General features: G+C 40.7%; 6 protein-coding genes across 6 annotated transcripts in view; 5 read left to right on the top strand and 1 right to left on the bottom strand.

The window, feature by feature from the left end:
- The window catches only part of chrnb1 (cholinergic receptor, nicotinic, beta 1 (muscle)), a 28,811-nt gene extending 5,681 nt beyond the window's left edge, over positions 1-23,130 (top strand). The window contains exons 3-11 of the mRNA XM_010745740.3: positions 1,379-1,423; positions 1,986-2,095; positions 5,632-5,740; positions 5,842-5,986; positions 6,456-6,641; positions 9,109-9,332; positions 14,105-14,280; positions 17,931-18,078; positions 18,283-23,130. Coding sequence (XP_010744042.1) covers positions 1,379-1,423; positions 1,986-2,095; positions 5,632-5,740; positions 5,842-5,986; positions 6,456-6,641; positions 9,109-9,332; positions 14,105-14,280; positions 17,931-18,078; positions 18,283-18,429 — 1,290 coding nt within the window. The 3' untranslated portion in view covers positions 18,430-23,130. The remainder of the gene's footprint in view (positions 1-1,378; positions 1,424-1,985; positions 2,096-5,631; positions 5,741-5,841; positions 5,987-6,455; positions 6,642-9,108; positions 9,333-14,104; positions 14,281-17,930; positions 18,079-18,282) is intronic.
- Positions 11,299-12,523, bottom strand: LOC109139514 (complement C1q-like protein 2). Its single transcript, XM_019263408.2, has one exon. It carries the CDS (start codon positions 12,469-12,471, stop codon positions 11,680-11,682), a length of 792 nt encoding a protein of 263 aa, XP_019118953.2. The 5' UTR covers positions 12,472-12,523; the 3' UTR covers positions 11,299-11,679.
- A 938-nt stretch (positions 23,131-24,068) lies between the features above and the next one.
- On the top strand, positions 24,069-37,171 carry chrnb1l (cholinergic receptor, nicotinic, beta 1 (muscle) like). The gene is made up of 11 exons (XM_010745739.3): positions 24,069-24,386; positions 27,035-27,168; positions 27,491-27,535; positions 27,985-28,094; positions 28,674-28,782; positions 28,989-29,136; positions 29,253-29,438; positions 29,945-30,168; positions 30,251-30,429; positions 35,975-36,113; positions 36,322-37,171. Exons 1-11 carry the CDS (start codon positions 24,287-24,289, stop codon positions 36,460-36,462), a joined length of 1,515 nt encoding a protein of 504 aa, XP_010744041.3. The 5' UTR covers positions 24,069-24,286; the 3' UTR covers positions 36,463-37,171.
- Positions 37,172-41,931: 4,760 nt separating this feature from the next.
- Positions 41,932-50,195, top strand: cldn7a (claudin 7a). Its single transcript, XM_010745738.3, has 4 exons — positions 41,932-42,497; positions 45,455-45,619; positions 47,355-47,439; positions 47,889-50,195. Exons 1-4 carry the CDS (start codon positions 42,275-42,277, stop codon positions 48,055-48,057), a joined length of 642 nt encoding a protein of 213 aa, XP_010744040.1. The 5' UTR covers positions 41,932-42,274; the 3' UTR covers positions 48,058-50,195.
- A 9,389-nt stretch (positions 50,196-59,584) lies between these two features.
- LOC109139517 (placenta-specific gene 8 protein) lies at positions 59,585-63,788 on the top strand. The gene is made up of 3 exons (XM_027288164.1): positions 59,585-59,702; positions 59,797-59,951; positions 63,306-63,788. The coding sequence occupies exons 1-3, from the start codon at positions 59,588-59,590 to the stop codon at positions 63,486-63,488; spliced, it is 453 nt and encodes a 150-aa protein (XP_027143965.1). The 5' UTR covers positions 59,585-59,587; the 3' UTR covers positions 63,489-63,788.
- A 1,774-nt stretch (positions 63,789-65,562) lies between these two features.
- Positions 65,563-68,593, top strand: LOC104937118 (cornifelin homolog A). Its single transcript, XM_010753271.3, has 4 exons — positions 65,563-65,720; positions 67,264-67,380; positions 67,702-67,856; positions 68,335-68,593. The coding sequence occupies exons 2-4, from the start codon at positions 67,275-67,277 to the stop codon at positions 68,452-68,454; spliced, it is 381 nt and encodes a 126-aa protein (XP_010751573.3). The 5' UTR covers positions 65,563-65,720; positions 67,264-67,274; the 3' UTR covers positions 68,455-68,593.
- The last annotated feature ends 2,515 nt before the right edge of the window (positions 68,594-71,108 follow it).

The following is a 71,108-nucleotide window of genomic DNA, read 5'->3' as shown; positions in this document are numbered from 1 at the left end:
CCATCAAGTTAACGCAACGCCTGCAGCAGAAAGAGAGAAGTGTGGGTTCTATTCTGCCCTCTGAAAACACTGCAATCCTTATATGTTCTGCTCAAAATCAGTTTAATCAACTAGGAAATACTGAAAAAAAACGATTTTAAGTTGTCTTCTTCAATCAGATCAGTCTATAAGAACGTTTTCCCCTCGTGGAGCAGCGTGAGCAATAGTCCAACCAGCACGTCCTCTCTACAAATTTCATCCATGGCAAATGTTTAATAAATGAATATCCAGCAAATAGTTCATGCACCATGTGAGCATAGTTAGAATTAATCGAGAGTCTCAACTTCCTGCTACTCAAGGTCTTGTACATGTCAAACTTTATAAAACAGGCGGCAGAATTTGCTCCCTAATGACGTCAAATAATGGAATGGATGTGACATTGTATCATTGGATTAGCATGCGGAGTGGGTGCAACCATCCCCCATGATAATGATGGTCATTAATTAAGTCTTCAATGGCAAAATAAGATTTAAAATCCATCACTAATGCAGCTCGTGAGGGAACAGAAAACAATCTTTCTCCCTGCTGCCATAAAAAGTTGAACTTACCATTCCTCCCTCTGTCGCTGTCTCTCTTTCTGTCAACATTTACCAAATATCGAACAAGCATTGTCTCTTTCTGTAAACGTCCTCTCATGTCTGAAAAAAGCCCTACGGAATGTTGCATACTCTCTGTCTGAAAAGGTGATTTATTCATCTGACCAGGGCTAATGGTAACTTTGAACAGCACAAACTTACTCAGGCTTACTGAAAAAAGGTTCAAAGGGTTCTTTTAAAATACAACCACAAGGTTACCACAAAAAGTAGTGCCATAGATTATGCAACTATTGTAGGTGCACTGGGATGTACTTGCAGCGTCAACTGCCAGCAAACCAAACTAGCTGCAGTCACATATTTATGGTATCCTGTATGGTAAACAGATAATTCCAGAAAAGGTTAAATTGCTTTGTTGCTTACCATATGAGAAGAATCACAATCCCTAGCACATCAGAGTCGTGATGGATTTGTCTTGCTCTTTACAAAAAAGCTCGTTGCACTCTACATTAGCAAATTGGCGTGCAGCTAGTTTCTAATCTGATAGTTCGCCCTAATCTAATTTCTGTGTTTACTTCTGTTTGGACTCTGAAAACTTCAAACCAAAGTTTTAAAGTAAAGCTGAATCTTTTTTCGAGTAGCTTCCCCTGCATTTCCCAAATCACTGAAACAGAGGCGGTGAGTTCATCAAACCCAGGCTGAGAACCACCGGATTTCCGTTGTGCACTTGGAAGATGCCATGTTGTGAGTGTTTTGTGTCTGATCAGTAAGAGAAGCACCAGTAACACATACTTTTTTTGTTGCAGAATATGAAAAATGAAGAAATGAGCACAGTTGTTGTCATGAATCTGGTAAGTATGTTCATGGAGATAGAAATTTGAGTTTTATGGGTACATTTCAAGCCTTCCCAACCCACAATGAATGATCTGTCAGCAGGTTTGAGGGATGAGAGCTTGCTTTACTACAACACAAAGCTGCATGAAGAACTCCTGGTCTTCATTAACACACAGTACTCAAAGCGTATACCTTCTTACTATTTCACATTATTTTGACCAACTCATGCGTGACTCCAGCTCTGCTGAAAATAAGTGTATTACCATAAGACCTCCTCCTTCATGTACAGTGTTCTCCTACCAAGCGAGAACACTTGGAATAGTTATAATAACACAGAGCATATGCAAAATGAAAAATTATGCAAATGGTGTTTTGTTTGCAAGGACAAATGCACAGAGGAATCGTCCCTGTGGAATCTAATTACAGCAGCGCAAAGATGAAAAATAAACTGATGAAATGACAAATTGACTACTTTTGTAAGTTTCCCTCTTGTCCCAGCCCTTTTCATGTACTTGTGTGTAATTCCCAGATTTCTGCATATTTAAAACATTTCTTTTTATTTTATTTTTTTTCAACCAGGAATGGACAGATTATCGACTGTCATGGAAACCCAAGCAATATGATGGGATTGAGGTGTTGCGTATCCCCGCGGGGAAGGTTTGGCTGCCTGACATTGTCCTCATCAATAAGTAAGCACGAGCGCTGCACTCACTTGACATTAATTAATCAGAAGCAAAGAGTTGAGAGGAAAAACCATTTGGCCACTTTTGACCAGATTTGAGTTTTTAGTTTTTGTTTATGATGGTTCCTTCTCAGCCCCTGAGGGGCAATTTGTGTTTATGCTCCAGTACATATTGATGTGCCTGTTCCAAGCATGAAAGATGTGTTGAATAAGAAATGGCAACAATAGGGCAAATTTCTTATGAGGACAAGCAGATAATTAGTTTTTTTTTCCTTCCACTGACACTGAGTTGAGGACATGTTTGTCTGTTTGTTGAGTCAGTCTATTTAGATTCACCTTGCTCATTCCACTGCTTGTACAGCTAGCTAACCACACCTGTTATGGCCTGTTAGTTATATTATAAACTTTGAGTTTTCTCCTTCACCTCTACTCGAGGTCATGATAAATTCTCATGACCGTTTCCTCTTTTAGTTGGGAGTAGATGATGTTGAAGATAAGTCAGCATTGTAAATCTGTACAAACCCTCCAGTGGTCAGGGCTACATCTAAACCAGGGCTGCCCAAAGAGATACCAAAGAGATACCTGCAGGCCAAAGTTGTCCCACTGATTTATCATTTATAATTATAATATGGGGTGGCATGATAGCTGACCACTTAGAGTGGTGTACCACATAGGCTGTGTTTGATTCCAACCCATGGCCCTTTGCTGGGTGTCATTTCCCCTTCTTTTCTTGTCACTCTTCAGCCGACCCTGTCAATAAAAGGCCAAAAAATACAAATGTTCTTTAAATATGTAGGATCCCTGATCATTTATTGTTTTTCAAAGTGATACTGAGGCAGGAAAAGTGACATTCATGGAAATAATGCAATCCTAGTGCCATTTTAAATCCTATAAATGCAGCATGAAGTTTCAGCTTTGTCACACCAAGGGAGAAGTTTGTTCTAGACTGTGTGCTTGGAATGCAGCATTTTTTTCTTTCTAAATCTTCTATGCATATGTACACTATTCAAAAAATACAGATACAGACAATATAGGACAGTCCCAAAGTATCTGTCACTACATTGATCGTGAACAAGGTGCCAGTTCTAAGTTTAAGTTTTAATCTGCTTGCAAAACACAGAAAATGTTGGTAAAGGGGTCCTAGTGGCCTTTGGCTTCAGGCACCACCTATGAACTGCCACATCCCCGGATGATGACTTTGCTGCATGTTCCTCCATTCCTAAATGTGACTCTTGCAGTTCAGTTTTCTATTTGATGGCCACAAAACTAAACTAAAGCTATATGCACACACATTGAGTAACAAATGAAATGCATCATTAATTAATCATGTTTAACATAACATTTATCAATAATGTAGCCAACTGTAAACATTCACAAGTGAGTGGCCACACTTGAGCCTTGAGTAAGACTACTTATGCACACAGAGTACAGTGTCTCACTGTACTAGCAGCAGATTTGTTTGTAGCGTGACGAAGCCAGAACACCAGCCAGCTGCACATAGTGGACATTAGGTTAAAGACCCAGTACAGGACAGCACAGTACATATATAATAAAAAAAAAAACTCCATGTCACAGCATAAAATTAGAAAATTTAGATACTTTACTTTTCTTACATCCCCGCACACATGCACAGTCCCATTAGCACCACTGTAAATATCCCCTCTGCTCCATTCATCAACACTTTATAGGCAATTAAGCAGCATGGCGTCATGAAAACTGAGATGATGGCACTCCTAGATACTTCAGCCCGGGAGGCGTTCACTTGGAACTACACGCATACACACATATGTGTACATAAACACAAATGTGTATGTTGGTCATTTTAGCAGCTGCAGCACTTTCACAGGATTTTTTAGGAGGGTCTGCTTTATAGACACAAGATTACATTAGGAGAGCCATAAAAACCAAACACAGCACCCAGACAGACGGCTCAATCTGCTCCTAATTGACTTGATGTCTTTGTTGTGTACAATGTAGAAGTGTCCTGTGAAATGCTGAGTTCCTCCATTCCATCCATGCCAATTAAAGTGTTTTACTGTGGTCTTGTAGTGTATGACTGCAGTCAAATAAGTGAATGGAGAGAGAACAACGTGACTGCAATAAAAGGACATATGCGATATAGTTACTTAGATGTTACCTGGTCACTCTGACCAGAGCTTCACCCTTATACTTTACTGCAAAGAACAAAGAGACGGAAAGGTTGAGCGAGAGGATGTGGGATGACATCTTGCCTCAGGCGAGATTCAAACCTGTAGTGCTGCTTTTTACGTGATATGTGCAGCAGAGTCAGCATCATAATATCTACTGATACTGGCTTAATGTCTAATGTTGTAGAGAAAAATAAAGATTACTCACCGACACTGTCACAACTATGTCTCTCAAAGCAATGTCACTAAAGGACTGGGTACGCTAATCGCCCTTACCTTTATACCCAAGACCTATATACAATAGATTGTTTGCTATGGTTCTTCAAAGTAACCAGTATCCGCACTCACATGACCAAGATTCACGATACTTAGTTCAATACAGGAGCTAAGTCAGTTTGGTTAAGGTTAAGGAGACACATTGCGGTCATGCAAACAGCATTTTCTGGTGTTAATGTCAGATGCTTTGTACATCCAGAAGGTTTTGCGAAATATCTTGCTACTACCGGCATTGTTTCGAGGGTCAGAATTGAAATGTGAGGAAACCGAAATGACTCTACTGTGCTATTACTGTTCCCACAACGAAATACTCAAATTCATCTTTTCTTTGATGGTGGTGGAAGGTAGTGAAACACCCTCACGTTGTAGCCAAGCTCACCTAAACAAAGACCAAGACAAGACTAGAGTGTATCGAGACCAAGACAAGACCAAGATTTTAAGAGCTTGAGAACAAGTCCAAACTAAGACCAGGCAATGTATAGCCAACTTAAGTAGCTAAGCTAATCTGTTTGGGTTAGGCATGGTCCCTGACATCTCAGTAAGTGTTGCAGTGCAGATTTTTTTCTTTTGGACTGTTTGGACTGTTTTGCAGATGAACTTTTTGTGGTTAAGGGAGCCAAATTTTATTACAGAAGATTTGGCTGACATCTCCTCCCAGACAGCCATGGCTTCTTCTCCTCCTGTCTTCCACTCTTAGTATAGTGTGTGTGAAGGAGGGTGAGGAAGGCTGAGAGCTGTCATCTTCGTTCGAGACTGAGACAAAACAAGACCTTCAAAAAGTGGTCTACAACACTGATACACTCTTTAGAAAATGATTCTGTTATAGCTACATGCAAACTCGAACAGAAAGAACTCCAATTCAGTGAGTTAGTCAGGTCTGGTAGTAAGCACTAGATGGGTCCAGTGTACAAAAACCCTCCACTAACATGTCGTTTAGTCAGTTTTTCATCCCAGTCTAAACTACTGTATTGTTATATTTAGCAGTAAGGCATTGATTTACTAAAGATTTGTATGTCACGCACAATACAAAGTGAAGAAAAGCAAAAAACAATCCGTAACCTCTTTAGGAATGCCAGTAAAGAGGAAAAAACTCATATTTGATCTACATCTCTGTTTGCAGTAATGACGGGACGTTCGATGTGGCCCTGCATGTCCATGTTCAGGTTTATAATAATGGCAGAGTGACCTGGACTCCCCCTGCACTCTATTACAGCTCTTGTGGAGTTAAGGTGAACATTGACACATACCCAGACTTGAACTATTTTTGTGCTTCCCAATACTTGTCCTCTTCCTCCTCTCCGACTCCTCTAACATTCCTGTTTCTGTCTAGGTAACATATTTCCCGTTTGACTGGCAGAACTGCACCATGCAGTTCCGCTCGTACACGTACGACTCATCGGAAATCGACATACAGTACGCGCTGGACTCAAGAGGCAACGAGATCAAGGAGATCCAACTGGACGAAGCTTTCAGTGGTGAGACTATGTTGGGAGACAGATGGATGGATAGATGAATGGATGGACGGACAGATGAATGGAGCAGTATTGGGAATAGTGGGATTTTGGGAAGGAAGGGAAGTCTGATGAGAAAACACTTATTTTAAGTGAATAAGTAAAAAAAACCTGCAGTAGAATTCAATATTGAAGCAGTTTCAGTTTAGAGGAAGTCAAAGATATTAGGGATTCATTAAAGGCTGCAGTAGTAGTAGTAGTTAGAGAGGATAAATTCCTTTGCACGATACAGTGAATGACTTCACCACTCTTTAATTTGCTCTCATGAGGCACTCCTGCTCTGCTTGCTTCTGCTTAATATCTGAACCACAGTCACAGGAATGTTTTGACTTGTTTGCACTTTTGCCTGGACCCTCTTCTTTAAGCAGATTTGTTGTTTGTGTTGCTAAAGTCCACTTTTTTCTAAATTCTTAAAATGTGAATGTTCTTCCAGAGGGAGGCGAGTGGCACATCAGACACAGGCCGAGCAGGAAGAACATGAATGACGATAAGTACGAGGACATGACCTTCTACCTGATCATCGAGCGGAAGCCTCTGTACTACGTGTTGAACATCATCCTCCCCTGCATCCTCATCACCATCATCGCCATCTTTAACTTCTACCTGCCTCCTGATGCAGGTATACAAACAATACAAACCAGTTTACTGTGAGCTAGAGAAAAAGATACAGTATCTACCCTGATGTAGTTTCATTTGGACTCTGCCTTATCGTCCCTCTCTAAAACTGTTAATACCATTTCCTAATTGTGTTTGTGTGGTCTGCTTGAATTGGGCAATCACACATTTGTCCAATTACTGGCACAAAGGGATTCAATTTCAGATTAGATAGTTGTTTCCAATAAAGCACTGCTGAATCAATAACCTCCAAAATGAAAATAGTAATCAGCTTAAGATTCATGTATTTTGTTCACAACACTCACATGGTTCAAACACGATTTCTGTAATAGACTTGTTTACATGGATTCATCAGGGACAGAGTGTGTAGTTGTTCACCGCCGCACTGCAGCATGTTGTACAATAAATACCAGATCCCGGTCACTGTAAGAGCTGACAATTGACATAGGGGAAAAACATATTAATGCCTTTGACTGAAAACTCAATCTTAAATTAAAATGTGTTCTATTATTATTAAGATTCTGACTTCATACTAGGTGAGGTAACCAGATGGACATATTCACAGCACTTTCTGCAGTAAGAGTTCTGCCTAAATCTCATAACACATCGAGACTGTTTTAAGTTGATCTCAGGAACAAGGGAGTAACATAAAACGAGATGACGGATATGAGGAGTCAAATGCGGAAGCTTAAGTTGTACCTCAGGGAGAGCTCAGGCCTGAAATACAACCGAGATACTAAATGAACCACCAAGTAAGAAATGAACTACACAGGAATGAGGATAAAAGAGAAACCTACAGAGTCTCCACTGAGTGAAGAACTTATTTATAATTTAAAACTGATCTGAAAGTTAACAACAGAACCACAACCTTGCTGACAACACTGTACAAGAAAGCCATGGACTAATCCTGTTCCTGATCCACTAATGGAGGAGGCGGTCCTAGAAGCCACAGGGGCCCACAGAGCCAGAGGAGCAACACAGGTCATAATAGTACATGTTAATATTTCCACATTCACCTGTAAAGGCGTTGATGTAACAGTGACCATAACACACTGTTGAAATATAAACATCTGAACAGCAAAGAGGTGGTCACTACTCTTTTGCCTCTGTTGAGCCATTTCTTCCTGGGGAGTGAATCCTTCATCAACACACTGCATGATGATGTGTGAAGAGTCATTTAAGCTCATAAGAAAAGGACACATATAAACGCTGTAGCCTGAAGCTAGTAGGAATTGTTCTCGGGAATTTTAATGACATAAGGAGGAGTTTTTTGTTTTTTTTAGTTTCACACAAATTACACTTGTTTTAAAGCTGATGTTAATATTGTTGACATGTTGCCCATATTGCATATTTTGCACCACATTAAGCACCAGAAATAAATGAACATTTCTCCTTCTGAAAGAACATTTTGATCATTATGTAGAATTAAATAGTTAAAAGAACAAAAACAATAAAAATAGACAAAAAGGTCTGTGACGGTTCTCAGTCGTCCAGGTCAGCTTTGTTTGAGAAGGGTTACATTAGGGACATGTTTGAAGATCTGTAAACACATTTCACCTTTCATACAAGAGGCTTCCTCAGTTCTGAAAGAAACTCAGTTTTTTAGCATGGTGGGATCATTAACCAGGCCATTGTTTCCACTTAGTTCTTTATTGATTCGTTGGATGAGAGATTCAGTTGCCCCAGATTTAACCGGTCTGAATGATTTTTACAGTCTTTTTGGTGCCTCGTCAAAAACGTGTGATGTAGCTCAGGGGGAATTTGGATTCACGACATCAGAATTGCTAAAATCCTGTCCATGCCCCTGAAGGTGGCAGGTCTGTGCATAAAAGCTTCCTACTTTTCCTGCTCATGTTTTATTTTTAATCTTTCACGCCCTGCTTGTGGGACTTCTCAAGGTCTGCACAGACATACAGTACATGCATGCTCATAAAGTACAATCCTCCCCCGACACACATACAAGTCAAGGACATTGCATTAAAAAAAAAATTCTGTTACAACATTACACTGTACTTCACCTGTCAACCAAGACTCTGACACACTGAACTGTTTGCTGATGCGGTGTGTTGAAGGGAAACGCCTCAGCTTTGACAGTTACTCTCTAAGGGAGCATGCGGTGCCGTAATGCACATCAATTTCTCATTACCTACCAACTCTAACCAATCTCACGTAAACACAGTTTGTAAGTGACCAATGAATGCACCTGGGAGGCCTCGCTCTATTGGCCAATCAGCTTCACTTAGAATGGGAGATGAATTTTCCATTAGAGTCATTACTGATCCAGCTGCTGTTAAAGTAGTAGAACTCACTCAGCTGAAGGAGGAACAAACCTTGTCCTGGTAAAACTAGATGAGTCATAACACACTGTAATTATTACTCTTGTCCACAGCGGTGAATTGAATTGAACTCCAACTTCCATAAAAATTAACTGATATAAGCTGATGTCAGATCCTCTTTCTTTGCCCTACCAGGAGAGAAGATGGGTCTATCGATCAATGTGTTGCTCACCCTCACTGTGTTCCTGCTGCTGTTGGCTGATAAGATCCCAGAGACATCACTGGGTGTCCCCATCATCGTCAACTACATCATGTTCACCATGATCCTGGTGACGTTTTCTGTCATCCTTAGTGTGGTCGTCCTTAACCTGCACCACCGCTCACCCAACACCCACCAGATGCCCATGTGGGTCCGCAAGGTGAGGTCCCTGCCTCCATGGGCGAAAATATAAAATAATAACAAACACGTAGCTTGGTTACAGATTTATATTGTTTGTTTGGCTCTATTGATTTCTTTAGAGTCTCTGGTTCTGCAAAAAACTGCAGAAATGTTGCTCTTTTTCTCCATAGATCTGTCATTCCCCTGTTTACCTGCCATATTTCAGAGCAGTCTGGTAGAATAATAAAAAAAAGTTTTTTTTTTTCTCTTGTTAGAGGCTTTAGCAGGATACCGACCACTGTATCACAAAGATGAGGGAGGCAGTCGAACAATATTTATTCCTGTGTGCAACCTGCTCCCGTGTGCAGATATAAAACATCTGCAAATATAACGTCAAACAGCAAACACGTGGCATATTAATAAGAACGTAAGATGCATTTCTGAGTTGGGCACAGACACATAAGAGTTTATATACAATATTACATTTAAAATCTCTGTTCACCTAACCATATATTTATTTAACAACAAAATTAAAACTAGTCAGTAACTAATTAAAGGTCACATGTTTTATACTTTTCTAGTGTTTTTCAGCTGAAGATTTGATATCCATAAGAGATTTATGGTACAAATAACATCTCAATATAGTATTACATTAGTTACATTACATTAGTATTATTCTGGAGTTAGAGCATGAGCAGGACACTTTATGTTGTATTTTTGTCTAATTAATATTAATAAGCCTCTCATGCTGGGGGCGTGGCTGTAGGGTTGTGACATCATAACTTTATGGAAGTCCAGAGAGCTTATTCAAATGTACAGTTTCTGAATATGGACTGTTTGTATTCCTCTCCGGATAGATAGTTTTCACAGTATTTCTACAGCACCTAGACCTGCTTTATGATAATATTAGAAAAAGGAAAAGTCACTTTCGGCAATGTGGGACCTTTAAGCTAATTAAATATCATGAATACATGAATACATTCAAGCTAATTCAATTAATTATAATAGCAAATTAGTGATGGAAACGCTGTACAGCCATTGACACATTTTATTAACCTTAATGAGCACAAGTCAATGTGCACATGAAAATGAGGGCGTGAAATTACAAAAAAATGAATTAAATTAAATCCATGTGGGCAAGCAACGCCTCCATCAATATAGTAAATTGCGGCCTTAAATTAATTAATTCATGTAATGTTAATTTTTGGCAATAATTTGGTTTGATGGAGGCATTTGTAGTTTATGTTCATGCAGACTGTGGGATTAAGTCCGCACAGTCCTCAACACCCTGAACATGTTAAACCATTAACCTCCATCAGTGGCTGTTGCCCTCACTGTACATTATGTGAAGCTAATTACAAGCCCGGGCAGCAGCTCTATACTCTGTACCAAGTTCTGTCATGCTCTCAGGGAGCACTCACCTCAGAGTGGCTCATACACAGGTAATTTACATGGCTTAATGGAACTGAGCTGCTTGGTATTGGATTGATGGAGAAATTATAGGTTCTGCTTCTGTTCATGTCTTCTCTTCCGACCATCAGTGTCATCTAATGTGGAAAGGGAAGATTAGTGCTTAGGACATTAGTAGTGGGAATTTCATGGACGTTCAGGTATGTATTTATATAATTCTCCAGAACTCTGTGTAATACAGTGCTATTTTTTTAAAAGCTGAATTAATCATTATCTTTATACGAACAGTGGATGAAATGACAACGTGAAAAGAGAAAGGGATTACTCCCACAGAGAATTATCACCTTAGCTCTAGAGAGTATCTGTGTGTCTTTCAGGAGTTGGTGAAGCCCAAATAAAAGTTAAAAACACGACTCCAAATGAATGCTAATGTTGCTCTGTGTCTAGAGGCAACTGTTTGCAATAACAACATGAGCTGTATGTTACCGTATTGTTCTTCCACCCACAAGTGGCAAAAAATAATCAATTAATGAAGCTTTAAATCAAAGACCAAAAAGAAATAGCATGCACACTTTAATGTGTACTGTTTGCAGCAAAGCAGTTTATGAGGTGTGTTATGAATTACAAAATCCAAATGATCTCATTCTAAGTAAATATAAATCATCAGTGACAACATGGCATCTATCCACACTACTAATACAATAATTATATTCTTAAAAAAGGAGGAAAATATTGACTTTCCTTTCATAAGTATTCCTTTATTACAGTTATTATGCTGTAATGGCACCACTTCCAAGCTGGGCATTTAGCCCTGCCATTTTTCAAATGAATCTTTACTGCCATGCCAATGAGCAGAAATTTTATGTAAGCAAAGGAAAAAGTCCAACATTTTGAGACATATTTGAGTCTAAAAACATGGTGCACAGTGAAGGTTGTGCTGTGGTCTTCTTCACGAAACATTCTTCACCTCGAAGCACTTACAGAGAAAACAGCAGGAAGCCAGAGAGATTGATATCCCCTGATGCCGCCGCGGCAAATCTAGTGCCAGGAAATATGCGGGCGTCAATAACATCTCCCCTCTCCAGCTGCAGAATCACTGTAAAGGACAAATTCAAATGTCCATCCCCATTTTGTAATTGCTTGTACTTGACAGACTGATCATTCTTATACAAGAAAACACCCATCCACATGTTAGCACGGTCATCTACACCACTGAACCTAAAGTAATAGACTCCTCGAACAGGTACAGTGAAGGTGCCAGTAGCCGGGTTGTAGGCATTGCCAATATTGGTAGACACCCATTTGAAAATGACTTTTGTAAGTTCGTCAAATGGTCCATATGTAAGTCCACCAGGGCAGTCTAAAGCAACAGAAAATGCCACTTTGGTCCCCAAAGTGTTCAGACCCTGGGCAGGCATAATCTCTGTTGCTTTTTCTTTGTTTTCCATCTCCACATTTTTCTTCAGCATCTTATTTTCTTTCTCCAGTCGCTCAAGTCGAATGGTTGTTGCACGCTGTGACGCTCCCAGGGCTGAGTTCTCTCTCCTCAGGTCGCCCACCAGCATCCTCTGGATGTCAAGTGCAGCCTTGGTAGCTTTCAGCTCCTCGTTCTGCTGAACCACCATGTCTCTGAGCTCCTTGAGCTCTGCCTTGATGTCGCGTCGGATGCTTTCTTGGGCTGTGATCGCGTCACTGCTTGTGAAGCTCTGGTCTGCCAGAGTCCCACTTAGACAGAGAAGCAGTACTAGCTGAGTTACTGAGGCAGCCATTCTTATATAAGGTCTTTGTAGATGAAGTGGACCTCTCTTGGGTGCAGTTTTCTCTCTTATATTCACGGCTCATGATGTGCCAAGCTGTGGGAAACATAACAGCTGTCACATGGGGTCAGTGATAAAAATGGATTCAGGTGCACGTTAAAACCAGCAAAGGCTGGAAATGTGGGACACAGTGCAGTTTTTATGCTTAATGCTGTTTTCATTTGTGAGGGTTGATTTTGTGTTTTACTGTTTTGTGCGTTACTTTTTAATATTCCAGAGCTCAGGCAATAATGTGGAAAGTAGTTTGGCTAACCAATAATTAATCAGATGAACTTGTGTGGCCGCTCAGAACGTGGGTAGAATGACACCTGCAGGGTTTTACCTCCAGCTAAAGCACTATATAATTTTTATTGCACCATGGACCATAGCCAGGAGCCAAAGTTTTGTATTTTATTCACTTACATAATCATTTAATCCGATTGTCTGTTTTTCCCCAGCATGCCCCTCTTCCCTCAAACTTCCAAGAATCTAACTTCGATAGGAAAAGACTCTGTCTCCTTCTGATTGGCCAGTTTGGTTGCTCTTTGCTGTGATCACGTCACCGTTTGTGACTCACTGGTCTGTTGTCAGAGCAGACAGAGCAGACTATGTGAAATATGGCAGGTGTTGTAGTGTTCTGGGAAACAGGGGAGAGTAGACCGAAAGGCCAGAGGAGATCACATAACGACATGAGCGTATTTGATTCTGAATGAAGCAACGTCACCTTTTTTTCTTTGAAACTACAATACCGGTCGAGCCACTTCACCTCACGTTCCATTCTCCATTGTAGCTGCTGTACAATGTGAACCTTGCCAGTGGACTATTATTGACATCCATCTGTCAATACAGGCAAGCCAAGACTCATTTCAAAAGAAAGATATTCAAGCACCTCAAAGTGCAGATAAAAAAAGCCATTTACAGAGGCAAACAGCATTTATGATATTGATTATTACTAACATTTGGCTCAATTATTTGCTGTTTTATCTTCAAGACAAATTCCTCTGGTATTCTTCTGAAAGGCAGCTCCAAGTCTGACAGCCAAGAAGTACCAACTGATGGTTATATATGAAGATATCGTTTTTTTCCCAGGTTTCATCAAACATTTATTTCTGTTTAATTACACACATTTGGGCATTGCCCAACACAAGTATAGTTCTTTACTTAAGAGCTCCACTGGAGCATCCAGACTTTATGTTTTTCACCCAAGGACACCTTGAGAGTAGACGTTGAGGAATTGGAAAGCATTACCCATTTGGTTTCTCCACCCACATCATTCAGCAGCAACTGTTCTCAAAGGTTATCTCACTGCTAAATTCAACATTTTGAATCATTTCTCAGCCTTAATTGGCAAATACAGGGCAAGTACATTTCAGCCTATCCATAAATCATGAAACAGGAATCCAAATAAATTCATTTTTTATTACCAGGGGAGATGATGGAGGTCTAAGAGAGCCAACAAGCTTCTGACTGAAAGAGGAAATACAATTAAATAACCAATGTGGTTTTCGAGTCAAAGAAATAAACGGTATGTTGAGATTTGTGATTTTGTATGAACTGTGGCTGCGGAGGTAACTCTCTCTGCTTTTCATCTCTCATTTCCTCTCAGATCTTCATCCACATGCTGCCTCCTTACCTTGGCATGCTGCGGCCAAAAGTAGAGACCCCCCTGTCCCTGGAGACCCTGCCCCGCCGAGAGAAAAGGATTGTCACCATCAGCAAAGTGGCTGATGAATACTTCATCCGCAAGCCTGACTCCTCCATCTTGTTCCCCAAGCCCAACAGGTGAGAACACCCACTCTTAGTCCAGGGTCCAACTTATGAGTTCGCATTGCACTCAAGAGATTTGTGTTAAATGTCCATTGGAACATGCTACTAATGTTTGCGTTCTCGTTAATTCAGCCCTGTTTCACACTGGCACCTTTTAGCTCTGTGTTGATAGACTTTCAGGGGATAACCCTGCAAACTTTGGGCTAATGCAGCTCCAGAGCAGTGCCAGCAAGCCCGAGGCTAAAGTTAGAGGTAGCCCACTTTTGAATGAGCCAGATTTGTGCCAGTGTGAAAGCTTCATTAGCATGCAAGTCAGCTAAAGCCCTAGACGGATTGTTCTTGGGTCTGCATGTATGTGAATACCGGTGTCTATGTTTAGAGGTGTAATCAGACAGAGGGTGAATGTGATGCATGCATAGTCAATGGAAAGACACGATTAAATGCAAAACAATTTCCCCACACATGGTCGGTGCATACATTGCCAGCTACTAACATAGATACAGTTGATGCATTGGCTGTTTTGGGCAAATGATTGCGTTCAGTCTCAGAAACAGCCCTGCTTTTAAATTCTTTGATTTAACAGGAAGAAAAAATGATTACAAGAGAATACTACAACTACCACTACTACTGGTGTTACTGTACTATTGGACTTTTAGTCGGTCATGTACTTTTACATGTGTTTTTGTGCTTGTAAAATGATTGTCTTTCATGCTCTCATAAACTACATTATGTTGCAGTATTCCTGAAACTAGCGGGTACATTATTAAGGTTATTGCTTATATATTTATAGCCATAGCCTATAATGTAATGCCACTAAATGGGTTTTCCAAATATGAATACAGTTTTAGATATATATATTTTTTATCAATATGACCTGACTACATGACTCCATTCTATGCACTGCGCATAAAAGCTTTGAAAAGCTCTCAAAGTTTTAATATCCACTTGTAATATACGATCCATACCTGAACCATCCATATCATGGGTTGTTTGTAAAGGGAAAACTGGTGATGAAGGTGATGAACTGAGGTGGTTCATTACTTACTCCATGCTGCACTGAAGGCTCTACGCAAACACACTCAGACATCTACTTAAAAGTCACTGTCGCATATTACATGTCCCGTGTCTTAATATCACGGTGTCATTTTTATATGCTTGCAGTAAGGAACTGGATTTGGGCCAGTGAGGCTCACAAATTGGCGACAAACCAATAGAACAGCCTAACCCTTGTCCCTATACTGTGTACACAGGAAATGGTTGACCTTGCTTGGGTGAATTTGGTAAAATGAGCAACTGTACATCCCGGGAACGATCTACCCTGTGACATCCTTAACTATCCAGCCTCAATGCTGCTCTATTAATACACACCAAAATAAAATCTTCCTCACAGTCTGTACCTGTCGCTCTCTCTCTATCCTTCACCTCTTGTGAGTACCGAAATATGTCCAGAGGGAAAGGCCGAGGGCGGCGGAGAATCGTTGCTAAAATAATAACGATTTGCACAAATCGACTCTGACACATTAGAGCTGGACGCTGTGGGTTTAGGTGAGAGAACGGGTGACAGAAAAAGCAGGGGGGGGGGCCTCTATTAGAGCAATCTGATGAGACAGCAGTATACCTCTTGAGGCCACACATACACACACGCCTTCTTAATTGGGTTTAGTGCATGTCTTGGCACCGGACGCAGCCAGTTTTAGTTGAATTAGTCTCCTGGACAGTCATTTACTTCTCGCTGATGAAGTGTTACTTTGAGCCACGTAGGAGGGAAAAGGGAGGAGGGGTTAAGGGGGCAAACTGTGTCTCTCTCACTCCTCCCTCTCTTATCTCTCTCTCTCTCTATCTGATGACCACCTCCACCTCTATAGGTCAAAGCCTCCTCACCTGCCACACTCACAGGAGCAGCAGCGATGGCATGCATAGTAAACCCTCCCAAATTGCAGCAGTGAATGCCGAGCAGCTCTGTACATTTGAAAGTAATCCTGTTAAAAACATAGTACCACACTGCCCTCTGGTGACGAGCTGCATGTCCTGCAACTCATCTTTTTTTTTCATAGGATCTATAAAAATGTAAGTGAAGAGGTGTTTAATATTTGAGGTGTTTCATAAGGTAAGCAGGTGTTTGTAGAAAGCACGGTGCAGCTGTTCTGCAGGAGGAATAATGTTAAATTGTCAGAGCGTTGTATTAATTTGGACAAGGTCATAGCAGAGACCTATAGTAGATAAACTTTGGACTTTGTCAAAGGGGAGTACTGCTTGAAATTAAAAGAAAATACATGCTCCCTGGTTTATAATTTTTGAATTCTACAAACATATGCAGGTACACACTCAGGAGGCAGCGCCTCATTGATTAAAGTGTGTTTTTGGTGCAAGTTTAACCACGTGTCGATGCACTTCTACTCCTCTGGTAAGTCATTTTGACAGAAATGTCACTGAGCTCTTATTTTCTTGGTAAACAACGGTTTAAAGATGAACTATTTGACTACTTTGTCCTGTTGCACTTGTCGTACTTGTTCGTACACACAGTGAGGGACTGTGACATTTCAGGTGTCCACACTTTTTGGTTTAGAGTGACTTGTTCACAGCCTGTTTCGTTGTATATATGTTTTATATAACATGGGGACTTGCATCTGCAGATCTTCGCAACTACTTTGGAGAGTACAGTGTCATCATGAAGCACTGAAATGATGAGGTATGCTTTAATTTAAAGGCAATGTCATTCCTCAAGCATGCATTTTAGCTGGGACGTCCTGCAGAGAGAGCCGTGCTGCATCACTACTTAATGTTATACTGTAGTAGTATTATAGCTGTGTCTGACGCTCTACTGGAAGCAGCTAATAGAAACCCGAGTGTCATTGCTCAAGGACACGCGATTATGCATAAAAATGCAGCAGGGGAAATCAGAGCAGAAAAGCTTAATGAGTAATGGTTTGAGTTTCTACAGTAGGTGTGTTCGGAAACTGATATTGCACCACTGTTAAGGTTTGGTTAGGTTCAGGCACAAAATCATCATGGTTACGGTATGGGTTAAGGGTTTATGAATTAAAAACATCTACAAACAAATCCAAATAGTTACAATTGTCACAAATGCAATCTGTATGCACCCTATCCAAATAAAGTGTTACCCAAATGGGATCTACTGTTTGAGCTGTTGTGTGAAAAGTTGTGACAGCAACCTTCTCCCAGCTTCCCCGAGCAACTGCTATCACACCATAGCAGCTGACGGTTGGTAACTGAGAGCGACAGGTAAACACAGAATGCACACACACACACACACACACACACACACACACAAAGAGGGTTTCTCAGCCAAAGCAGCCCAGTCAGCAGATGCAGAGCGGTGACTCCCACACTGGCAGAGCGAGCCCAGGGAGCTCCTCTGACCTTCTCTTTATTCCTCTCTGAATGACAGGGGAGTGCAAAGGAGACGTGCAGCCTGCCTCATAAACGCTTTACTATTTTACAGCTTTTAATTAGCCCGAGCCGACATCTGCCCGCGCGTCGCTACATTCTGCAAGCTTGTGTTCAGTTTGGATGTTGACACTTGTTTGTGCCCTCACTACATTTCTCCTGAATCAATCCTGACATTTATTTATTTTTATCAATTGTTGTGCATTATGGATATTTTCCTGTGACATTCATGTGCGTTTGTGTGTTTTGCTATGTAGGTTTCAGCCAGAGGGCATGTGCACAGATTTGAGAAAGTTTATCGATGGTCCCAGCAGCTACCTCACGCTACCTGACGAGCTCAAGACAGCCATAGACTCCATCACGTATATTGCTGAGGCTTTGCAGGCTGAGAAGGACTACGAAGCTGTAAGTTTACCTGTCTGAGTTAGTTGTTTCAGTTCATCCCTTCCTTTTATTCTTCACAAGATTAACTACTGAACTCTGTCTGTCTTTCTTGTCCCACCCTACCACCACCACTCCTTTCTTGTGTCCCCTCAATGACTCCCCCACTCCTCCTTCTTTCTCTCCCATTCTGTCGATCCTCCCTTTCATCTGTCCATCCTCGTACAGCTGAAGGAGGACTGGCAGTACGTAGCCATGGTGGTGGACCGCATGTTTCTCTGGATCTTCGTCGTCTTCACCACCGTGGGCACCTTGGCCATCTTCGCCGATGCCAGCTTCAACCACACACCCACCGATCCCTTCAAATCCCCCTGAAGCAGAAGGACATTCGTTTTTCTTGAGCTCTACCAATCCTGGTTTACAAACCGCAGCAAATAGTGAAGAGGACATTACTGTACTAAACTGCCAAATGATTCTCTGGGTGTAGTTCACCATCCACTCGATGTGCTAGCAATTGAGATTGTATTCCAGGCAAGAAACTTGCTCACCTCACATTTTCTACTGTCATATTGTGTCTTGGAAAGCAATGCCAACTGACATTACTTGTTCTGACTGGTAAATTTCGTTTGCCTGTAATACAGACAGCATCAAGTACTGAAATACATCTTGACAATATTCCATTATCGTGTCAAACTATAATTTCCCTCATTCAACACTTTCATTCTTCGTCACATGGAAGGCAAACACTCTTAAGTCTCTGCTCTGAAAAAACATAAGGAACCGGGAACCCGATCAGTTTTTGGACGTTAAACTTGAACAGAAGGGCATGTATCTTTGAGGTTTGTCAAATTGCATGCTGTCAGGAAATCCTGCAAGGTTTTGTCTGCAGTCAACCGCAGTTTTCAAGAAATGGGAATACATAACTTGGGGTATTTTCAGCTGAAAGAGCAACAGTACTCAAGAGCTTCTCTCAGCCTCTGTATTGTTGCCTTAATCACATAAGAATGTATTGCTGCCTATTTTGATATAGATCATATAAACTAGACAAAACTGTCCAAGGACATTGATAATTGCATGAAATATACCAGCCAGTTAGCGTATAAACACAGAAATCTATGCTGTTGGTGTGTTTTTAGTGTGTATGTAGGTCTGAAGAGTGTAGATCCAACTTTGGATATTCATGTGTGGTGTTCACACATAAACACCAAGACAAACCAGATGCTATAATGAGCAAGCTGTATGCCTTTCATTTCCCTGTGTCAGAATGTTCCGGAGTGTGGCACATGCTTTGTGGATATTTCTGCAACCACAGTAATCCTCTTTGTATTTTCGGTGCTAGTTTTGCATGGAGGATATTCTTATGTCGGAGTGCAGAGCAGCATGCCAACTCAATTCACCAGCTGCACCAATAGCCTGTGGAATTCCCATTATATAGGAGACCTGTTCGTCTTAATGGCTTGCTTTCTTGCAGACATAGACACACACACACACACACCACATGTCCTGTTTGATTCTCACATGCAAGCATGTAGCACAGAATTCTACGCCCTATACATAGGCGGTCTCTGTGGACCCCCTTGCTCTCATGGTTCACATCTCTCACGCATCTTAGTATTATTTGTTTTTTTTGTTTTTTACATGTAATTGATCCAACAACTGTACACATGAATCTGGGTAGCCACTAATAAACTGTTCATACCACATTTAAACAAGTAATGATAAGTACTTATCACTCCTAAGTTATGAGACAAAGCTAACCCCTTCTTATTTTTCCTATAGTCCTATATTGAAAAATACCATGAGTTATATTTTAACTAGGCTCTGCCTCATTGATCACCATCAGGGCCAGTTCTAGGCATTAAGTGGCCCTGAGCAAGATTTTTTTGTGGCCCCAAAAAACTCTTAAATGTAGCAATAACTGAGCGCACACACAATAGAGATGGACAAATCATTCAACGTCCTCGATCATGCAGGATTCATAACATCTAGATGTTATCAAACAAGACAAGTTATTAAAAGGCTACAAAGACAGATCATCTTCTGACACGTTTACGGCTAAATGAAGATATTAACCAGAGGTCCTGTCTGATAAATAAGAGCAAGAATAACTACCAGAGCATGATGATGATTTACACACAATTTAACATACATAATATTTTCATGACGGAGGAGCTTTGGGGCTTCCCTTTTTATTTGGCTTTAGATTTGGTATGTACATTTATGTTATAATACAAGATTTCAGCACAGAGGAACAATTAGGCTTCATCATGACTTTATTGAGAATTACTCTAAAGTTTCAGGGCGCCACTAACCCATGCACAACATGTTGATTGTTAGTGTATCATTAATGTTACAGTAATGCCACGTTAACGTGTAAACAACATGGTCATTTCAACTAGTTCAAATCAAATCAAATCAAATCAGATTTTATTTGTGTAGCCCAAAGTCTAGTACATTTGCCTCGGGGGGCTTTACAATCTGTACAGAGAGTGACACCCTCTGTCCTTAGACCCTCGGTGCGAGTGAGGAAAACCTTGCCCACAAAAACCCTTTAAAAGGGAAAAAAGGTGGAAGAAACAACTTGTTGTTCAATGTTCATGCTTAACTTAACACCGTACAAAGTGAGGAGCAAGCAACATCAGTCCAAGTAATGTGTCCCACGATCTTGAAACCGAAATGATTCCCCTCCTCGGTTCTTGGTTTACTTGGCCTACTTTTAACCTTCTGAAAATGATAGTGGATTATCTGGTATTAACATTACTGTCTTCTGAAGGCCGCTGTGGGCTCAGTTTTAAGCTAGTGCGAAGCCGGTATCATATGAATCTTTAGATTCATGCTGAGATTGCAATGAATCCGTTGATACCAAACATGTCATGCTATCTTACTGGGAAAGGGGCTAAATATGGCTCCAAAGTTGAACTATCTTTTACCATGAGGTCCACGACACCTCAATGTCAAATGATTGCTTGTAATAGCTTTTAGTAGCCACTTCATGGGCTCAACTTGTCTCGTGTCCTCGGTAACAAATGAGGGACCTGCCGCTGATTCAAAAGCTGCTTCTGAAAGTGAGGGCCATGCTTCATGATGTAATGCTTTGCTAGATATAATGTCATATGACAAACTCATTTATGCTATACAACTCCTGGCTGACAGTTTTCAATCTAAAAAACTTCTGATATTAACTTTTAAACTCTTTAAACATTTCCTTTGAAAGAAGTGAGTCAAAAGCTATTTCCATCAGTTTGCATTCTTTTCTTTCTTTTGTCTTTCTTGAGTAAAGGCGTGACACGTGGTGCACATTTTGTGCTCGAGCATCAGCAGTCGCTCAGCTAGATTGGGCGCAGTCAGAGAGAAATTCTGGTGTGCAGTGGAATAAACCATCAGGGAGACCTCAGAGAATCTCCACTTCGTTTTTTACAGATACAAAGATGAGTCTCTTAATCTGTTTATTCAGTCAGTTTTAATTTGGTTATGGCACTAATTACTAAGGAATTAAAAATTGCAAACAAAAACAAACTTTGATGCTTTTTGAAGGGCCCTCCACCCTTCAGGGGCCCTGGCTAGTTGTCCCGTGTTTTCACGTGACACAAACACACACCTGCCCTTTCAATCTTGTACTTTCATTCTGTTTCTGTGTGTGTGTGTGTGTTTTTTTTTTAAAATAAAGATCTGAAGGGAGAATTTCAAAGGCTCCATCTGTTGTTAGAATGCTACTGTGAGAGTTGCGACCCTCACTCCGTCACCTGCCCCTTCTGCTATTAATAATCCTTAATAATCCTACACACACACACACAAAGTCACACTGGCACTGGTTACCGGACACTGCTGCACGGGCTTCCCTGATATTTCGATGTGTGTAAATACACTCGTGCGTCCATGAAGTGCGAGCTGAAGCGTTTGAAAGCTGAAAGTCTGTAGTCATTCTCGACAGCTCATTGTGGTGATGGTGCTGATAGCACTTCAAGATTATTGACCCGGCTGCAGCGTTGCTCGAATTGCACTAATTTCCGTCCTCTCGCTTATTATCCAACACTTTGACCTTGCGTAAAACTCTGTAGCACTGAGGAGACGGGCTGTTGGACTGATACACAGAAATATTTTGACTGATGTATTTATACTGGTAGTGGCGGCATGCAGGAGAGCAAGTCAGAGACATTTCCCCTCTCTTAACTTCTGATTTATGACCTGTTTGTGTTTTTGCACTGGAAAACCTACCTGACCAGAGCGAGGGAGAGAGAGAATAGTCTGACCTCAGATACAACAAAGGGGGTAATAAAAGTGGAGATAGAGGGTAAGCGATGGGAGGACAGTGAGTATTTTCTTGTTTTTACTTTAAAAAAAACATGAAGGATCCGAAAAAGCAGCAGTATCCAGAGTTCACTCCGAGGCCTTCACCTCATCGATCAAAACACTTGTAGTCTTCACGTCTTAGAACATCCCTCACCATTTCTATAGCAACAGCATCCATCTCTATTTTTATATCTTATTGGACATGCTTATCTTTTCTTGCCACCGGCTCACCTCAAACTCAATATGGGCAAGACTGAGTTGCTCTTTCCCTCACTCAAACTCCCGAATCCTGTAAGACCTCTTTCTATCACTATTGACAACACTTCACTGCTCCTGCCAAGAAGTTTGGTAATTCTGGACTCTGCTGCAGCAACTTCATCCTGCAGGTTTTTGTTCCACAGCATTTGTGGAGTCTTTCAGCATCGCATTTGAATTTTTTGAATTAGCTTTAATGGCTCAGAGACATCTAAAGTCACGTCATGTCAGCCTTGCTCTGCTGAATAATGTATTTTCTGCTCAACTAGCTGCGATGTCTTCATCTTTCTCTTTATTTTACTTGTCACAACCCCTCCCATATCACTGAAATAATGTCAAGGCTGTGAATTTTTTGCTATAGCTTGCAATTTTAAGAATAGCTTATTTTACTGCAATATGAAGGTTATTCCATCTTAATTTTGGTAATCGATTTGTTCTGACCCAAAGTTCCTGTTATGTAAAGCCACTATGCGCCTAAAGACACACATTTTTATGTGATTATGTAATCTTTTTGTTTGTATTACATTAAACAATCACAACCAAACTTATGTGTTGCTTTTCAGACAATTTATGTCAACGTCTCAGGTCAGATGCATGGGACATTGCCATTCTTTGACCCATCCCACCCCTCTCTTTGTAAACCGTTTGCCACAGTGTCATTTTAGATTTTGCCACTGAGTGGCATCAATTGGAAAGTTGGGAATTTTACAATTCTGCATTAGGTGGCTTTAATTCATTGCGTATTTTTTGTAGTCAACAGATAACTGTTCTTATACATTTATAAAGGACCTAAAATTGGAAAATTGATGACAAGTTCTTCCCAGAAAGTGATGAGCTCAAAGTCGTGTGGACATTTTGTGATTATATTTAATAAAATCAATTGAAATATAATCAATTCTACCCGGAGATATAATGTCCAGCTTTAAATTAACCATCGTCTCCAAGAGATTTTACAAGTGCAGCAAAATGTGAATGGGTGCCAACACACCAGAGGAGGGAGGGGTGGAAATGAACGAAAGAGGAAGTGAAGATTTGATTAAACGGGAGAGAAGAATAGGCGGAGAGGTCAATTACAGGATGAAGGAGGTATTAAAAGTGAAATGAGAGAGAAGAGATGACACCTTCAGCTCCAAAACGGCCGCCAATCATTCCTCGTCCACAGAGAAAGTCGACCCCACAATCAAATCCACGCTCCACCCCGCCCACTTGTTCTACCCCCCAAAAATATCTCCATTGTCATAACCCATAGCCCATTGCCATTCCTTTACCCCATCCCACCCCCTCCACTTCCTCTACCTCCCACCCACCCACCGTCCCCACAGTGCTAACCTCAAATTGGTGAGCACCAACAGGTGCCTGCCCCACAGGCTTCCCAGTACAAACACATTCCGCCGTCTTGTCACTCCCAGCGCACGCACCCAATCAGACCGTGGTTTCACCCATGGAGCCATGGCCACAAAGAGACGAAGGGACAGGAGAGAGAGCCGTTAGCTGAACGCCGTTTGCCGCTGAAGGGGGCAACTAACTGAACCGAACTCAACTGAAGGTGTGCACGTAAATACCTAAGCTAGAGAGGTGTGGCATTACTGGACGCTGAATCTAGATTCCAGGTGAAGGTGCGGCGGGGTCAAAGTGCCTATATAGAGGAGCTGGGCCCTTTGGTTGGCACATAAAAGTGTAAGATGACATGACTGTCATGACTGGACAAATGAAGATGAGGATGAACATTCCTGTGAGGATGAATGTGTTTATCATCGTATGCAGCTGCCTTTGTGTCACTTTTACTGGTAAGGACTTCTTTTGGAACGATTGTTTTGTTCGTGCGAATGGCTCAGTGTTTTCACGATCTTCTGTTTTACACAAGCTGATATGATTACATTTTCAAGACAAATTTGATTTGCAAAACTAAATGTATTTTCCTCAATCTGAAATGATTCATTCAAAAAAATATATAAATACACATGTATATATTTTGCTCTTGAGCCTTTCAAATGTAGACGTACATGTCGAAGTGTACAGTGAGAGAGTTGGAATGAAAAGAGGAGAAAGAAAAACAAATATGCTTGACTATGTGACACTATATGACTATATGTCTTTGACCCTTGACCCCATATCATACTTGGAAAACAAACTGTTGCCATGAGCTTGTTGGCGACCAATGGTGCAGTGTTCTCATTCCTCTGTCTGTCCTAACACTGCTACTGCACCTATTTCCTGTTGGGCTGCCCAGAAGAGAATCCTTTCCACCTCCACCTCCTACATTTGCAAGCATACACTTGAAAACGGCGGCATTTTTGTAGTCAGGATAGCTACGGTGTGATCAGATAACATCTCACATCCCCACTGCACTCTGTCAGTTGAGTTAAATTGGTATTGATTCCACTTTCTCAGTTTTTTGGGAGGGATAAAATCAGAATTAGTATTGATTTGCTATGACTAGTTCTTATCTGTGCTCAGCTGAAGGGCTTTGACTTTGACTTTCCGACCCCACAATGGTAGTGAAAAGCAAGAAAGCTGCCCTGCACCGGTTGTTTGGTTGTTAACCTCCACAGGGGTTGTGGTGTATTGTTCCTGTCACTCTGTTGTACAGCTAGGACGATTTTACAACCGTATTTCCCCAAAGAGAGGCAGCCAGAGGACACAGACAGAAGAAGCAGAAGACACAGATGGGGAAATCCCATTGGAAAGAAGTCCTTATTCTGTGTCCTGTCAAAGATGTCTATGTTGTCCTGCTTGAAAAGCAAAAAAAAATACTGTCCCCAATACTGTCCTGTTCTGGAACATATAATGAATCATGTTAACACATCATTGTTGCTTAATCAGAGTCTATTTTTGTCCCCGATGGAGCTGGTATCCCAGACATCCCTTTGATCCCATTCCCCTGCTGCATATCAATTACATTAGCTCAGTCACCTTTGCTACCCATCGTACAGCACCTGCCCCGCCGACTGCTTCTTTTGCATGTCCTGTCCGTCCTTCTCTGCCTTTTCCACATGTTGTTTTGTCACATATTTGGACTGAAAGGTCAGTCCGTCATCAGCTTTCAATGAAACACATTTTTGGAGACACCTGTCATCACACAGAGGGCTAAATTCTGCTAATTATTTAATACTGTTAATGTAACATCACACCTTTCCTGGGAGTGAATGAAGGGTCCCTCTGCCAGACGATCAGAATCAAACTGAACAGCGCGTTTGTTCTGACTAATGATTTCTCTCTTCTGCCTGCCCGCAGTATTGTTTTTTCAGATCAGTGAGTAATAATACACAGTAAATCCACTTTGCATGACAAATTAGACAAATTAGAATGTGAGTCAGAAAAATACCAGGAAGCTGTGAGCACACACAATATATTTTTAGCATGGTTCATCACAGTGGGAATTGAACCCCTAACCACTGATCCACAGTGCTGTGGTCGGGGTGTCGGCAGCATGTGTCATGTGCTTTGGTTATTTTGTACAGCTTTGACTTTCTACTAACTGTTGATTTACTCATGTTTAACTCTGCACTTGCTCTGCTCTCATTCTTTCTTTCATGCTTCTAGGTTTATTTTTCATCCATCAATCAAACCTTATTTGCACAGAAATTATAACGAGTTTGAAATATACACATTAAAAGAATATGAGACTATTGGATATTTCAAGAATTTATTAAAAAATAGATTAATAGAAAAATGAAATAAAGACAATCCTGATCAAAAAGTATAACTTATACCTTTAAACATGTATAAATCAGTTAAACCAGTTTAGTCTCAATATAAAAACTGACAGTAAACCAGTGCAAATGGGTCTAATATGTAACACATTTCTGGTCTGAGACAGCATGTCAGGTTAAATTGTAAATTGTAGCTGATTTCATGTTTTATGAAATGACCAATTTAATTTAATTTCTTACAAAAAACATTCTTTTACTTGTTTTGTTACTTAGGTTACTTCCATAGTAACCATTATTATTTATTATGTTTTATATTATTTATTACTATTTATTAGAGATTAAACGTAAATACTATTTCACTATGGCGGTTATATGTGATGATTAAACTTGCGGAACACGACTTCAGGAGAAAAAATGTTGGAAAAAAAATTGGTTTTTGGACATTTTACAAGTGACAAAAATCCATTATCATGAAGGTGCATATAATTCTCAGGCATTTAAAGTGACATAATTTGCATGGTGCATGTCCAAAGTTCTTTTTTTTAATAAGATCCAGTAAAGTTTATTCTCAAGTCGGTAATCATTATGTCGCAGCAGTGTCACTGCATGAAAAATATTGTTTTTTCCTCGCATTGTTTTCTATTTTTTGTTGCTCTTCATTTTTTATCTGTACCACCATTCTCTGCTACTCATTTTTTTCAGGTGGCAGTGGCTCTTGGTTCATTAGATATCATTTTCCCCTTCATCATTTTCTGTCTCTTTGCATCCATCCTTTCATCCAGGAGCCTCAGAGACAGAGCGAAAGCTCCATCAGAAGCTCTTCGAGAACTATAATATGAAAGTCAGACCGGCTCATTACTGGGAGGAGAAGGTGATGGTGCGAGTGGGGATGACCCTTTCTCAGCTTGTCAGCTTGGTAAATACAAACACACGTGCACATATAGTAAGGTACATGCAAACAACTTGATGAATAAAGCATTAAAGGTTAATGCTTTATTCATCAAGTTGTTTGATGTCATTATGTTCTGAAAATGCCACGCTATCCATAAGAAGTTCAATTGCACACACTGTTGGCTGGATCAGTGCATGGTCATCCATTCATCCAAACCCAATTAGTTTCCACAGAGCAGGACTGAAAGTAACTAGGCACTGTCATACACAACAAGACATGGTGGCATCCCTAATGTATATCCCCCCTCTCTCTTCCTCTGTCTCTGTGTCTCTTTATCCCACTACAGAACGAGAAGAACGAAGAGATGACAACCAATGTGTTCATGAATCTGGTATGAGCATGGAAACATTCATCTTCATCACTGAGGCTCGCTCTGCCGCTCTGACTCCTATCTCCTCTCCACTGCTCTGTCGCTCTGTCCTCAAATGGACTTGTCACTTTTTATAACCACAAATTATTTCTTGCTTTATCTCTCTTATTCCCTGACTCACCCTTTTCATTTCTGTCCGTCGCCCTTGCTAATTGGAATTCAGGACAGCTTGAGTGTTTGTGACAGCGGGTTGTGAGCTTTAAATGACTTATCAGAGACGGGAGAAACTAGGATGTAAATGACAGAGACATCAGGGCACCGTGGTAATGATTTCACCTCTTGTCTGCTCTTCTTCTTCTTTCTTTTCCTTGTCCTTTCCTCCTTCCCTTCCTTCCTTCCTTCCTTCCTTCCTTCCTTCCTTCCTTCCTTCCTTCCTTCCTTCCTTCCTTCCTTCCTTCCTTCCTTCATAGGCATGGACAGACTACAGGTTGTCATGGGACCCAGAAAAATATGACAACATAAAAGTTTTAAGGATTCCCCCCAACAAGGTGTGGCGTCCTGACATCTACCTCATAAACAAGTGAGGATCATCTCTGCAATCCCACAGTTATCCATAGTATTTTCCACAAAGACAAAGCAGGTTGATCGTATGAAAATGAACTATGGTTGCAGTGACTCCTTTCTTTCCTGCATGTCCAAAACCTCATATTCAAAACCCATCTATCTTTAATGGTGTTAAATTATATGCACAAAGCATACAAGACATTCATCCATCCATCATCTCTAATCGTTTAACCTGATCAGGGCCACAGTGGGGCTGGAGCCTATGCTTACAAGACATCGATATACAAAATGTCCTTGAAAGTGGTGTGGTATTTATAAGATATCTTATGATATGATGTTGTGAGATTGGGAATTATTGCACAGGACTCCAACACAGAGATTCACTGTGAGGAGCAAGATAATGATAGATTTGAAAAGCTGCATTGTAATAAAATCTGCCCAATAACCCCCTCTGCTGTTTGCTATTGACACAAAATTAATAATGTTTGTGTATGTCGATATATACTCAAATATAGGCCTGAATATGTTGTCCACAGGGCACAAGGAAATGTAGAGTCATGTTATATTAAAATGCCTTTCTGTTTCCTCCCCACAGTAATGACGGTCAGTTTGATGTGGCTCTCTACGTCAATGTCTTGGTTTACAGTGATGGGACAGTCAACTGGCTTCCCCCAGCCATCTATCGCAGCTCCTGTTCTATAGAGGTACTGTCTTCAAGAATAAACCCTTTAATAACTTATTTCTCTCTATGTGGTATTTTCTTCTCTTCATTTGTTTCTTTTCCTTTCTTTTGTTCTGTTCTCTTCTAAAGACAGTTCATGACTTGATATTATTAAATATGCAAATATTCATATTTGTGAATATTCCCTTTGAAAAGTTATGTAGCAGTTCATAATTTCCACTCCCACAGGTGTCGTACTTCCCATTTGACTGGCAGAACTGCAGCATGGTTTTCCGTTCGTATACTTACGATGCCTCCGAGGTGGACCTGCAGTACTTTCTAGATGATGATGGCAAAGAGATTCATGAGATTGTTATAGATGAGAACGCTTTCACTGGTTAGTTCCTACAGTAACCTCCTCCACAACCTATAGTCTTTTACCAGGAGGTTTATCTACATATTAAAAAGAAACAACTCACAAAATAATGTCCCTGCACATCTGTCTTGCCACAGAAAATGGAGAATGGGCCATCTGTCACAAACCCTCAAGAAAGAACATTAAGGAGGATCTGTATGAGGACATCACCTTCTACCTCATCATACAGAGAAAACCTCTCTTCTACATTATCAACATCATCGTGCCATGCATCCTCACCAGTGTGTTGGCTATATTTGTCTTCTACCTGCCTCCTGGAGCAGGTCAGCACATTTGACATGTTTTGACATTGTGCCTACACATCACACAAGACCGGAGATAGGAATGGAGAGTATCGCCTTGATACACTGTCTCATGTCATGACAAGAAGCATGTGTCTACTATATAGAATATTCCACAAGGCAAGGCAACCCTTTGAAGGAATTTACTGATATATTATAGATTGAAGGAATGTGACCTTGGCAAGGAATCTACTTTGTCAATCTTTGGTCTTGCGTGGTCAGATTTCAGAGTGATGTTTCACTGAGATAGCAGAAAGTGTAAATTCAATAGGATTGATGGCCAACAATTGGAACATGGTGAATTCTTTGGAGCATGAACTTGGATTATCTATGAGATAACGGCAATTCATCAATTGCATGTTTATCCACAGCAAACAGTCAAATGTAATCCAAGTTTGTCCTTGACAACATACAATAGAAGCCAGCAGGGTAGCATTTACCACTTCCCTGTTGTAATTAATTCTCCAAACTGTCCCTGTTGTCTACAGGAGAGAAGATGACGCTGTCCATTTCCGTCCTCATCGCTCTGACTGTCTTCATGCTTCTGCTGGCTGACAAGGTCCCTGAGACCTCTCTGGGCATCCCAATTATTGTCAACTACGTCATGTTCACCATGATTCTGGTCACTTTCTCTGTCATCCTAAGTGTAGTCGTCCTCAATATACATCACCGAACGCCCAGCACACACATCATGCCAAACTGGGTTCGAAAGGTGAGGCTCACCAGACATCCATCTAGGCTATTTCAATACCGTTGAAAACGATGTCATTGGTTTCTTTACTACAAATTTGCAGGTATTCATTCACTTCCTGCCCAAATACATTGGCATGACGAGGCCAAACCCAGAGGAACCTCTCCTGAAGGAGGACTCTAGTGACGACACAGACTTCAAAACCTTCAATGGCAGGCAGCCTGGAGGAGAATACTTCTTTCGCAAGATCAACCCTGATCTCGTCATACCCTGGAGAGGAAGGTAAGGTCAAATTTACTGACGAGGAATCTAGCAAAGATGTGAGAGCTTGACGATTCATGCTGTCTTATTTGGTCTTCTAAAGTAAAGAAACTGCACTGCACAGCATCATAAAAGTATCCAAATGTAGAAAAACGCACACTTTTTATGTCAATTAATTCTAGTTAATAGTTAAGGTAATGGTTTAAATTATGATCCACAAAATACAGTGTAACACCATGTCAGTTACTATTAGCATGGATAGTGGAGCGTTTTACATACAGCTTGTGAACAAATAGATCAGAACAGGAAACATGAATGACAAGGACCAAAAGCCATTGCTTAAACACAGAGAAGATGCCTGCAATGTTGAAGATGCCATGTGTGAATCCCCATAGCAGTACTGTGTCTTCTTAGTTTAGGATTTCCTTGAGTAAGCTTAAGTTTGAGTAAAACATATATTTATACAAGACAAACTTGACTGGATTAGACTCCAAAGATAAACCAAGCGTTGGTTTGAGTTATAGAGAGACATAAACTGCCAAAGAGATATAGTGCCTATATTCTTAACTGTCAAGACTTTTAAACACCATAGACCCGAAGTAATGCCCATCAGAGCCATTCATCGTGATTCAGCCTCCTTCTAGGGTAAGATGTGCTGATCCTGACATTACACTAGCAGAAAGCTATTTCTATTAATGTTAATAAAAGCCAATGCAGGCATGAATCTTCTTTGTAGAGTCTGCCAAAGTGTGAATGTTGGATCTGATGCCAGACTAGCTATTATAGTAAAGTACACAGCGTGCTAGACTTGGCAGAATTACCACCATCACCACAGCAGCTCAAGGAATTGGCCAAGACAGTAACAGTATGTGCATTTCCTTCAGCCTCACATATTTAATACCATACTTAATTCACATGAAAGGTAATCTGACAAACAAAAAAGGATTCAGCTGGATAACACCAAATGGAACAGACTGTTCTGAAAACAAATGAAAGCCTGAACTCAAAGCCATTTTATCTTTATGTAACTATTATTATGTTTCGTTATACCTTCATTTCTGAGCTTTAGTGTTGGTTGAAGGTGTAGGATGTTTGAGGGGCACTTATTCAATTCAAAGTACTGTATATGTATGGTATAGTGGCATGGCCCTCAGGATACTGACTATTTTAACAACTATTAGATTGATTGCCATGACATGACATTTTTTATTTACATACACATAGTCCCCAGAGGATCAATGCTAGTAACTTTGGTGATCCCCTATCCTTTTTTCCAGCACCACCATGAGGTTGGCGTTTGTGGTTCTGAGTGAAAAGCTTTACATATTGAGTCAAATCACTGTAAAACCTGAAAGTTCAACTGAGCAATCGGCCGCAATTGATAGTACGCATTGCGATGTCTTTTTGTTCTATTTTACGTTTAAAGAATTTGAGTTTCTGCAGCTGGTGCTCTTTTAGCTCAGATTTATAATGTTCTTCTTCACTTACTGTTCACAACACTGGGTAAATCAAAAAGGTTTATGAGCTGAACATCTGATGAGTCACTCTGCTGTATATCAATCTGTGAAAAACAGACACAATGCATAAAAAAAAATCAAAAAAATCGAAAATATTGTTTAAAACTGTACTGTCCCTCCAATCACACTGGCTTCACTTTGGCTAATCTTCCAGTAGGCCTTAGCCTTGCCACCAAGTCGTGGCATCATAAACAGCTCCACAGTCCCGTGAACCAGGCTTGGTGCTGGGTATCTCTCATCCCGTTCCAAAGGCATCAGATTCAGCCTCAGCTAAGCCCCACACCCCCGTCCACAGTCGCCAGCCACTAAGCCTCTGTTTAGGTTGGGCATTAAGGGGTAATCCCACAGAAAGAAGGTGGAGGGAGGGTGAAGAATAGATAGAGGCATATGAGTGGAAGGGAAGACCAGTGCTGAGTGATCGGGGCAGAGCAGGATTTTGTCGGTTTTGATGTGGAAAAGATGGTGGTTGGCGCGACCAGGCCAGGCACCATCATCCAGTCTGTGTTACGTAGAGGTGTTTGCCTTCATCCATCTGTTTATCTTGTTATTCTGTCAGGGGTGGATTAGCCTTTTACAACACAACACATGTTTGATGATGTGAACTGCCTGCAAGCGCATCTCCATTTGAGTGTCTTTAATCTGTATCACAAAGTCATTGTTTGTGCTGCACATCACCCAGGGGTGTGTGATTATTAATCAACATATTGCTCATTATGGGTGTATCCACATATACAGTAACAGCACTATACATGTGCTTGTGTCAGGGTGTGTTTGTGTGTCATAGATAGAAGGGCCTCATGTATCTGCAGTAATGAATACAAGCCGTGGAATGTGAGTGGCATGCAGCATGTAGAGGACCACATAGCTCTGCCCTGAGCTGTGGCTACACAAACACACACTCGCACACACACATATGCTCACAACACCCCTCCGACAGGAGCTCGTTTCAATGTTCAGCAGTCCATCTGTTGTCACACAGTCTCTCTCTGTGGCTCTGATAACTAGTCGTGCTCCTTCACTGACGCCTTCCTCTCTCTGGTGCCGGAGGTTCTGCACTTTATTTACACCCTATATACAGTACATACACGCACTGTAGACATGTACTGTATATGTCAATATGACAGGTGCACTCCGGTGTTGATACAGACGCCTTCAAGAGGAGACACACATCAATGTAGAGCTCTCTCTCTCTCCTCGAGTAATGATTTTACTGATCATGAGACAACAGTGATAAAGAAGAAACCAAAGCCAGTGTAAAAGTTAGTGTCCTTGATAGTGTCCTCGACACATCTACATGGGTGAATGATGGGATAACTGAGCAAAGCAACTAACAACTACACAGACTGATGGATACATAAAGGAAATGGATGTAAAACAAGGAAGATAATGCACAGACAGGACACAAGAGGAGTTGAATTATTAAATAAAACAAATAAATGAGGAATAATCACTAATGGCCAACAAACAATCAAGCAAACTAGTTCATTTTGACAGTGGCTACAGTGGGGATGATAGCATCACAGAAATGTGTTTACTAAACGTCTCATTTCTGTAATTTAAGAACAATTTTAGTTTTGTGCCGGTGAAAATAGTCACTGGGCATTTTATTAAAAAGAATTAGGAAAAAAGTGCTTTATCACAGCAGGAATTGCTGGGTCTCTGAAAATAATATATAGATTACAATCTAGAGCTACTCTTTATGGAAAGTGTCATGAGATAACTTGTAAAGTTTATGTTAAAGATGTACAATACAGCAACACCCTGGTAGCTCATATGATAGAGTGTGTGTTCTATACACTGAGGCTGAGTCCTTACTGCAGCAGTGTTTAATTCCAACCTGCCACATTTTGCTGCATGTCATCCCCTGTCTCTCTCAAACTTTCACTGTGTAATAAAGACTAAAAAGCCCTATAAATGTAGACTACAGTAGTTATTTAATGCAATTTCTTTTTTTTTCTTTTGACGTATTTGTGCCATTTCTCTTCTAACACCTTATCTTTGTTTACTGCACTGTTACAATTTCTCATGTATGCTGCGAATGCAGAAATGCCTCGTTGTGCATGGGTGTGAAAATACACACATACCAAGCCGGTCTGACAACCTCTTTTTTAAACATTCACCTGCCCATCACACCCCCTCCACCTCCGAGTGCCATAAACCAACTTTCCCATCCTCGGCAGACTCTCAGTCTTGTGGCTTATTTTTAAAACCCTTACAGTAGTGTGGAGTTCATCTGAAGGATGGATGTACCCCGTTGACGTGCGTTTACATGCTGTACAGAGATCACTTGTTATGTGATGAGTACATAGAGTTCTCCACTAGTAATTACTGATCCTGAAATAATTTTTATTAGAACAAAGCTTTTTGAGTGTTAGAGCATGACTGTCTCTATAAAACACTCAGTGACTCATAAAAACAGAAATAAAATCCAATCCAAACAATAAAACATGAAAAATGACTGCTCTAAAGATAACGTTAGATAACATTTTCACTGAGGATATGCAAGTTTTCCAGGAGGTGAAGGGTGAATGGGGTGATGGGAAGCATAGGGGGAAGTAGATTCAATAGCAAACAGTTAACACTCTTTAAGTGTTTCCTCCATCCTGCGTTATTGTGATCTGACACGACTGTGTGTGACCTGACCTGCTATATAAGTACAGTATATGTGTTTGTGTTAAATATAAATGGGAGCTTTTACATGAGCGCTCAGTTACTTTAGTATATTCACGCACTTCCTGTAAACAGCTAAGAAGGTCCTGACTGCCAGACTGGGAGTTCCCAGTGAATGGCACAACCAAGCTCCAAACATGGCATCCAGGGCCAATAGAGGCCAGTTTGATGACAGAGAATACAGTACAAAGGTGGTTTTCTTGTTGGGTTTGGCTCCTGGCACAATGGGCTGAGTCTTAGTTTTAAGATATTTTTCCATGAGTGCATGAGTGTCAGTATAAATAATGACTCAACAGTAGGACAGTATGAGTCGACTGTATCTTATATCATTCCTTTATTATTGTTGGAATTAGGAGATGACAAATTGTTGTAGTATGTAGTGTAGTATTTTGGTTGAGCATTCACTCACTGAAGCATGAAGGCACTACAGGAACGCTGTCAATGAGACATGAGTTTCTCTCGCTCTGCTCATGTTTTGGTTTAAGGAACAGCTGTGTGCAGGGAAGAATGAAAGGGTCAGAGGTCATGGCATCACATAAATGTTGACCCAGTGTTCTGTCAATGTCACCCTGGTGTCAGGAATGTGCTGCTGCTGTCACTCAGCTTTTAGAGGAGCTGTAGGAAGAGGCCTGTAGTAGTTTTGCTTGTCAGTGGCTAGAGGGCACACAAGGACACGTGTTATGAAGAGACAACACTGACATCTACGTCTGTACTTCATGTCCTACAGTAGACAGCTAATGTCAGTGGTGGTTTGTTACAGCAGGGGTGAACAATGCTGTGCTAGTGACTCATGACATACACAACATAAATCTGGGCTTAAGGAGCATTGGTGAAGGGTGTAGCTGCGAGAGAGACTTCCCCAAATAAGAATTCGTTGCACCATATTTCCTGTTGTTATTTGAAGTTTTATTCATCCTGAAAAACATTTTTGTGTCTCAGATTCTTAGCATGCATGGTCAAATAAATGTATACAGTATAAGTACATAAACTACAGTGTATACTGTATATTTACTAAAATAGAATAGATTGGAAGTTATAAAAAAGTAATAAAAACAATTAAATATAGGAAGGTAATAAAAGGAGACGACAGGGTGGCACATTGCTTTCTCCTGTAGAATTTGACAAGAATTCTAGTGTAATGCCCATTGCATGCAACAGATTACATGTAATCTGATTAACTGTAATCTGTTACAGTGACATAAAAGAGCTGTCAGACGCTGAACTTTTGAATGTGAAACTCAGTTGTACAAAATGCTAATATTCTTTTTTGACAAAATGCTGTAACAGCCTCCACAAACAAAGCACAAACAAGCATTTTTCTTTGCTTTGCATTGAACTTCTTTGATGAAAACACCCTCCCTTGTCCTTCTGTGTTAAAGGTCTGAGAGCACGGTGCAGCTCCAACGCCTCCCAGACACTGACAGCTACTGTCTGATCCTCCCTCCCAACCTGAAGTCAGCCATCGCTGCCGTGACATACATGGCCGAGCAGCTGAAGAAGCAGGACACAGATGACACGGTGAGAAACCTGCACAACACGACACACACCGTCAGGCAGCTTGTTACTGCAGTCTGTCTGCGGTGCGGGCCCTTAGTACAGAGTGCTCCAAACATGCCCCAATGATGTCCATGTGTCATTGCATATATACAGTGACTCAGTGCTTATAAAGTGCCTTTGTGTGTGTGTGTGTGTGTGTGTGTGTGTGTGTGTGTGTGTTCTCCCCTAGATGACAGGAGACTGGCAGTTCATCGCCCTGGTGGTGGACCGTCTCTTCCTGTGGTTGTTTGTCATCATCACCACGCTGGGAACTCTGGCCATGTTCTTGGATGCCAGTTTCAACTATACACCTGACAACCCTTTCCCATAGAAGACAAAACACACCCACACAGTTGGAGCTTGATACATTGTTCAAATGTCACTTCTTCTTATTGGTGATTTCCTAGATCACCTGAGCTGACTTTCCATAAATACCTTAATACCTATTCCATATTTCTGTTGTCAGCCACTGAAATGTTTTGTAAGGTCAGGTAGTATTTGCATAAAGTAGAATGACATGCAACCTACATGATAACAGAATCCATGTATAGATCTACCAAACCTAAATGTATATGTGGTAACACTCAATGGTTTTTGCATTATTTTTGTCTAAATCATGTATTTAACACATTGTGATCTTCGCTATTTGAGTCTAAAAGCTTGAAATACATGTTTCTTGAAAGTGACAGAGTTTGTGTTATTTAAAGCGCCACCTTCTTTTGAATGTACTGACCTCTGCAAGACCAGTGATGTAATGTTGGCCTCTGGGCAGTAGAGGGCAGTAATACAATGTGCATTTGAAAGACGACAACACAGTTGTTGAAAGAAAACTGGCTATTCTAAGGTTTTTTCTCCTTTTACCAGTTTTCTCCCTTTGCTAATGTTCTGCTTGGCGTCCCGGAGACCCCAAAGGTTCTTTGAAAGCTCATAAAACACATTTATAACCTTGATACTTCTTGACTTCCTAACCCCATGATTGCTCAGAAGAAGCATTTTGGGTCAGTGCAGTGCTAACACAATACTGGATAAATTCTACTCAGTAACCACGACTAGAGAACAATAGGGTCACCAATCAAGAAATGGGTTGTTGTGATCTGTTTTTAGTGTTACTTTTTACCTGATTGGTTATTTACCTAAATTCAAATGTGGTATGCATGGTATGCATCAGTCTTTGTCACTGGTGCTCAATAATATGATAATGATATGCCCTTTACAGTTTTGGATGTCATTTGTTCATTGTTGTACAAGTTATAATAAATGTGACAGTTTTATGGTAAAACAGCTTGTCTGACTTGGCAAGGCTCCCCCTGAAATCTAACAAGCCAACCATACCCCTACCGTCAGAAGGTGATAGATTGTTGGCTTGTGAGTGTGATAGATAGATTCCCGGACAGACCTACTCAGTACAGGCCCAGAGGTTTCTGGACTACTGGACCTGTATGAAGTGACTGATAAGGCTTCTTTCAAGGACCACAAAGAAACACAAAACCACCACAAAGAGCAAATAACTACAAAGATGCACAAGATTTGACACATAAACAATACAAAAGACATGTAAAACGACGACAGATGGGTTTGGTGTTTAGCTCAGTTGGTAGAGCAGCTTCCCCATGTGTGAAGGCTCAATCCTTGCTGCAGAGGCCCAGGGTTCGAATTCAACCTGTGGCTCTTTCCTACATGTCATTCCCTTTCTCCCGCCATTCTTTTTTTAAACTTTTATTCAGTTTAGTATACACGTTGGGTGTTTGTAGTACAGCACCTTGTAGATGATTATGTTGTCTTACACTTGCCCTGTAGCCATTTTCATGCTTGTTGATGTGCGGCGTAAAGCCACAGAGTCTGTACTTCTATTCATTGTATCCAAACTGTCCAAATATGTTTCTACCCTGCAGGTGGCACATGCCAAGCTTTTAGGAGAAAAAGAGCACCTCTATCTTATTGCCTTAGAGGAGAAGGCGAGAAGAATGAGTCCACAAGACCAAGCACACAATGTATTGGTCCTTTCCTGCTGCTGCTGTACAAAGCCAAGTCTTGTTGCATAAGAGGACTGAAGGTGATAAAGACAGAGGACATGTAGAGAAGGGCGCCATCCCCCTCATTTGCGCACTCTGAGCTTTTCAAGGAAAAGCCGTAGGCCCAGCGTGTTTTATGGCCAATGCCTCAGTGACTTCCAAGGGCACTTAAAGGACTTCAATCATTGGATTTGCACTCCACTTGCTCACTTCAGACCCAGAGGAGGCCCCTGAAACAGGAGGGAGAGCCCCCCGAGAGAATGTTGTTAGTGCCGTTCTTAGGGCTGATTTAGCTGTTTTCTTTTCCAGCTTCTATTGAACGTTGAGCAACGGCTGAACCAGCGAGACAAATGTGTGTTTACGCTTTTAAAAAAGAAAGTAGTAAAAGGGAGAAGAAGACCGAGAGCAAAGGGGGGAAAGAGCAATGTTCTTTTTGTGTTCTTTGCGATGCAGGACCTGGGTGGAAAAGGAGCCAAGAGGACGTCAGATAAATCAGGTTACCGGTGGCAACAGCACTGGTAGGCCTGAGACTGGCCCCTGATCTTCTTCTTACTCATCCTCCCCCTCTACATCTCACAAAACATGTTGTACTCACCTTTCTTACCACCATATGTTTTTTTCTTGCTTTGAATTTTCTTCATCTTTTCCTCCCAACATTGATCCTAACACCTCTTTCCACCTTCAAACCATTCTATCATCCTCTTCCTCATCAACCTCTGTATCAAAGTGAGACAGATTCTTTGAGCTATGGGGTCACCCCTCCCCAGCAACAATAAGGCATTTGTTGGCCTCAACAGTTCAGAATTGAGGCCCATGCCTGGATACAGTACAGGGGGAAAGAGTTATAGTGAGAGAAGACGTGGGTGAAGGTGAGTTGGAAAGGGCAGGAATGTGAGAAAATGAAAGAACAGTCCAAGGCAGACGAGCGGTGGGGGAATAAAAGAGTAACAGACCTTCAGGAACAATCTAGCAAAGCCTCATTCCATTTTAAATCCAGTAATCCAGCCAGTAGGTGAGCACATTCTCATTAACCTGGCAGTGCGGGATAACTTCCTCCTGGCTTATGGGTTATTACTTCCTCTCCCATTGCTGTAGGACTATTGTTTAGCCACAGTGTGAAGTCACACACACAGCTGACCACTGATATGGACAATGCCTGCTATTGTCTGTTGTCTTTTTGTCCATTCACTGCAGGAAGGAGCAACAGCTAGCATATTAATGCACCTAATGGAGCTGATCCTTTTAGTGGTTAACAGGAGGTGTATCATGATCACCTCAAATTAGTTAAAATCAGCACTGAATTCATCGATGAATAAAGCTCTACATATATACCGTAATATGGATCTAAAAAAAATAAACAATGGTGGGAAACCTTATTCATTACATTTTGTGAAATCTTGTATAGGTTTAACCAGGATAAAACTTGTAAAGTAAGCTAACGATTGGTGCACATAGGTCATTTTTACAGACCAAAATTGTATGATCTGATTATATTTGTGCCCATTGACTTTTACCTGTTTTCAGTGTTTTTAGATTAGTGATGGGAAGTTCGGAGTCAGATCATTTGACTCAGTTCACCAAGAAGAGCCAAACAGCTCTTCATTTTACCACTTATACCTCTCATAACTCACCCAGATTTAGCACTATTTTCACTCATAATTTGTATGTGTACAGATATATCATGTATATATTCAATGCATCCTTTGTATTGAAGTATTCAAAAGTAAAAATTACATTTTCTAATATCAATAAGTTGCTGTAGCCAATTATAGACCCTTTTAACTCTCTGAAACTGCCCAATGAATGAATGCACTAACTTGCTTGGAGAACCACTCTGTTACACTCTTTGAACCGGTTCATTCACGACTGACACATCACTATTTTAGATGCATTTTTTAAATTTTGCGTAGAAGTTTTCAGTTTCACGGTGTAATACTAATGTTGTTAATATCAGCTCCTATCGTTCACTTAAAACATGCATGACTGACACATCACTATTTTAGATGCATTTTTAAAATTTTGCGTAGAAGTTTTCAGTTTCACGGTGTAATACTAATGTTGTTAATATCAGCTCCTGTTCAGGCACAACACCAACCCCGCTTCTTGTCTGCATTCACCATGACTTGGGCCTTCCCCTTGGTCCAAAACACATGTTGTACAAACACTAACATCAGCTTGGTACTCTGAGCTCACAGTCTAGGCAGGCAACATTAGATAACAGCAGCTATAGTTCGGACGGAAACTCAGGAAACTCAGGAAACTAAATCACAGAGAGTCAATCAGTCAGAGAGTTGATGCTCAACAGTTGGGGGACATCAGAGCCTGTGCTGCAAACCAGATTTTTTTTTTGCCATAAAATATGATCCATTTTCACCAAAATCAATTAAATAGTTGATGGTGTGTTACTTAGTGCCATAAAGTGTTACATATTTCTAGTGAACAAACTCAGTGATCGTACCTGAAGCACAAAGATACATAGATCAAGAACAGATGTACAAATTAGTTCAATCTTCTCTAACATGATGAGCTGAGCTGGCTGGATGCTCATAATCATTCATCAAAGTCCATCAGGTTACCTACTGGTTGTCTTAAATGCTACCAGGTTTTCAGCAGGAATCCACAATGTTTGTACAGCCAACTCTGCTATTGGAGTTTTGTCTCGTCATATCCAGTGTTTCAGAGGACAACAACAGCTGAGTGAAAAATATTTACCACTATAAATTACAAAAGGCTTCAGAGTTAACAAATTACTTTTTAAATTATGAAATAGTTCATGGATTATATTCTAATCTCTTACAATCATCCTGCCATCAGTCAAGTATGCATTAGTTACTAGTCACCCATTAATGGAGGAAACTGGCTCCCTCTACAAGACTATAAGGGTATAAATGCTACATCAAATTATTCCAAGAGACAAGTGATGACGTGCCTGGTATATTTTCAGGGTTGTCGGGGGTCCTTGGCTATGCTCTGACCCAATGTAAAATCTAATGCTGGTTACTCTTAACAACTATAAACTTAACTAAATTAAATGACTTTCTGTCTGTGGGGGAAGTAAAAGCACACAAACAGCTTCCTCTGCGTAACTTGGTCACTTTAATTTCCACTTCAACCGTCAACATTGGCGAGAACAATGATACATCACCTCACTCTGCCAATCTTTGTGTGCCATAATATATAGTTGTATATTTATATATATATATCCAGTTGCTGAACATATCTGAGTTTCCAACATTAAATCTCTCCACTCCAACAGTTTACCTCATTACCACCACATCACTAACAACAGAGGGGTCATAAATGTGCTCAGAGCCAGTGATTAGTGATCTGTGCTGAAAGGACCGTCTACTTCGTACAGTGGACAGAGTTATAGCATCAAACTGGGTCAGTGGGCATAACTGTGTATGCTGTATGCAAACACACACATTGTAGACTGAAGGGGAGAATAAAGAATACTTACAGTCAAATTCATAAAAGTGATACTAAATATATTACATATTCAGTGTTGTCAGCTTTCTTATATGGAGTATAGGAGGAAAAAGAAAAAAAAGAATTACCTCCTGAACTCTCTCCTTAATTTCTAACGAGAAAAAGTGCATAGTTACATTAAAGTCTATTTTATTTAATTTTTTAAATACACATTTGATTACATACGATGCTTATATTTGGGTATATTCACAATGGCTTCCTTATTAATTAATAAATGCCTTATGTAGAGAGAATCTCAGAGAAAATATGATGAATTTTTTTTGAGTTTAGACAGTGTTTGTGTGAAAATCACTGAAGGCTGTGACACAGCAGAAACGCTTACAAACTGTTAAACAGAGTGTTAAGGGGAGAGACAACCTGTTGCTTTGCTGGAAGCAGAGGGGACATTTCCCAGCAGCTACTCCCCGCGACCACAGAGAATTGCATGTCCATGCATCAGCGGGCAAGATAACTACACACCCACTTCACACCATCACCCACATCTCCGATGCCCATCCCCGACTGAAGACCCCAGGAGCGACACGGACTCTACCAGGCGTCACTCCAGCACAATTAAGAGATCTTGGAAGAAACATCTAGAGAAGAGGAGAGGAAGACCACAAACTTAAGTTCATTCAGAGAAGCGGATTTTTTGGGGAAGAGATGGCTAACTCCGGTATTCAGCTGTTGGGATTTTTCCTGTCGCTAATTGGCATCGTTGGACTGATCATCGGGACTGTTCTGCCGCAGTGGAAGATGTCCGCCTACATCGGGGACAACATCATCACGGCGGTGGCAATGTACCAGGGACTGTGGATGTCATGCGCTTTCCAAAGTACCGGACAGCTCCAGTGTAAAATCTACGACTCCATCCTGCAGCTCGACAGTAAGTAGACGGCTGTGACTCCATCATCAGCACTGCTACCATCAACTTTTACAATTTGGAGACTAAAAACATATGCATCAACTAATAAATTATGATGTATTATTACCGATAATAATAGGTTATGCCACACTATAAAAAGAAATTCATGATCTCCACCTTCTGCAGACGCAACATTAAAGTGATGGGCACATGAATGCATCACTAATTATAGCCAAATCCTTCAATGTTATATGAATTATTATGAAATGGCCCATTCTGCATAATGGGAACTTTTATTTTTAAGTATATGTTGATGTTAATGTCTTACATTTTTACTCAAGTAAAACATCTAAATATCACTGCTGCAAGCAGCTGATACAAACTTTTACAAATTGATCTTCACACAGTCCCTTATTCATGACTTCAGCGTCTCCACCTGGAGTCCCACCTGCTCTATCAAAGTTCCTTAGCCACCTGTTTGAGACCTCAGTGGACCACATTGTCATCCCTGATTAAGTTTGCCACCTCAGGGTATACGCTGCTCATCACACTGTAATTACGGAACCACATTCTCTGCTATCTGCATTTACACTCCTACATAATCCGTCACTACAGTGGGACATTGTCTTTTTCAGAAGGCTTCCTGCTATAAAGATTCCAGGGGGAAAGGTCTGAAAGGAATTAAAAAGATTCATCTCTGTTGCTTAAAGCGTTCTTTAGAAACCTCACCCACACACTGACACATTCTGGGAAAGCCTCCCACCCCACCTCACAACAGTTCCCAAGCACTCACACTTCAAGATGCACATGCTGGACAGTAGGTGATGCCTAATCTAGGATTCAAGAACTAATTTTGTGATCCATGATGACACCTGTTGGATAAATGACCTCAAGACTGACAGTAATTTCTATAACCACAGATGAACACAGAGTTGATCTTTGTGGAAGTATGGCTCCAGTGGTATCTTGTTTTGTATCCCAGCACTCCATAGACTCAATGCTGTTCTCTGTTTCACCATAAAATACAAAATACATTGCAAACACAACAGTTGTTGCTTATTAGAAAGATGTAGTGTTTAATAATCATCTTCATAGGAAGGGTGACCATGGTAACTCCACTGTTGCAGCACAGGCATCTGAACAATCTAATGAACATCAACCAACACAGACTTCTCATGCAGAAATGTGCACTGATTCACAGCAAGCTTTGGTTTGAACAGTTGGGATTGTTGCAGACTTTTGGACGCCTTTAATGAAAAATATAAGAAGATGAGATAAAGCAATATGTGCTTTTGCACGTCTTATATTTTTCTTTGTCTTCTTTATAACTCACAGTTCTTTTGTTTAGAGATCTGATTTACATATTAATGACTGTTTTGTGTTCACTGCAGTGTATACAGTAGGCTTAATGCTGAGCTAGATTTCTAATAGAACTTTTACATTGGCACTTTTGGATGCACCAAGTGAAACCATGCCACGTTGATTTGCGTTTGCATTACCAATTTAAACATGCTGAGTCGCACTTGGAATGGACCATCTCTGGAATTAGGCCAAAGCAAGCGCAGCCCACCTCCAAGTAGTTTGTGGTGACGTCAAGTTGGGCTTCATTAGTTGGACTTTCGTCATCGAATATCCTGGTTTTCAAATGGTAGATGCCACCAAAATCGTAATAACAGCATGAAAATCCATGATGATATGTAGCTACCAACAACCACTGCACAGAGAAATAGTAAACGGCACTAAAGAAGTTATTCAGATGTCACTGACTCAAGACAAGTGCGTCATCAGGTAAAGGCACACCTTTAAGCAGGTACCTATTGTAATGAAGATGCAAACTTAGTCAAGCCAAGCCAGCACTTGTGCATGGAAAAGAGTTTGAGCTAGGAAAATATGGCAACCAACTTTGGTCCTCAGACCTTCAGGGGCCTTAAAGACCCTATTTTCTCAGATGGTGATAATCTGATTGTATGCACATTTGTTTTGGAAGGACATGGACTTACCATAAGATCACTAAGGGTATATTAATACCATATAATATCAGTTCAATCAATAAGGGTCTCTAGTAGGGCCCTTACAATACCAAACTGAGGGTCTCCTAAGCACTGTATGTACTAAGTAATCCCAACCAAACCAGTGTCTTTCTCAAGCATGTCCGCTTTTTTCCCTCAGTGGCAGCAGATGAGCCACATTTGTTAAATCGGCTATAAAGCTGCCATACACAGATAATGAGCACAGTGTGCTGTAACTCCAAGTCAGGATACTGTGCATCATGTTCTCTATCTGCATTTACTATATAATCCACCCTATTGTTTCCCATGTCTCACTACTTTTTAGAGTTACTCTCTCCCGCTGTCTCTCTCTAACATCCCTCCCTCGCTGCTGGAAGGTTTTGTTTGTTTGGGCAGGGCAGGGACGGACTAGACTGGCACAGACTGGTTCTAGGTGGACAGAGGGGGGGAGACAAAGGCGGGGGTCCACCCTGTGATAGGTTTATAGGGTGAGGAAGGGGTGAGTGGTTGGGGGGTTGGCACACTGACAGATGAGGATCTTAACAGCAGAGTTTCGGCAAGTCTCCCCCTCTCAAACAGCAATGGATGGGAGGTAGAGCGTGTAAAAGAAAGTGTGTGAGATGTATTTTTCTTTCTGTTTGTGTGTGTTCATGTGTATCCCATGGTTTCTCTTACAGGAAAAGCTCACATTAAAATGTCCTGACAGGCTAATGTGAATGTAATTCACAACCCCTGGACACACACATAAAGCCCGTCCGATAGGTCGAGGCCTGTTAGTCGTTTCTTATCATATCCTAGTTTGTGCTTCCAGATTTGCACACAGTAGAATTTATTACCTGACTTTGGGTACTCTTTGTGTTCTTGCAAAATGCTGCATTTTAACCATTTTAAGCCGTACTTCCACATTCAACAAAACAAAACAAAGTATATTCACTATTCATTTTTTGCCCTTCTCTCTGTCTGCCACAGGTTCGCTTCAGGCCACTCGTGCCTTGATGATAGTTGGCATCATCGTATCCATCGCTGGTCTGGGTGTGGCCTGTATGGGAATGAAGTGCACCACCTGTGCAGGCAGTGACAAACTACGCAAGTCTCGCATTGCCATGACAGGAGGCATCATCCTACTAGTGGGAGGTGAAGATGCAAATTGAACTCATTTACATGTGTAGTTTAGATAAAACAGTGGTCAACATTTGTTTGATGTTGGATGTGAACGGTATCACAAAGAGTTCACAAACTGCATCACGTATGTATGTTAATTTATACCATAATGTGTTATATTTAATCTACACAAACATATGGGGTTTGTTATTGTATGAGATAAGTACATTGTTGATGGAATTTGACGACACATGGGTGGATGACAAATTAAAGCTTGTATTGCACCACAAGCCTCCAAGAACAGCTGCTATGTGCCAAAGTCTACTGGAATGATGAACAGCATTCTTCTCAAATATGTTAGCTCATTTTGTGGTTTGATGCTGGCAGTGGAGAACGCTGTCTAACACGTTGCTCCAAAGTCTTGAGGCTTTTCAGTTGGACTGAGACCAGGTGACTGCAAAGGCCACGGCATCTGGATGACATTTTACCAAAGCCTGTTTGTGATATTAATGGACCTAAAGTGAAGTTTATAAAAGTTTGGCCAGAAATACATGGCTTTAAAATGGCATTTTTAACAAGTCTAGGCCCTGTGAGGCTGTAAGGCTACTGTGAGCTTAATGTTAATGTCAACAACCAATGTTCTCCATTACTTTACAGTGTTAGCATGCTTCTAATTGGCACCAAAGATACAGAAAAGTTTTCAGGTAATTGGACATAAACCAAAGTAACTCTGATGTTGATGCTATATGCTAAGTTACGGGACCACCAAAGTGAGTACAAGTCACCCTGACTGGGATATGAATGTGCAAACCAGACTTAACAGCAGTCCGTCTTTGTTAAGTCCCCCAATTTAGTGTTTATAAGCAGTATAGAAACATTTGGCATTAATGGTTTATAACAAATGGTTTAAAGTTGCAAGCAGATATATTGTTGGCTATCCTCAGCTTCTGATGTAGCCAGCAGATATCCACAAAGCAGAAAATAGATACCAGGGCCAAGACTTTCTCTGCAGTCTGATTAGCAAGTTGATATATATCATATCTCTAGCTAATATTGCATTTCAGTCAATGTGTTCCACCTCTTTTGCTCTCTATATAGACTGATGCAACCAAAGCCTGCTCAAACAGGAATGATCAATACTACTACTCAAACTACAAACATAAACCAAAACGCTTCCGATACCAAAATCTTGTTCCCTTGCCTAGAGATTTTGCATTCATAAGCAGATAGAGATCTACAGAGATTACTCTATGCGAATGTTGATATAAAAAGAACATGAATCTTCCACTGAGAAGAGTAGAACTGCAGGAAACTGACATAAGCAGCTGAAACTTTCATATGATGCATGACAAAATCATGCTAGTCTATATTATTGTCTATGTGACCGATGATAATCAATACAGACCCGGTTACATAATATTACATAATACCCACCCAATCATCACATTTCTGCTTAGATCTTGCATACATCATACAGTAGGTAGGAGGAGGTGTGATCCCCGGCCCAAAAAGCTTTCCGCCCACTCCTCTGTTTCAGCCCTCCACAGGTCATTAGACTGAACGACACCAGTACTCCTGGCACTGATTCTAACATAAGAGGTCTAACTGGCTCTGAAGAGAACAGAAACACTAAAAGCTAATCGTGCTGAAGTCAATAGCTTAGCCGCCTGGTGCCCATAAAGAGGATAAAAGCATGTCTGCTCTCTCGGGTTTTGATGATGTTCTGATGGTCGGATTGATCTTTGTTGTTGACTTTCTCCCCTCTCAGGGCTGTGTGCCATCGTAGCGTGCTCCTGGTTTGCTCATAATGTGATCCGGGCCTTCTATAATCCCTACACTCCAGTCAACACTAAGTAAGTATCCTAAAACACATTGTGCACTGTAATTAAAGGAACGCAATGACATGTTTGGAAGCTACAGTTAGCTTAGCTTAGCATGAAGAGTGAAAATCGGGGAAAACACGTCATAAAACAACCAAGTGTACAACGACATGTAGTTTCAGGGTGATGTGCCGGACAAGGACTTCCTTTGGACAGAGTCAGCCTAGCTGTCTTCCCACTTCCAGTCTTTATGCTATGCTAAGCTAACTGGCTGCTGTCTGTAACATCAAGTTGAACAGACAAATATGAGAGTGGTATTGATCTTCTCGTGTAATTCTCATGTAATCTATCTGAATAGATCTTCCACCAGTGCAGGTTTTAATGTCCCTTCCTTTCATCAACCTTCCTAGAAGTTTCAATTGTCGCTGAAAATCCAAACTTTTATTTTGAAATAACTGGTCATATCATCTTGTCTGCCATAGGTTTGAGTTTGGCGCTGCTATCTTCATCGCCTGGGGCGGCTCCCTCCTCGATGTCCTAGGTGGCGCAATGTTGGCCGCTTCCTGTCCACGCAAGAAACACGTATCCAAGTACCCAACCATGGGCGGTTCCCGCTCCGGTCCGCCAAGTAGCACTAAAGAATATGTTTGAGAGTGCTCCATACAGGTTGGGACTCAGAACAGAAGCTGATGACGAATTCAACCCCCCCTTCCCCCTTTTTGCAGCCCTGGCGAGGAGTAAAACTGAAGACGTACGGAGAGTTGTAAATCATAGAGGCAAAGAATTAATGAAATGGGACTTTCTTTTCTTTTTGTTCAGACAGGCCTTTGATAACCCCTCGATTACCATGCAACACTCTCAGTTGTTTCATGAATGATGTCTCTCACCCCGTCCACACATTCCACAATTGTTTACAAGTGATCTTCACAAATACATTATAATTGGATCCCCTGACTTAATAGACGAGCCCCCGGGGTGTAACCTCTTGAATTGTAGCCTAAATGGTGGATTATAGCCAACACTTGCACCTCCATGTCGGAACCAGCATCTATTAGCGTTTGCCATGTAATTGAAAGTAATCAATTCCTGTTAGGTGGCTAGGCTGCGGCTCAGGGGTCCTGCACAACAGAGAGACAGGGTGACAATACAGTGTTTTATATGAACTGTTGGTGTTTCTAAAATAGACGTTACGATGAGCAGGGTGTGACTTCACACACAGGGCTCGCTGTGTAGGGTGACCCGATCACACAGGCCTTTTACTACAACACTCACTACGGGCCCAGCAGCTCTTCATACCAGTCTGTTACAAACCCTGCTCAGATATGAAATATTTTATTATGTAGTCACTGTGCCATTATGGCTTGAATAGCTTCCATATCAGCCACTATGAGATCAAACTGCCTCTATTTATTTTGTCAAGCGTAGGATGAAGTTTTTGCTCCTGTGTAGATTTAGATAACTGGTAGTTCACTGTGGCCCAGCTTTAGTTTTCAGAGATAAACCCAGTCATGTTGTTTTTTTGTAAGATGTTTTATGATCTGAACAGTGTGGGCTGTTTTTTTAAATGTCATAGTTTTATACACTTGGCTCATATACTGTAGCAAATAATGGTGTAATGAGAAATGAATGAAAAAAAAGTGTTAACATGTCCAACAGTACTTAAATAATAAAAGATATCACAACAATGTGCGGTGGTCATACTTTTAGAAACAAAGAGCTCAGGTTTGACAAGTGACACAAACACCAAAATCAGATTTTGCTTTCAAGACAGTCCAAAGAAAGACCTCCCATTTGATCAAAGGAAAACAAAACTGAAAATAAAATGAATATAATAATTATTTTTATTTTAATAAAATTTAATCATTACAGTGTTTTAGGGTAATTTTGTGAGCTAGTAACCGCCTGAAAAAAAACTTTTGGACATGTGGTTTTCAGTGGGCAGTGATGCTATAATATATGCACAATTCTCCATTTGTTCACACAATGAAGGAGGCAATACAACAAACTATTTTCTCCATTGGGAATAAGATTGATGTTTCCTATGTGAAACTTCTGTGAGAAAGCAGGAAGCAATAAACATTCCACGAATGCAGCAGAAAAAACATGAATCAGTGCAGTCAAGCTTCACGCAGTGAACACAAAAACACAAAAAGATTTCCACAAAGAGTCATCTTTTATTTCCCGAGATGCATTAAGAAAAGTCGACCATTTCCATGCAAATGGTAAACCACAACTCAAACAACAATCTTTGAGTCAGAGAATGAGCTGGGAAACGAAGCGTTCCCGTGACGCAAAAAAAGAAAAAAAAGAAAAGAAAAATGAACTCATAACATTTTCACAGCCAACTAAGTAACATGACATCAGCATGAGCCTTTACAGACAATAACATGTCATCTCAAGGTCCACTGCAATCTTTAAAAAAACCTCCAAAAAACCTCAGTGTTAAGATTGTCTCAGCAGTGAATGCTCATCATAGGCTGCTTGTTTTCATGATCTCATACTGTAATTGTGAAGTAAAGGCTGACATTATCTTTAAATAGTTCACCTGAACCGGGTGGAGCAAAACAAGCAGAGAACTGCTGTATAATTTAACATAAATACAAAGTAAGTGTTGTTCATTACGACATATCAGTGCGCCAATCAGAATCCACTTGAAATCATAAATCTGACACAGCATCAAATGTCATTTGGCAATTTAATCAAAACATTTAGAGCTGTACACGACTTCTATCACAGTTAACTGGCCAACTGGGAAGGCCTGCCTTTGAAAACAGCAAAAAAAAAAAAAACCTTCACAAACCTACGATATTTTTTACTGCAGAATCAGCAGCTCGAGCCAACAGTGAGCTTAGGAAAGTGTTGACTCTGCATGATCGAGAGAGCATAACAGTGGTGAAATACTACTACATAGCCCTTAATAACAGGATACCAGTTACGTGTTTTGATGCTTTAACAGACTCCATGCATAGAATTCTGCAACTTGTCACTGCACATAACAGGCATTCCCACAAAGTGCACCATTTGGAAACGTAATAAATCTCAGGTCTAAGAAGCGATTTCCATTCGGAAACAAGTAAAAAACATGTAGAAGCCATAACAACACGACAAAAGTGTTTCTTCTCATTTTTGAAACAATAAATAATTAGCAGTAGTTGTTTTGTTTTTTTTACTCTAAATAGCGAGCTTCCATCCACTGGATAATAGTACATCACTTGCATCTGTGTGAGAGTAGAGAATGATAGTCATTGCACAACCAAAGCTTAACATTTCACCTGTGTGGTTCACAAAAACAGCCTTGTGTTCCCTCACACAGCCAACCCACGGACAAGCAGAAAGCCTCACCGGAAAACAGGCAGGTGAGGAGCTGCTTCTCATCTAACGGTTTGCTCAGTGCAACTTTAGAAACGTAGCCCTTTTTAAGAAGCTTTGAAAAATATAGACACTTCCTCCAAATCTGTTCTCAAGTCCTGAAAAGTCCACTGCCTACCAAGGTATAGAGTAGAGGGCGATGCAATACAATTCATTCACAGTCTGACCAAAAGTAAGTTAAATAAACACTATGTACAATCAGGCTTCAGCTGGCGCTAAATGAGCCGGTGGTTTTTGTGCCTTGTTGAGCCATCAGAAGCTTCTGTAGGACACTTGACAGGCTCAAGGCCAAGATCACTGACGGGGAAGTTTTGGCGCCCCGGGAGATTCTTCCTTTTTTTTTTTTGGCACTTCTTGGTGAAGTTTAAGAGATGGGCGACAGGGATACAGGACACTGCCCGTTGTTGTTCATGATGTCATCCAAGTCTTCATCGTCCAGGTCCACTGTGGAGAAAAGGTCAAAGGTCAGGAATGCGTGCCTCCGGGTGAAGAATGCATTCATACTAACAGAAGATGCTGCAGGTGAAATACGGTGGTTTGCGTCTACAGAGATGAGTTGGATCTTCTTGTTTCATATCTCTGTACTAAGCTAAGCTAAGCAACTGCTGGTGGTAGCTTGAATATCTCTGCAAGAAAGCGAAGAAGCAAATCTCCCAAAATGACAGACTATTTCTTTAAATATTTTACAATTTGAGATGACTGTCTTGCTTCAGAGGCCGTTCGCAGATTGAGTTTGTGTGATTGAGCCTCGCTTGACTTTGGGGACGCAATTATCGTCTGCGTTTTGAAAAATCTACTTAATATTCTGTAATATTCTCTGAGGAGAGGCAAAGCATGGAGGTAATAAAAAGTTTTTTTAGATTTACAGAAGTGTATTATTGCTCTCTGAATGATCAGATCATCACTGCAGACCTCCAGACCTTGCACGTGCAAGAATGAACTCGAAAAAGTGTCAGGGGGGGGGTTCTCATTTTTGTACATCAGTCACTAAAAGAACCATACAGAACATTTGTTCTCACGTCTCCTCAAAGAAGCCTACATATTCTATTCCTCTTTTTTTTCCTCCCTCTGAGGAGCCTGAGACTCAGAGCCGGAGTCTGAGAACCGGGCAGATCGCAGATCGAAGATTGCTGTCCTCTTTACACAAAGACTCTGTTATATATCGAGGAATAAAGGAAACAGACGAAGATGTGTATTTTTGAATATTACTGAAACAGCATCTTCTGAAAAGAGAAATGACTTTAATCTTTATCATTAAACATATAATAGTTCGGTATCTTAAGGCAAAACTACGCTTGTCTGTCTATTTCCTCATGCTGTATGTCATGTTTTATTGGACTTCATGGAATTCTGATAAGTTCAGGTCACATTTAAAAGTGTCACCATGTTAAATTGTGAGCTGCGTGTAGGTGGTGTTAATGTTTAAAGGACCTGCAGGGAGAAAAGTCAACCTCACCTTTCTTGGACCGACCAATCTGGCCCAGCTTGGGTGCCCTCTGTCCAAGTCTCTGTGGGTTGGCGCCTCCGCCATGCCCGTTGACCTGTGGGTGTCCCGGGTTATACTGGCCTGCCGGTCCGGGCTGCCTGGGCGGCCCGGTGGGCGGGATGAGTTCTGGGATACCTGAAGCTCCGTACATCTCTAATAGGGGTGCTTTCTCCTGATTGGCCGCTAGGTGTCCGCACAGCCCAAGCGTTGTGTGGTGGAAAAAAAAAAAAAGCAGCTCCTCACTTCCGCAATGGCATTCAACAACGAATGTATGAACAACACACGACAAAATGCTGGAAAGAGCTGAGAGAAAAAAAAGTCCCGTGAGCCTGTGAAACAGAGTAAAGACGTCTGTCAAAAATAGCTCTCATGCGTCAGAGAGCGGCCGGCTTTTGGCAAGTGCGCACACGCACACACAAACACACGCACACACACACTTCTCCGCTGTTTAGACTGAAATAAACGATGTATACTCTGGTGTGTTTTCCACTCCCGTGTCAACTAACAGGTGTAACAGATGCCTTCCTGGACGTTACAATAGCTCAACAGTAACAATAACGTGTCTTCCGTTTGATCCGCTCACTGTAACAAACTGCTTTCCCGTCCGCTCCTGAAACCAACAACCAACTAACTGATCGTTTCCTCTACGATCCTTTCAAAACAGTGAAATATCACAAAGATCAGCTCACCTTCTGTCTCACCGAGGCCGCGGTAAAGAGCTGAATCCGGTAAAAGCGGCTTCAGAGCGCAGTGTTGTTGTTTATCAGAGCTCTCTCTCTCTCCCTCTCTTTCTCTTTCTCTCTCTCTCTCTCTCTTGGCACAGCACCGAGGAAGCGTCGATTTAAAGGGGCCTCTCGTCGTTTTCTCGGCCTTGGGGATTTCCTCGTATTGTGCCTTGACTCATAGCGGCATGTGGACGTCACTGTGCGGCTGACAGGAGCGACAGTGCTGACATTTCGGATTATACAGTGGAGGTGTGCCAAAGTTTCGAGAGCGCACTGCGTAATTACGCACCTTCGGTAATGAGAGAGTGACTCAGGCGCCAGCCAATGACAGACAACTGCTCGATAATCCCCCCCCCCTCCACCCACACACACACACACACACACACACACACACACACACACACACACACACACACACACACACACGCCCCACCACCACCCCTCCATACATAACACGCACTGCTTTATGTCAGAGGGGCAGCAGTTTGAAGTCACATTAGTGACATAGAAAAATGTAGATTAAAAGAAACATTTCAAAACTGTTTAAATAGTCCTGTGACTTATTCTTCTGGAATCCAACCCACCATCCATTAAGAGCCATCACAACCCACAGAGGACAACCCTGAGGCCTAAAGAGCAGCATTTTTAATGTTCTTTGTTTGACTTTTGCTCCTGATCCAACATGTTAAAATGAGTAGACTCATCGTTCCATAGTGGAATATCAAATCTCACACTCAGTCGGTCATTACAGACTTGTGCAGTGCAGCCAAACGTTGTTCAAACCAGCAGAACTTCATTTTTAATTCTAGTGGAGATCATTGACAGTATAAAGAATGGACGTCGCTCGCTTCCTGAGTAACCTGACAATGGGCAGATACGTGGAGAGTGGATGGAGCGGAGACGGTCTGCTCAAACAAGCCACTTGTGACAGCGACTACACTGTTAATTATGCATAACTTTAATCCTTCATATAGTTAAAATAAATATAACATGTGAGTTCTATACTCTCAATATAGTTGTCATGAATGGGTAAATTAGCTACAGAGACCATAACTGTTTTCTATCCCAGGCTGGAAACATGTTTATCTCTGCTGTGAAGTTGGACAAGTGGCCGTTTGAGGAACTGCAGTTTTTTGACACATGGGCTTCAAATAATTTGAAAAGGAGGTTGCTGCTTGGTGGATATCCCAAAGTTTTCAAAGACACTGAAGATTTCAGGCTGAATTTAAGCAGAATGTGTATTAAATGATGCAGAAGACACCTAGAATATTTCTATTTGGCAAACATTTCTTTGAACGTTTCACATCATATAGCTTTAATAATGTGCTGAAAACAAGATGGTACACAGAGTATATTTCCTTCCATCCTAAAGCCACTTAAAGAGGTAGGGATTCCAGTGAAAAAAGCGACATGTTGAGGACTTCATTATTGAGCTCTAACAATGGAACCAATTTAAATCAATAAACGGTCAACAAAACATATGTGTTAATGTTTGAAACATGCATGTTATTTTGTTTTTAGGTGTGTCGGTCATTAATTGAACAGTCTACACCTCAGTGACTCTATTCCAGAAGATACATCTGCTATTGTAACGCTCAAACATCACATGCTGGGGTTGAGTGCCAGCCTTAGATAGGACTGTGGGGGTGCAGTGAACCAGAAACACCAGGGACCACATCTACTTTATCACAGTCGAAAACAATGGCTCTAACCAAGGTGGAAGTTCAACCCACGTTTGTTTATTTCGTTGCACAGCTATGCTTTTTTGTGTGCGCAGGAATGTCTTATCTCCATGTTCATCACATATAGATAAATCCATCCACAGTTGAGAGATTCTGAAAAACAAAATCCCCACTTTTGATCTGAAAAACAAAATCCCCACTTTTGTTTTGCCAAAACTGATATCAGATCATTGGCTGTAGGCCCACATGGACGGGGACACAAACACTGGGTATATAACCGTCAGAGTTTCTCTTCGTCTGTAGAACCACTCAGATGCTTTGTCGTGTGAATGCTGCAAATACACTTCCATCATGTCCAGGATCATATGTGTCGCTCTCCTGCTCATCGTTGTGGTTAACAGCTTCTGTGCAGGTAAAAACAAAGAGTTTGTATTTCAGTTGTGTTTTTTTTACATTGATACAACTTAGGATGGAAAACATATTGGAGTAAATCACTGACTCTGCTCGTAAACTACACACGTCAAGTCATTATCTATTTGACGGGAAGTGGTAGAAGTGGTTGATGGCTGATGTATTATTGTTCCATATAAATGATTTTTGCCTTTTTCCACTGTGTACAGTCAACTGTGCTGAATTTCGTGTGACCAAAGGGCACATCCGCAAGTGCATGTGCAAAGGTGAGCGTCTTTCACACGTTGTGGTTAAAAATTCGCAGCCCTGATCATCAGTGCTTTTATCATACTGGATTGTAAATCTCATATTTTATACAAAAGACCTCAGTATGTTGTCATGTAAAGCAGGTGAAACAGTGGTTGTGGTCATAGGGTTTCAGTTTCAACCTTTGTTCTCATTCCAGTTATGCACAATGGACAAATGAAGTGTCGCTCCTCACAGCTTCTCATGAAAAATATCAAGAAAGAGGATCTGATCAAATGTTTCTGCAACAAATCAAACCAACACAGTGAGTGAGCTGACATTTATTGACTTGATTTATTGAGATTGATGTTTGTTTTCTGTGTTAAAGGGTAACGTCAGTATGTTTCAACCTGGACTTTATTCCTCCATGTTGTTGTGTGTCTGAATGACTAATGCGGAGTCAGAGCACTACAGCCTGACAGCCGCAAAACTGGTTGCAACATAAACCTGATGGGCAATTGCACACCGTCAATTGTTATTTTACGTGTCTGACAGCAGAAAGGATCCCTACAGGGGCAGAACTTATGGTTAAAGAGTAACATCCCTATTGTTTAACCAGCTATACTGCTGTGTTCAAAGCCAGCAGACTTCACTGACAAAAACAATTATTTTACCCTCTAACGTTGTAACATATCATTTGCTTCAATCAAACAAAATGAAACTCACTAAAACCTTGGTTTGCTTTATTCCATTATTCCAATCATCGGGCCAAAATACACCCTTAATTCATCGAATTAGATGTGAAAATATCAGGAGAGGGGAGAAAGGGAAGTCAGGCATCAGAGAGGCAGCGGAGAGAAACAATGTTAGAGCCAGAATACCTTCAGAGAAGAATTATGTGAAAAAGATTATGTACAGACAGTTTTGCTTCTGCTGGCTGCAGCACTCTAACTCAATACTGTTCCCCATTAGTCACAAAAACACAGGAGAATAAGTATAGATATATATTATAATATAATATATATATATATATATATATATATATATATATATATATATATATATATTCAGTATTTAATTTATTTTTTTTTTTTTTCTCTTTTTTAATCTATAGAGTTTCCAGAGTTTCAGGCATCCTGCAGGTCAAGGCATCATGATGGTGGGGCTATGCCACTCACAATGTTTTGAATGAGTGGAACTATGCAGAGAGACCAGGAGTGACAGTCCCTGAACACATCTCACAATACATCCCGCCACATTACACAAGATCAAATATCTCATTATATATATCCCATATATCCCATTATACTTAAGGTAACCTTACATCTAATTATGCATCACTCCATGCGTGTAATGTACTGTCCATGTCTGTGACCTTTTATACATTGTAAATAAAGACAGATTTTTGTCATACAGAGACTTTTTTGGATTTGTTTGTGAATCTTTAAATGTGAGTGGAGTTCTGGAAAATATGCTTTTTCACATTCTTGCTGAGAGTCTGACGAGTAGATTGATACCCAACTCATGTATGTGCAATGAATATGAAGCTACAGCGTTGTTAGCCAGTTAGCTTAGCTTTGCGCAAAGACTGGAAACAGGTGTAGACAGCTAGCCTGGCTCAGTCCAAAGGTAACGCAATTCACTAATTAACGTGTTACATCTCATTAATTTGTTTCATCCATACAAAAACCGAGGTATAGGATCAATCTTCTCATCTAACTCTCAGCAAATGTTTTAGTAATAAGTCTTTCCCAACATTTTGTATTATTGCATAAGTTTTCTTAACTGAAATGGTTGTGAAATAAATTACAACATTGTTGAGATGTTCATCACAATTTTAGGGATATTTACAAAAATACATCAGTTCTAAAACATGTTTTACATGCTGTCAAGTATCTAAATAAAGACACCATCAGTTATTTTTAATATTTGTATTTTATCTTTAAACCATAGGAATGAAATGGTCATTGTTTAGGTGGATGTGACTTTCCTTTCGTCCATGAGTGTCACCTTTGTTAATCTTCTGTATGATCACTGGTGTCAGCTGCAGCCTTGATGGGAGAGGAGTCAGGTTTTGTTTGATAGGGGTAAGATTTACTCCTCTGGGCTTTACTCACTTCTACGAGGACAATCAGATATCACAGTCGGGGCTTTTTCAGGTTGCATTACTTCAGTGAGAACACTCTTGTGCAATTCAATATGGTAAAATTCTTGTGGTGTAAATCCCAATTGTTGTGGAGAAATTGCTGAAGTCAAAGGTCAATGGTGAGGTCAGGAAGGAAGAAAGTGTTCAGGAGCCTCTGATGTCTTATGCTGTATTATTTATTGATACTTGGCCAAGGAGAATTAGAGACACTCTCAAAGTCAGTCTCACATTCTGACGAACTCGTCCTGGTGGATCGACTTTAAACCCCAAGATAACACCACAAATACTACACGCCCAGAATTAGTCAAACCCATGCAGGTGTTATTGTCAGCATATTCTAGTCTGTGCCGTCTGTAAATTCTTTTAGACAGACTAATCTCTCACTGAGAGCTTTGAATGAAGTGTGAAAATACTGCAGGTCAGCTGTATGGGAGCCTGTTTAACCATCTTACCTGGTTGTTTCTTATTTACACCAAAACACTGCAGTCAAGCACAAAGCACACACACACACACACACACACACACACACACACACATATGTGAAAGTCAAAGTAAGAAGGCAGAAAGAGAGGAAAAGTCAAACTCTGTCGATAACAACACGGTGGACAGTCCTTGTTGTTTTTTCTAAACTCTGACACAGGTAAGTCATCGATTCTATACAGCCTGGTTCTATATTTTCAGTTACACATTTAGTCTGCTTAGAAATGTGATGTAAATTATTCTTCAGAGCAGGCTGGCTCTGAGCCCTACATGGACCAGAAAAAGAGAACGCTCTTTCCCTCCTCTGAGTTTGGAGCAGAGCTAAAGAATAACTCAGGTCAGGAGACAAGCCTGTTTAATCCTTAGTGAGTGAGGGGCGGGAACCTTTGTTCTTAGCAAGCACCTCACTGGTGTGCTGAGCTTATCTTTAGACGGAGATAGTGGTTTCCTGTGGATGTTGGCTTCGGTTAGAGTCTTGATTTGTGGGATAATGAATACAAAGTTTGCTGATTTGTATCCTCTTTTGTTAATGTGTAGGGCCGTTAGACAGCGTTTGCTTTGGGTGCAAATCTGTACACCAGACAGCAACTCAGACTCCTGAATCTCACATTTGTTTTATTTACTACTAATTTCTTTTGCCAGACATGTTTTGGAGGAAACATAACTGCTTGCTGAATTGATGGCAACTTGTCAGGAAGTGTTGAAGTGATTCAAAACGAACCCAAAACATCAAATAATCTCACTGGTGGACTGTTACCAGTACATTTACTTAGGTACTGTACTTAAATTCTTGAGTACGTCTTCTATATCACCATATTATACTTCTACTCCACTACAATTTATTCTATTACTTTACAAATGAATATTTTACATCCATCCAAATTCTCTTGAACAGAATGTAATTGGCAAAAGTAGCTCAGTATCAACCAGATGCATGAATGCACCAATATTATAACATATAACAACACTTATATGTAGTCTGGGTACTTTTACTTTTGATACTTTAAGACTGACAATATTATATTGTATAAGGAGCATTTTGAACGCGGTCCTCTTACATATAATTGAGTATTTTTAAATGATGCCATTGCTCTTATAGTTACAGTTATAGTTATAGTTCTTATAGTAAAGGCTCTGCTATTCCTTCTATCACTGGACAATCTTTCCCTCTCCATAACCAAGTACTTTGAGTTGTCTAAAGATAACCATAAAAATGTTAGTCATGCTTTAGCTGCCAGGAGAAGATACTGCAGGAAAAGAAATGAAATGTACTGGCAGTGATATGTTCAGTGTGAGCATGTCGTGTTCGCAGTGAGGACTGAACAACGATCCATTATGTTTCATGTGCAACATATTTGCGTATGTAAATCAGTTGTATAGGTCGTGTTGCATGATAAATAATGATAATAACGTATTACCAATGTGATAACTGGGCAATTTAAAGAGTACTGATTTAGATGACTTGTTTTAGAAAATTTTACAGTGCATAACTTTGAGTGGAATGAACAATATTATACACTGAAACTACAAAATATAAGGGGCGTCTGTCGGCGACTGTGGCCCAGCTGTTCACAAGTTAAGCAAGCATCAAAACCAGAGTGTAACGATGCCACAGTCTTCTCATCATGTGTCCACCATCTCTTTTTTAAGGACGTGGATGGACAGTTCAGATATGTCTCAGCAGGTGATCCAGGGCCAGCCGGAGAGCATGGTTCAGGAGGCAGGTCAATGGAGTACTGGCCTGTGTGAGTGCTATAAAGACGTCGGTGACTGTAAGTCAACTTCACAGTATATCTGATCGTATCTGCTGAACGCAAATAAAAAAGTGCGATGATCTGCTATTTGTGTGTGTGTGTCTGTGTGTAGGCTGCTTTGCCCTGTGCTGCCTCCCAGTGTTTACCTGTAAGGTGACCAGAGCAGTGGGTGCGTGTCCCTGCCTGCCTCTGCTGGACTGTATCGGCTGTGTACCACCTGCCTCTCTTGCAATGAGGGCGTCTGTCAGGCAACGATATGGCATCCAGGTAACAGAACAAAATCCACTTTTTAAGTTTATACGTCATTAGATTCTGTATGTACTTCTCAACTGGAATGTATCCAGAGTAACTGAGGATTACATTTTGTAATGAATGTTCTTGAAATTCCATTAACTTCCAGTATTTTTGGGGTGCTGGGTGAGGGCCTGTTTTAACTTAACTATAATAAACAATCTGCATAGCTTAAAACAACACTGGGTGAGTGGGGAAAATAGAAATTGGTGACAAATATGAGGAAAATTAAACACAAAGTATATTAATATATATGGTCCAAAATCGGGTTCAGATCTGGTGACTGTGAAGGCCACAACATCAAACCATTGAGTCTTTGAGCCTTGATTCCGTGTTTGTCCGTTTTCTCTTATTTATTCAAGTTTTTCTTGTAATTTGTTACCTGGCTTTATGTTTTTATTGTTATTTATGTGAAAGGACCTTTTAGAGAGTTACATTTGTGATTAAATTCTTTCAGTGGTGTGGCCCCTGTAATTGCGATGTTGTGATAAACACCGGTCTGAACAATGTGGTTGATTGCTTTCACTTGCATTACACTGTGTCCCCTGCTCAATTACAATGAGCTGCTGGAGCTTTGACTAATTATGACTCTGCTGAGGAGATGAAGACGTTTCAGTGATGAAACACAATAACAGCACACAGGGGAAATAGCTGCAACATCAAGTAGATGTGCCTGGTGACACTGGTTATTACTTTAGCGATGCAAACAACGTTCTGAGTCGATGTAGTGACATCAGACAAACCTCAGATAGTTTCTGAGGATGCAGTGAAATCAAGACGTGTATCAAATTAATAAATCAGATACAGCAAGCTGCTCAGGCTGCCCACCCACTGCTTCACTGTTGTGCTGTTTGTCCACATCACCATCCTGTATAACCGATCTCAACATCAGAACTGTGATCATCAGTCACGGATCGGTACACATAACCAATACAGTACAAAGCAGATGTTTCTCACACAAACGGCACATGTCAGGGCAAAGTTGTGAATCTGATGTCAGATAAACCAAGCAGGTTGTTCTGGGACAGTGAAGAGAAGGAGAGGCAGATAAGGCAGAAGGTGGGAGTGGTTGAAGGCCAGGCGGGCAGAAGCTGGAGCGCTGCCATCGGAGAGAAGGAGGTGGTTGGTAATGTTGGCTTCTACGGAGGTGGAGTGGGCCGCGGATCGCTGTCGATACTGCAGAGCACGAGTTGGAAGGTGCCAGAAGTTCTTATGAAAACAAGTCGCAGCATGTAGGTTGTTTGTAGAGCAATGCCATTACTCCCTCATAGGTGGAAGGAGACGGTGTGTATCTTGGGAATACTGTAGATTCAGACATTTTACTTTAGCCACTTAGATATGCATTCAAATTTCTGGATCATCTTTCATGTTATTTCTTGTATACATACGCCTAATTCTACATTTTCTTGTCTTAATGTCCTGAAACTAATATTGACTTTAGTATTTTTAGGGATGGCAATGTTGGTCTGTCAGTCTACCATTGTGGTACATACTGAAATGTCTTAACACCTACCGGATGGATTGATATAAAATCATCTACAGGAATTTGTGATAAGTGGGATGAAGCTCACTACCTGGATGGATCCCTCAAGGGTCGCCATGAGGTCACATTTGTACTGTTTGACATGTCTCATGTGGATGGATTACTATGAAATTTGTTCCAGATGTTCATTAGCATGAACGTTGTTGCTAAACTAAACTAAGATGGTGAACATCTTAATAAATATTACACCTGCTTATAAATAAATGAAGCAGCAACCTCCGTGCTTGCGAAGAAGGGTCAGAAAGTACAGTTCCTTCAGTGGCCTTGGGTCCCCATGTTAAAACGTCCAACTTCACAACAGAAATAAAAATGCTAGATGGCCATATAGCCAACAGCTCTTCAGAAACATGTGGGTGACGTCACGGATACTACGTCCATGTTTATACAGACTACAAATGAATAAAAATTTGTCTTTAAGCTTAACTTCGGCTAAGTATACCAAGACGCTGACTGACCCTGTAGTTTTTAGCAGTGCACCTCACAGGAGATTCACAATTTTCACAACCTTCTTAACTGCAAAAGCCAATGAAACAAACAGAATTTATATAAAGTCCATTAATAATATACATCTATCAATCTGTTAACCTTACAGCTAGCTGAACTCAAACTGGACTAACAAGAAACTAAATGTTTTTTTTGAACTAATGACTGAGCAGTCTGAATCAGCGCTTGACCGTGATGCATTCAGGTACTTGTTTTGCTGAAGTGCCTTTAAACTTTGAAGTGCTTGCTTAACACAGACAAAAAAAAAAAATGAACAAACAATAATCTGTGATTGCAAATGTTTGAAGTGAACTGCACGAAATGAATCATCAAAAGCGTGTCAGCATCACCATTATGTAGTATGTTAGCATACAAAGCACCGCTGTGCCTGCATCTTTATGTTTATTATGGTGTGTGTATGCAAACTTTAAATAACAATGTAATGATGTTTTGGGGTGGAGTGATAATTTTAGTTGATAATGTCACCTTCCTACATTGAATTCACGGGGGCAATGCATTCGAAAGAAAGTGCAGTACTGAGCAGATCCCAGGTCTGTTGCACAAGAAAGACAAATGTGTGTAAATCTCTTCATTGATTTTGTTCTTATAGGTTTCTACGATCACTTATAACACAGGTGTATAGAGCTTAAGAAATTGAATTAAAATCATCACACACCTCCAACGAGCAAGGTCGCATGATTCAAAAGCAGCAGATGACTAAATGTATTTGTCACGTTTTATAACTATCCGGTGAAATAAAGGTAATAAATATGTCACGATCGAGCCAGAATGAATATTCTCTTGAGGATTTGACATTATGAAAGAATAATGTGAGCCAGAACAAATAATCAGTGATAAACTGAAAGTGTTCATCTGGCTCCAAATGACAGTGCTGACTCAGTATCATGAAATCACATGCTCAGGCTGCACGTGGAACAATTATCCGCCTTTCCGACTGTGTTTCTCAGACTTTATTGATTTATCAAATCTCACCCACCAACATTTCCATCTTGACATTACTGACAAGCTCTTCATCCTGGCTGCTGTTGCTAAGAGCAAAGACTTGGCTGCGAGAAACTCATCGTCCTCAGAGGGAGGATTTACTAAAACAGAAGAGCCCGATCATTACTGTAACACTGACAAATCATCAAGTTATGCCTCATTATAAAGGATGTGAGTAGAAGCTGATAACACAGGAACAGGCAAATGAAACACAGGACTGCTACACGATATATGTGAACAAATGTTCACCTTTTGTTCGAGCCTCCCACCTGTGTTCAGGCCTCTCTCCGTGTGTCTTACAGGGGAGTGTGTGGAGCGACTGCCTGTTCGGGTGCTGCTGCTATCCTCTATCTTGGCTCCAGATCTCCAGGGAGCTGAAGAGAAGAGCAGCATCCCACGCCTCCTCCTCCTCCTCCTCCTCCTCCTCCTCCTCCTCAGCCAGATACACTGCTCTGACCTCCCTGCAGGAGGCGCACTTGGTCTAGACACGCGCAGCACTCCGCAGCTCTTGGCCGCCTGCCCTCCAGAGTACACGACTTGATTTAATCACACTTCCTCTGGTCTGCAGCCGCTCCCTCTTACCTCAGAGTGTTCAGCGGGGACACAATGTGTCCAACAGGGAGGGGAGTTCAGTTTGACCCGAGATGAAGTGAAAGAAGTATGATAAAAGTCATTTAAATAAAAGATCAGGCGATTTTTCATCTGATTTTGAGTATGAAATTAGCATATTATATTCTTTATATTCTGTATATTTACCAAAGTACAATTCTGAAGTGTATCTACTGTACTTGGGGGTTTAAATTTCATGATACTTCCACTCCATTACATTTGTCATAAGAGGAGTTTTAAAAAATGTCCATTGTTTCATAATAAACCAGTGATTACTTTTTACCTTGTGACCTTATTACAACAAAGCAGTGCTGGGGCCAGCTGTCGAGTTTCAGATGGCTATGAGTTGTCAGGGTGCCACAAAGCTGGATTTCCCCTCCGAGATGTGACATTTACTGCGAATAACTGATGGAGGCCAAAGGTAAAAACAAAGAAAAAACAAAAGAAATTTCCAATATTACAAAGCAGGAAATAGTCTAAAAAGTGAAAACAGATCGGTTTCGTAGACCCCATGGCACAGAGAGGGGTCACAAGTTATATTTGGTTTGGCATGAGCAGCACACAAGAAGATAATTCATCTAAAAATGCCCAAAACGTTTGACTTTAAAGCAGATCAAATCTGATTACCATTCAAAGCCAACATTTGGTGCCTCAGTTTTCAATACTCTAAACTATGTAAATATTCCAGCCTTTGGCTTGGGTATTGAACTTAAGCAGCACTTGCTATCAGACAGGAGAAGCAGTGACTCATGGTGTGTAATCAAATGCCAATCTAGTTGTCAGATAAAACCTTAGTTACAATTATCATATCTTTGTACATCCAGTGTTCTATTAGTCTCAAGAACTTTTGAGTTTTTTTCAGTATAGATAAACATCCAAGTACCTTCAGTCTATAACTGTAATATTGATAATAATGCAAATGAATTACATTTTTATATATCGCTTAAGTTTTACGACCAAATTTCACGAGACATGCAAACCCCACCAGAAGCAGCAGCCGCTGCACAGAGCAGCTCGAAACTTATGATTGTAAAAACAGCCACAAAGGACACAATGAAAACATATTTACTCATGGTAGAAGCATGTAAACCAGGGAAAATGACCAAATCTGAGCAAGTTTACACAGACTGGTGGGCAAAACGCTCCAGTCAAACTTATTCCTCCATTAAAAAATTAAATTAATTGGCAAAACATTAAAATCTAACAAAAGGGGAAACACACTCTGCAGACACATAAGCTAATCAACTGATTTTACTACTTAACACTTAACATTCCAAGATATTACAAATTAAATCATGCACTACTAAACTGCTTGGCTCTCCATGACTTCTTCTCATATTTCTGAAAGCATGACTATTTTTGTTCATTTAAGAGATAAAGAAACAGTTTTCATAGATTCTGGAGGCAGCCGATCTTATACATATATGTTTTAAAATAAATAATTTGACTTCTCTAAGAAGTAGTTGTATGATATACAGGATAACGTACAGTGAGCCGGTCACTTCTGCTAAAATAAACCCACGCCGGGGTCTTGCATCATTCTGATGGGGTTTGTTTATCAGCAATGACCGACTTGCTATCCCTTACATAATATGATATTATTCCATTTCCTACCCCAATATTCAGCTGCTTTTAGACTGCAGACTGGCTTTGTTGGGGTTTAGATACAAAATCTAAATATTTTAAGTTGATTCGTGGAATGAATTCTTACATTGCTAATCCACAAACAATGAGGAGGAAACAGCTTCTGTGTAAACGTGATGAAGAACATTCAAACAAAGGCAAAGAGCCACATGTCACTGTGTACGGGTCACTCTCTTTTGTTCTTATCACATACCTATATCTAAGAACAAGACTATGATGATGTAATGCAATGCGCACTTTGTAAAATGATGATGAAAAAGGATGCGTGACAGTAAGATAGCCTGATGTCAGACTATCACAGGTGTCGCCTGTTGCAAGTCAGACTGGACAGACCAGTCAGTGACATACATCCTCCACTGTCCTGTCACGTTCCCTGCTCTGCAGCAGGTGTATAAGATGCCACGCTGCCCTGCAAATCCATCACTCAACTAAACTCTGCTCCATCTTCCTCACAGGACGCTCAGGTAAGACAATCCACTGTTTGGCACTTCAGGTGAAAAACGTCTGTATTCTGCATGGTGGTGTATTTATATCATAGAGGAAAGCTATATTTTGTAATAATTGACGTTTTGCATCAAATTTTTCAGTGGCTTGGTGATTTTTATGTTTTAACTTTAGGTGACGGATCGTGCAATTTTGTTGCCTGCTCAGGAAATTGTGCCATCTGCGTGTTTCTGAAACCAGACGTAGTTGAACTCTGTTGACCTGTCTGTCTTCCTTCCTGAAAAGTCAGTTCTCTTTCATAAAATTAGACACTGAAAAACTTGAAGCTGTACATCAACACACACATCACAACTTTAAAATCATTTGTTTGATTTCTACATCTTGTGGCACTTTTTTTTCTTGGGTTTAGTGATAATGTTAAAAAAAACTTTTTACAGAAAGTAAAATATTGGGCTTTCAAAGTACCACCATTATAACTGACGTGATGTGTAGGCCGACCCTTTTCAGCCACAGACAGTTTACACAGAAGACAGGTTTATTACTAATAGGAACATTATCCATTATTGACTGTTGAATGTTTGATGAAACCGGTTCAGGAACCAGAGCTCATTTGTTGGAAAACGGTACTCCTGATCCACACTTCTATTCCTGATTTTTTCCTGTTGGGAGCAACGGTTGCAGAGCTTTTGAACTTCTCACTTCACCTTTGCTTACTATCTTTTTGTCACATCTGAACTCATGAATGCGTGCAACGAGCAAGAACATGACTACGTAGAAGGAAACAAAGCATTCTGAGAAATGTAAAACTTATTTTAAATGTCATTTCAGCAATCCTATAGTATATTTAGAATATATATTTTATTAGAAACTTTTTAGTATTCTGATAGTATAATATGTTTCTAAATAAATATTCCAGAGATTCCTCAAAGTACCACTACAAGGAGGTCACGTACCATAGTTTGAGAAACAGTGATGTAGTCTAGAGAGTAGAGGGCAGAACCTGTGCAGTCCTTCAGTTTATCTGAAATTGTTACATTGACCATACTTAGATTTCATCAGAAAGTGAGGAGGCAACCAAGTGTGACTGGCCCTTTATCTATTTTCCACATCATATAAGACTAAATTCAGAGTGGTCCTGCTTGATGTCCACTACATATACTATTATTATGATCATCATTGTTACTACCTACCTAATCATATCTCCAAAAAAGATTTGTTCTGCTTGAGGTTTCTGCCTGTTAAAAGGAAGGTTTTCCTTGCCACTGTCACCAAGCGCTTGCTCATAGTGGGAACTGTTGGGTCTCTGAAAATATTTTCATATAGGGTATGGTCTACACCTTTTCTATATGGAAAATGTCATGAAATAACTTGTTATGATTTGGCACGATATAAATAAAATTGAACTGGAAATGCATGATGTAGCATGTACATGAGTATATTTTCTATGGTATCGTGTCAGTGTTTGTGGTATCACAACATTCTGAAATTAGTGTTTTGGCAAGGTCTTGAACTCATACAGACAAGGTTGTCTATCAACAGTTTTTGTGGGGGGTTTTGTTTCAGAAGCTGAAGTCATGTCTGTGACAACAGTCGTGGGCCAGCCAAGGCCCTACATCATGACTACTGTAAACAACGAATGGAACTCTGGCATTTGCGATTGCTTCCAAGATCTGCCCCAGTGTAAGTAACTTTCTTTATTTTTATGCATTTTGACAAGATATATTTTTAGAGTGAGTGATATGGAGACAACAGACACATTTTTTATGACACAAGTCGAGACAAGTACTCAGCATCTTACTTCCATCTCTCGTGCACGAACCATGCTGATCGTGCAGACTGATCTGGCTGCAGGAATGCCAACAGATGGCTGATTGGCCATACCATTTGTGATGCTTCGTGTGATAGTGCAAGTCCTCAGACAATACAAGAAATCAAATCTCTCAACTGAAAATGACACATGCACACGTGTTTTGAGCATAAATGTGATTTTCTTATGTTCAGGTTGCCTCTCCTTTTGGTGTCCTTGCTGCTTCGCCTGTAAGACATCATACGAGGCCGGGGAGTGTGTATGTTTACCTCTGCTGGATGGTTGCGGAATGATCCCTCCTATAACCACAGCCATCAGGGTGTCTATACGGCAACGATATGGAATTGAGGTAAAGACATTATGCTAAGCTCCTTATTAAAACAACAACAACAACAACAACAACTATGAAGCCGTGTGTCATTCCTGAAGCTTTTGGGCGTCAATAAAATGCACCTTAACTGCGTCAATGCTCACAAGCACATTGTTTACCAGATTAAAAGCTACTGTTGCCTTCACTGTTTATCTGATCTCTGATCAGTATTAAACCAGTTTACCCTTTCGTCGCAGTGTCTATTCACGTTCCTGAACAACATCCAGCAATTCATGTCGTGCGGTCATTAAAGAGAGTTTAGTACACCGTGTTCCTTTGTTAGAGCAGATTTGTTTAGGTTGACTTTGACAACAATTAATGACTATAGCCAAAGAATCAGCTCTGTTATAAAACTAGGAGCGCTACAGTCAAGTCTATATACTGCACATGAATATTAGTTGACCATGAAGTATTTGGCACACTCCAACCCTTTCTAACTGTGTTTTTGCCTTCCCAGGGTACAATCTGCAAAGACTGTGCGTACGCCTGCTGCTGCGGGCCCTGTACCTGGTGTCAAGTAGCGAGAGAAATCAAAACAAGGACAAATCCCATTACCTTCGTCAACTTGTCAACCTGATGAGAACAAAGATTACATTTACAATGGTGCGTCATCGTTATTAACGTGAACGTCATCGCCATCATCACAAACTTTTGAACTTCTCCTTTCCACCGCTGTCAGTTCTTTCACGCTATTTAGAATAAAAGAGAGTATTTTTTACTGATTTGTGATCTGTTTCAAGCACGTCTGCCTTCGAGGAATGTCACTGTGTAGCTGATGAGATCAAACGAGGGTCACAAATGGTGTCTCAATCAATGACAGACAAGAGACAAGCAGACGATTAGCCTCGGTGACTTCTACAAACAGATATGAATGAGAAGTGGCCAGTGTCAGTAGTAGTGTAGCCATCCATTAAATTAATCAGTAGCTGATTTTTAGCCAGTTTAGCAGCCAGTCAGTCAGTCTATCACTTGGTCTAGACTTCTCAGCAACTATTGATTGGTTGAAATTTGATACAGAAATTCAAGATCCCCAGAAGATGAACCTCTGTCTTCTCCTCTAGCACCACCAGCAAGTTGACTTTTTTTCTTTTTTGATTGAAACGTCTCCACAACTATTCAATGAATGGTCCCGATTCTCCTCAGGATGTGTTGCAATAGTTGCAAAAACGTGTCCAACGTCCCTGCACGAATGACATCAAATGTTATCGAGCTAGCACACATGGCAAACGTGATAAACATTACATGCTGGTACAGCATGTCCTCTAGCTCAGAGCAGCACTGTGCACATCGCTATGTATTGTTATTTTGACTTAACACTTATGTTACTACAGATTTTTCATTATATAGGTGTGCAGTGCTCTGTAGAATATACTGTAACTGTTGGAAATTGTACTGTAGATGCTTCATAATTTTATCACACAATATTCACATTAACGTTCCAAATTCTTCAGTCGGTTTTAATTTCTGGAGCTCATTCATATTCACATATTTTGCAATAAACTCTTCTCTTCTTACACCTCAAAGCCTATTTGCAATACATCCTTGTGTGCTGTCCTTTGCAAACCACCACATCCAAAACCATGTGGACTCAGCAAAGAACATCACAAAAACAACTGGGTTTTCACAGTGCGCATGCATGCAAGGAAGTTCAATAGCTGTTGTGATGAATAGTAAACATCTGTCACCAAGTGATAGAACATGCTACGCGTCTGAGTAAATGGTGTGAACACTGTCATGGGGATTTAAATGAGCCATATCATGACGCAGAACAATTGAAGGAAGGAAAGGTCCTGAGGCAGCAGGCGTCCCGGGAGCTTTGTTCAGATATTTGGGCTCCAGTTCAACTTTTGAAAAGGTGCAATGAATGTAGAAAGACTCCCATGAGAAAAAACAGTAAAACATGTTTTCATTTTCAGGCCTTCCTTATTTGAACTATCGCTATGGCAACAAATGTGTACATCGGCAATAACCAGCCTCTTTCTCAGACTGTCCAGCCAAACCTGTGGAACACCACCAACTGTGGCTGCACTGATGATTTAAATGTCTGTAAGTGTGTTTTTCTGCAGCACCTCCTGGTTGATTTCGTGCCGCTGGAGCTTGCAAATTTTGTCCTTAAGAGACACTGGACTGTGTCTTAAGTTCACTTTAACAAGGACTGTAGTCAAGATCAAGTCCAAGACCGAGCAGCTCCATGACCAACTTCAAGTCTGGTTGAGCCCTAGTCAAACAAGATTGGTATTCCATTGTCACAAACAGGCACAATTTTTAAATCCATGCAGTAAAAGACAAACAGCTTGTTTACTCCATCTGGTTTGCAGGGCTGAGAATGTTTTTTCCCGGAGACATAAATCCTGAGATGCATTTTTTCCTTTTGCGGACCGAAGTCTCAATTCAGAATCTGATTTGAAATCTGAAATCTTTTGCACCACTGCCGAGAATACTCTGAATATTACATCAGTTATCACTCCAAACTCATCTGAACCTCATTCCACGTTGATTTGCCTTCTGGTGCTTCTCTTGCTTTGCCTGTAACTGAGTGTTTCTGTCTCCCCCTGCTGAATTTACTGTGGACCATCCTTCAGATGGTGTTTATCCCATCATGCGTTCCACCTGTTTCCATGTCCATAAGGGTTTGGAAGAAAAGAGGAGGATGCCAGGGTGATTCTTCACTCTTTTTCTTCTTCTTTGCTGCTTTCTTTCTATTTCTTCAACCTTTGCTCAGGGAGATATGACAGCTGACTGTGTGTCGTAACATAACATCACCTCTTAGCCAGCTGCTCCTTAAGGCAACCTGACCCTCCAGGGGATCATGTGACTCCTGGTTCCCTCAAAATCACGCTGATTCATTTATTTTTCTTTCCGCCAGAGAGTTTTATGGGTCATCAGGCAGTCTATCTAATCTTGGAAATCAGTCTCAACTGCTATAGAATTCTTAGAGTGACGCATATCACGGTCTACGTAGATTTCAAAGAATGTTATCAACTTTCTATCCAGAAAATCAGCCCTATCTGATCCTACCTATACATAGATATCTGCAGAGTTGTCCCACCCTGTTAGGAGTTAGCAGCAGATGGCAAATGCTAACCTGACTGAAAGATTCCTTATCTTTATACACACAAGTACTGAAATACAGCCACTGCAGCGTTCGGGCCTCTTAGAATTTTTTTACAGTATCTTTTACAACTCAAAGCTTAATCTTTTCCTTTCCTTGTGTCATTTCTCTGGATTTCT

Source organism: Larimichthys crocea, chromosome XIV (assembly GCF_000972845.2).
Source record: "Larimichthys crocea isolate SSNF chromosome XIV, L_crocea_2.0, whole genome shotgun sequence".
In the NCBI taxonomy this organism is placed as follows: domain Eukaryota; kingdom Metazoa; phylum Chordata; class Actinopteri; family Sciaenidae; genus Larimichthys; species Larimichthys crocea.
This window is presented reverse-complemented; position numbering and strand designations above follow the sequence as displayed.

What these genes read in the sequence shown, in the direction of transcription:
- cldn7a (XM_010745738.3), top strand. Translation starts at nt 42,275, where the DNA reads ATGGCTAACTCCGGTATTCAGCTGTTGGGATTTTTCCTGTCGCTAATT. An exon ending in CATCATCCTACTAGTGGGAG is followed by an intron (nt 45,620 to 47,354) that starts GTGAAGATGCAA and finishes CTCCCCTCTCAG; the next exon opens with GGCTGTGTGCCATCGTAGCG. An exon ending in TACACTCCAGTCAACACTAA is followed by an intron (nt 47,440 to 47,888) that starts GTAAGTATCCTA and finishes TGTCTGCCATAG; the next exon opens with GTTTGAGTTTGGCGCTGCTA.
- LOC109139514 (XM_019263408.2), bottom strand. Translation starts at nt 12,471, where the DNA reads ATGGCTGCCTCAGTAACTCAGCTAGTACTGCTTCTCTGTCTAAGTGGG.
- LOC109139517 (XM_027288164.1), top strand. Translation starts at nt 59,588, where the DNA reads ATGGACAGTTCAGATATGTCTCAGCAGGTGATCCAGGGCCAGCCGGAG. An exon ending in CTATAAAGACGTCGGTGACT is followed by an intron (nt 59,703 to 59,796) that starts GTAAGTCAACTT and finishes GTCTGTGTGTAG; the next exon opens with GCTGCTTTGCCCTGTGCTGC. An exon ending in GGCAACGATATGGCATCCAG is followed by an intron (nt 59,952 to 63,305) that starts GTAACAGAACAA and finishes TGTGTCTTACAG; the next exon opens with GGGAGTGTGTGGAGCGACTG.
- chrnb1l (XM_010745739.3), top strand. Translation starts at nt 24,287, where the DNA reads ATGACTGTCATGACTGGACAAATGAAGATGAGGATGAACATTCCTGTG. An exon ending in TTTCTCAGCTTGTCAGCTTG is followed by an intron (nt 27,169 to 27,490) that starts GTAAATACAAAC and finishes ATCCCACTACAG; the next exon opens with AACGAGAAGAACGAAGAGAT. An exon ending in TGCCAAACTGGGTTCGAAAG is followed by an intron (nt 30,169 to 30,250) that starts GTGAGGCTCACC and finishes ACAAATTTGCAG; the next exon opens with GTATTCATTCACTTCCTGCC.
- LOC104937118 (XM_010753271.3), top strand. Translation starts at nt 67,275, where the DNA reads ATGTCTGTGACAACAGTCGTGGGCCAGCCAAGGCCCTACATCATGACT. An exon ending in CTTCCAAGATCTGCCCCAGT is followed by an intron (nt 67,381 to 67,701) that starts GTAAGTAACTTT and finishes TCTTATGTTCAG; the next exon opens with GTTGCCTCTCCTTTTGGTGT. An exon ending in GGCAACGATATGGAATTGAG is followed by an intron (nt 67,857 to 68,334) that starts GTAAAGACATTA and finishes TTGCCTTCCCAG; the next exon opens with GGTACAATCTGCAAAGACTG.